This window comes from Gymnoscopelus microlampas (genome assembly GCF_963454915.1).
Source record: "Gymnoscopelus microlampas genome assembly, chromosome: 5".
Taxonomy (NCBI): domain Eukaryota; kingdom Metazoa; phylum Chordata; class Actinopteri; order Myctophiformes; family Myctophidae; genus Gymnoscopelus; species Gymnoscopelus microlampas.
Window position 1 is genome coordinate 1,090,728 of NC_139942.1, and position 72,089 is coordinate 1,162,816.

The window sequence follows — 72,089 nt, forward strand, 5'->3', positions numbered from 1 at the left end:
TTGGCTGCCCAAATCACCATCATCACAAACATATAACCAACATTCATCCAACAAAACAGTAGGTGATACAGCTTAGTCTTCACTCACTTACAGAATAATAGATCTGTTGATTTGTGTAAGAACTCTCCCCAATCTGAAAATCTAGGACATGTAAGATAATACATCTGTTTGTACTTTAAATCTCTGTTTTTCAAGGTCAAGAGCGCACGAACCTCTGTCGGACAAGCTCAATTGAAACGTTAAAATGCCAGAGGTCAGTCCATAAAAACAAATAATCTTCATATTCGTGGCAAATACCTTGTTGACTCATTTTTCTTCCACATGTCAACTTTCCCCTAATACGCCTCATGGTAATTTAATCAGCTAAATATCAACAAAACATGTAACATTAAAACAACATGTTGTAAAGATAGACAAACATTGAAACTTGTTAAACCTTCCATCTGGTCCAAAAACACAAAGTCCAATCACATGGAGGAGAGATGGAGCCTGTGTCAGAGGTACAGAACGGGTGGGGGCCGTCGGGGACTTGAGAGCGGGCTAAAGAGAGAGAGAGAGAGAGACCCTGCCGTGGGCCTAGTAGGCACAAACGCATTCTCTCCCGCACTCACTAACGCACAACATGGTCCTGTTCATCTCTTCTTCGATACTGTTGCTTTTGAAGTCCTTTTGTCAATGTCAATTTCATGGTGGCACCCTTGCTGCAGCCGTTCGTGTCAGCCAGCAAGCCAACGTGCTGCTGTCCTCTGTCCATTCTACTCTGAAGTTTTCCTTTCCCCCCCTTTTACGTCTTTTTATCTCTTTTTTTCTGTTTTTCCCTTCTTTGTTCCTGTCATGTCATCACAGGGTTGGTGCTGTGAGGTAGAGTTCTAGTGTCATCACACAACATGGTCCTGTTGATCTCTTCTTCGATACTGTTGCTTTTGAAGTCCTTTTGTCAATGTCAGTTTCATGGTGGCATCCCTTGCTGCAGCTGTTTGTGACAGACAGCAAGCCAAAGTGCTACTGTCCACTGTCCATTCTACTCTGAAGTTTTCCTTTCCCCCCCTTTTACGTCTTTTTTTCTTTTTTTTTCTTCTTCTTTGTTCCTGCCATGTCATCACAGGGTTGGTGCTGTGAGGTAGAGTTCTAGTGTCATCACAGGGTCGGTGCTGTGAGGTTCCCTTGTAGATCTGTTGAAAATCAGGTCGTGTCGATTTTCAATAGCTTGCTCCCCTGGTGGTGCCCCTCTGTGTAGGAAGATGGTCTGCATCTGGTCCAGATGAGCTTTCAAAAATCTTCTTCCCAAAAAAGAAAATCACAACTTGTACTCAACTCCTCAAGTTCTTTACGTGTGGCCCGGTCACAGACAACCAGTGGCCTCGGACACTGTTGTCTTATGTAGTATATTGTACAAGTGTGAAACATAGTTGGAAGGTCCAGACAAGTACAAGTTCCTTAAGTTGGTTTATTGTATAAAACAGAGCACAGAAGTCAGCCTTGCTGCATGGTGTAGCCGTAGGAAGGGGGCGCGTACCAAGAGCAAGAGCAAGAGCAAAAGCAAGAGCCAGGTTTCTTTGTCCTCACAGTATTTATATCTAGACTTCACATGTGTGTCTATGCACTTGCATACGTTGCCTTAGTGTGTGATGTTGGATGTGCACAGAGCTAGGTGTGTGTGCTACAGTACGTGTGTGTGTGTGTGTGTGTGTGTGTGTGTGTGTGTGTGTGTGTGTGTGTGTGTGTGTGTGTGTGTGTGTGTGTGTGTGTGTGTGTGTGTGTGTGTAACGTAAACAGAGGAATGGTACGGGGATCTGGATGAACTCCCGATGTTTATAAGTGAGTCTGAGTCAGTCATTAATTGTACCTGTCCCAATGTTCTACTCTGGCTGGAATGTACTTATGTACATCGTGAGGCCTTCTACTAAAGACAGTGGGTGTCACCACTGTCCAGATCCTACAACAACTACGCCAAAACACATCCCAATGTTTAATCCAGTGGTGAGAGGGACGGGTCCGGGTGTGTGTGTGTCCGCGACGGGTTGCGCACACGATGGCTGTGTGTGTGTGTGTGTGTGTGTGTGTGTGTGTGTGTGTGTGTGTGTGTGTGTGTGTGTGTGTTCGCGACACGTGCGTGTGCTGGAACTGTTTATGAGCAGGTGTCACTTTCCATCCCTGATATACTGTCTGTGCACAGTGCATAACCCCCACTGCACATACTTTGGGTGCTCATATCCCCGGACGGGTATGGTCTAGTATACAATATTTAATGAATACCCTTTTTTTGTGGTTTTCAAATATATTTTGACAGAGAATCAAATGTGTTATGGTCATGATTCATCAGGACCCTGGATGGCTTGGTTCCAGGCTTAAAATAATGTATATAAATATTTTCGGAAATCTCTATGGGGAAATGAATGGGTTTTCTATCTGTGGCACCACAAAATGGCCACCACTGCAATGCGTACGCCTCTTTAGGAGACTGGAAGCAGGTTGGAGTCTATTCATTCCAATGGAAGATGGAACGTGAACATTCACTTTACAGTGTTGTTTAACAGTTTTTTCAGTACAAATCATGTGAAACTCACAACAAGAGAGGTGAAACCGCTAAAGGAATACTGCACCCAATTACAGGTCTGCACAGGCCTAAAAGTAATGCCCTGTCCCGAGCCCTAAACACTCAGGCCGTTTGAAGCTTGGAGGTGTATTTTGGCTCATTGGCTAGCATTTAAAAAAACACTTCTTTACACCCTCTGTTCCCTCTGTTTTACATTCAACCTTCATCTACAACTCATGTCACATCAAAGTCCTTATCATAGATCTTCAACAGGGGGTCCTCAGAGTTACTACAGATACTACAGCCAAATCTTTGTGTGATAGGATCTTTTTTTCTTCTTTTTGTTTTTACATTAACCACTTGAACCCTAGCATCCCTATTCTGAGGAACATTAGCCAAAAATAGTAGTAGATACAATGTGAGCTTGTAGATCAGCTATTTTTGGCAAGAGGTTTGGTGTAGAGGGAAAAAAGAGCAAACCAAGTACAGAGCCAAAGGTCAAGTTTACTAATTATTGAGGGTTTACACAGTTAAATGTCTGAAAATAAACATCACCACACTGATGATAATCAATGAAGCTATCTATGAAAAAGTTTAATCAGCAACACAATTGTATACAATGTAGTGGTGGTCCCTGCTTCATCTTTCTCTCAGCCAAGAAAAGACCCCTACCTTATTTTATTCCTTCATTCCAGACCAGTGTGTGGAGTCCAGCCTGCATGTGAAGATAAGTTCTGCACAACCAACCAGGACCGTTTCTGTTAAACAGGAACCAGATGATGACCTGGACTTTAGTATGTTTCATGATCTCTATCTTGTTTGTTCCTGTTCTGTTGTAAGGTTATCGTCTTATCAACATTTAATATTGTCGCTGTTGGGCAGAAATCGTAAATGTGCTAAACAGTTACTTATCAAGAAGTGGGGAAAAAACCCTGTGTTCCAATGTATCCAATGTAGTTATTATTTACTCACAAAGTCTTCTTAATATTTTGTATTGGTTCAATATTTATAAAACCCACAGACACACTTAAAGGGGAATACCACGTATTTTCAACATTGAACTGGATAATTGATTGAGGTCATGTGATCAGTGACATACGCAGGGTGTACTTTTGGCTGAGGGGGTGGAGCCAAAAGTAAACCCTGCGTATGTCACTGATCACATGACCTCAATCAATTATCCTTTTCTAGGCAACACAGAAGGGGGGGGGGGGTACTTTGTTCTTATTTCCACACAACAGCTCTAAGGTGTATTAAAGACATAGTTCAATGTTGAAAATGAGCGGTCTTCCCCTTTAACCACTTCTGTTTTGAAAAAAAATGTTAGCCGATCTACAATATCATCAAATTATTTACATATTTATCAGCTTTATTGTCAAGTAAAAAAGTGTGTGAACCTTGTCTTCGTGCATAGTCTCCATCGTATCGTTATTTACAAAAAAAAGAAAGGGAAGAAGAGGGGAGGGGGGGGGGCAAGGGGGAAGCATACTACCGGATATCTATCCGGTGCAGTAAGTACCTGAGGTAAGACATAAGGGGCCCTATTTTGCGCATCTTAAGTACCAGGTCCTATGACTTAACTTAAGACCACTCAACATAGCCAAACAGCATTTGCCACGCCTCCAGGTCTTAAGTTAAGTCATAAGACCTGGTACTTACAACGCGCAAGATAGGGCCCAAGGTACAGAGACACATGCACATACATGCACGTGCACACACACACACACACACACACACACACACACACACACACACACACACACACACACACACACACACACACACACACACACACACACACATTTTAAATACTTTATTTGATTCCACAAATGACATTTCATAAACAGGGAAACAAATATATTAGGGTCAATTATTACTGAGCGCTCATGGATACACATAGCACCTCCTTCTCCACACTGCTAAGCTGCCAATAACTGCTGAAATAGAGCAATATTTTGCAACTTGTTTGGCTCTTGACCTTGACAAACCAGCAATCTGCAGGCCTCTAGTGGTACATTTATGTACATGTCCCAGGCTTCCCAATATCATCACACTATACCTACAGTTGTAGCCAAGGCCGGTGATGATTTCAAGTAGTGGTTGGTATTTCACATACTTATCTTGGAACGCCTGGTCCATGTACAGGTCAAAGACACAGCCTACCTCTAGCATCAGCACCTCCTTATGGCTGGTGTCAACAAAAACAATGTCAGGTGTATTGGGGATGAGAGCAAAGATATCACAGGTAGACTCAAACCACTCTGGTAATACTCGCCTATCTTCTATATATACATTTCTAAACCCAAAACCCCCAAAAAAAACCTGCCACTGTGTGGGACTAAACACAAAAACAACATATCAATGTCACTAACAAGACACGCCACAACGTGCAGAATTACTACGCGCAGTCTGTAGGCCACTTCATACTGCTCAGCACACATCTGCCCCCTCGCAGCATAATTAATTGCGGCCAACACAAACTCACAACATTACAGTCGGCCATGTTGTTCCTTAGCGTCATCGCCGACCACCGCCCAACGAGACCCAAGTGAGGTCAGACAACACACTCCATATTTGGGCATAGCTCCATTGGGAACATCTCCTATTATGGCTTTATATAACCGCCCAACGAGACCCAAGTGAGGTCAGACAACACACTCCATATTTGGGCATAGCTCCATTGGGAACATCTCCTATTATGGCTTTATATATTATAGAGACCAACAAACACAAAGCCCCGCGCAGCGGCTAGTGCTTATACAATACTGAACTAGCAGGCATGATGTTTCGGACTGCGTCGGACACAATATCAACGATGCGGTCATGGCGGGCTATGTACAGCTGTTTGTATGCATGGCATCCATTTGTTATGTGTGCAATAGATTCTAGATGTTGTGAATCTTGATGGTTCAGACAGAATGGATTGTGAGTGTGAGGGTACCAGGTAGACAGATTGTATTTAGTGGGTAGTACTTGCAGTCTCGCTTTGATGGTACATTTTAACACATCCTCACCAACAGCAGTGTTCTTAAAAACTGAGTGTGAAACTGAATGGTCAGCAAATTCTAGACATGCAAGTTTCCCCTGCATTCTAAGCCCACACCAGTGCTGCCTGATCTCAGCCTGACTTGCATTTAGCAGGACTCTCCTTGCAGACTCTCTGGTCAGTTTGTTGGTTTCTCCCTGTTGCGTGGTGATGGTGGCCTCCACAGCTACACAAGGGTCTGTGACCAGTTCATCAGAGACAGGGACAGTGTGAGTGTTGTGTTTTGTCCATTTCAGCTGAACTCCAGACTGGTTGCAGAGGTCATTGAGGTCTGGCCAATCAGACCAGGCCCCAAAACCCTTGTCCTGTGAGTCCAGTTTCCCAGACTCTCTTTAAACCTGTAAAAAGCATTTAGAGCTAAACCTGTAAAATTCAACACACACACACACACACACACACACACACACACACACACACACACACACACACACACACACACACACACACACACACACACACACAGAGAGAGTCATCTGTATATCAGAAAATGTTTTCCATGGCTTTGTGGTTTCCTAGATCCATGTGGTTTCAGAGCTAAGTCTTCTGTTTATTGTAAAAGCCAAGCTATTATAGTGAGAGAAAAAACTGAACACACCACTCATCACTAAAAACACCACTCATCTGTAGACTTGGATAAGGTGCTGGAGCCAAAAGGAAACCAAAATGAACAATAATAGGCAGCCTTTGCACACTCAAAACTGTGCACAATCTGATTTCAGTCATAGACCTTCTTCTTCTTCTTCTTAACTCATTCAGTGCCAGACTTATTTCTGTCTGTGTTGTCCCAGTGCCAGAGATTTTTTCAAGGTAAAAAAAAAGTGTTTAGGAAGCGAGATACAGCCTTTTTCATTAAGAAGTTAAATAAGAAAGTGAATGGAGCAGCACATTTTCAAATCATGATATCTTGGGTTCAGAACATTTTTTATTATTATTATTATTATTATCATTATTTTTATGACGTCTTAGACGTCACGTGGCGCTCAGGGCTTAACAATGGCGATAAAAACGGACGTCTTAGACGTCATGTGGCACTGAATGAGTTGCGTTAAGTGTTAATATCCAATGGTAAGATTCCATGGCCAGAGAAACTGCAGCTAAGGAGTCTGGTAGTATAGTAATAGAGTGTAGTATAATAACAGAGGCAACACTGCAGAGGAAACACTGTATGAGAAAATGTAGTTCAAACATGTATTTGTTTTGTTTTTTCTCATTGTATCTTCTTCCTAGACTTCCTGTACCTCCAGGTATGTAAAGAGGAGGTTTACCCTGAACAGCAGGAGAGGAGCCCAAGTCTGGTCCAGGATGAACCAGAACCTCCACAGATTAAAGAGGAACAGGAGGAGCTACTTTTAAGACCAGAGGAGGCGGATGGGTCAACAATGACATTACTAGCAGTGAAACGTGAAGATGATGATGAAAACAGAGAGACAGAGCCTGTAGCCAGCACCTCAACTGAACACATGAAAACACAAACTTATGTAGAGGGCTGTGGAACATCAAAAACTTATGTAGAGGACTGTGGAACATCAAAAAAAGCTAATGATGACCAGCTCCTCTCTTCACACTGTTCTGAATCTGACACTGAAGACAGTGATGAGTGGGAGTCATTGAGCAAAACACCATCCAAAGACCCGAAATCATCAACAAATAAAATAAATAAAAGTTTTACTTGTACAGTTTGTGGCAAAGGGTTTAGTAATCTGAAAACACACATGATGACTCATACAGGGGAAAAGCCCTTTGCTTGTACAGTTTGTGGAAAAGGTTGTGTTCATAGGGGTGAGTTAAAACAACACATGAGGGCTCATACAGGGGAAAGGCCCTTTACTTGTGCAGATTGTGACAGCAGCTTTAGTCAAATGGGTTCTCTAAAAACCCACATGAGGACTCATACAGGGGAAAAACCCTTTACTTGTACAGTTTGTGGAAAAGGCTTTGGTCACATCAGTCATCTAAAAGAACACATGAGGAGTCACACAGGGGAAAGGCCCTTTATTTGTACAGTTTGTGGCAAAGGCTGCCGTCGAAGGGTTGCTCTAAAAAGACACATGAGGTCCCATACGGGGGAAAAACCCTTTTCTTGTAATGTTTGTGACAAAGGTTGTGGTCAAATGAGTGATCTAGAAACACATATGAGAGGTCACACGCGGGGAAACCCCTTTTTTTGTGCATTGTGTGATAAAGGCTTTAGTGAAATGCGTAACCTAAAAACACATATGAGGACCCATACACTAGAAAAGCCCTTTGCTTGTATGGTTTGTCGCAAGGGCTTTGGTCGAAACTTTGACCTGAAAAGACATATGAGGACTCACACAGGGGAAAAGCCCTTTACTTGTACAGTGTGTAACAAAGGCTTTGGTCAAAAGGGTCATTTAAAAGAACACATGAGGACTCATGCAGGGGAAATGCAATTTACCAAAACTAAAGGTGAAGAAGTAGTAGTAGTTGTAGTAGGGTAGTTCCAATTGAGAATGTTGGGTCAAATTGGTCATTATTACTGCGACTTAGTAAGTGTTTTGTTAGAATGTTCCATTCTTTATGAATAGTCAACTGTGTCATATCACAGGTTTACATGTGTAAAAAAAGGAATAGAATTGTGCTCTATGGTATACTAGAACTTCAGGCCACTTTACATCTAGCCCTATAGTGCGTTGATCAGAGCTTTTGTCATCGAGTTAGGGCTATTTCAAGGGTTAAACAAAGTTTTTTTACACTGCTGCAGTGCCCCATATGAGAGCAATTAACTTTTTTTGATGTGGCTATTCTCATGCTAGATCCATGAACAGTGTTTGTGCCAAATTTAGTGTGGGTTGGAGCATCGGTGTGCCTGTGGCACCTTGGGGCATCTGACGGACACCTGGGGGCAACATGTAGCCGCTGGTATTACAATTCTCATGGCAGATCCTTGAACAGTGTTTGTGCCAAGTTTGCTGTCGATTGCACCAACTGTGGAAGGCCCCGTCTGGTTTAACTGCCGATCAAAAAACGGTGCGCCTCCTAAGTCTGGATGTTATGTGTGTGACATCAACCCAGCCATTAGGCAATTTTATTATAGGATTACAGTGCATTAATGTACAGTGACTGAGCATAAGGTTATGCATTAATATAGATCAATTCATGCCTGTTATTAGATTCTAATAAACATCGTGGTTGTTATGCTTACCTTTTGGTTGACAGCAAAACGAGGGAGAGAGAAAGTTGAAGTAGAGAGAGAGTCAGGTGAGAAAGTGAGTCAAGACCATATGCAGTGTTTTCGTATTCCTTGATCCTGGCATCCATATTTTGGGCATAGGGATTCCCCCTACAAGGTCTGGATCTACTTGTAGATCCACTATTTTCACTATTTTGAAATCAGGCTTCAGTTGTAACTTATGTTTGCCAACCCCTATTTATTTATTCTTTTTTTTCTCCCTTCTCTTGAAATGACGCCTCTGAGCAACGGCAGAGGGAACATTTTTTGATTTATTTATTGACAACAAGCATATGTACAAAACAAAGATGCACATCTGAGTCAAAAGGATGTCACAAGAAAGCACAGAGGCTTATTTCCATTGTGGTCCCATGTACAGTGAAAAACAAAAAAACAAAACAAGAAGTACTGTGAAATAGAAATACAAATAAAACAACAAAATTCATACATTTAGTTTGAAGAGAGAAGAATCAGTTCCATGTGGTATTTAGAAAACTCTTGAGGGAAGACTTAAAACTGGCAGTAGATCGAATCATTTTTGTAACTTTAGGCAAACTATTCCATGTCATAGCTGCAGAATACAAAAAAGAAGCCTTTCCAATTTTGCTTTTAACTTTGCATGGGACAAAATTTGTGGCGCTACCCCTAGTGGAGTATCTATGCACATCACGGACCTTTGAAAAATATTTGCATAAATACTTGGGTGCCTTATCTTCAACAATCCTGTGAACCATACACATTTTCAAGAACGACACTCTCTGTTTTACTCTAAGCCAACCTAGGCTGTTAAAGTGAGTCGGGAGGAGATGAGTTCTGGGGTGGAGCTTGTGAATCAACCTAACTAATTTATTTTGGGAGGTCTGCAGTTTATTTTTTAAAATCATAGAGATACCATTGTACCATGATGTACATGCATAATCAAAATGACACTGTATGAGTGCTGCTGCCAAAACTTTCATTGCTCCTTCATTTATGTATGTTGATACTCTGGCCAAAAACTTTACCCTTTGGTTGACCTTGGAGATAACTCTTAAAGCCATACCTTCTCCAGATAGTTTATTATCCAGAATACAACCTAAATAAGTAACGTCTTTTTTGGCCAGGATTTCAGTGTCATTTACCACCACTTTGAAGCCAGGGTACCGCTTTAATTTTACTTTTGACCCAAAAAGAATTGACTCTGTTTTCCCAAGATGCAGAGACAATTTATTATCTGCTAACCAGATGCTAATTTTTTTAAGTTCACTGCTAAGCAATGTTTCTACCACTGATTTTTCCTTATTTGAGACCAAGAGTGCTGCATCATCGGCAAACAAAAACAAATTGCAGTCACAAGCTGATTTCATGTCATTGATATATATTAAAAAAAGGAGTGGCCCTAGTATGCTCCCTTGTGGGACCCCACATTTTAGTGGTAGAAGTGAGGACATGGTGCCATTTATGTCCACCATTTGTTCTCTGCCCTCTAAATATGATCTTACCCATTGAACAGAAGCACTATCAAAACCTATAGCCCTGAGTTTTTGTAAAAGTATTTCATGGTGCACTGTGTCGAAAGCCTTCTGTAGATCCAGCATAACCATACCGCAAAATCTTCCTTCATCAACCTCTTTCCTAATAAAGTCGGTCAGATACAACAGGCATGTGTCTGTCGAATGAGATTTTCTAAAACCGGATTGAAATTGAAATAATAGGTTATTGGATGATAAATAACTCTCTATTTGTTCGTGTATAACCCTTTCCATTATCTTGGAAATGGAACAGAGTATGGAAACAGGGCGGTAATTACTTGGGTCAAGCTTGTTTCCCTTTTTATAAAGAGGGGTTACTCTAGCTACTTTAAAGACTTGAGGAAAAGTACCTTGCTTTATGGATAAGTTTATTATATGAGTTATTGAGGGAGAGATAATTTCGGCTGAGTCTCTTAAAAACCTGGATGGGATGTTGTCATGTCCAGTGGCCTTGGATGGGTTTAGGGCTCTAAGTTTGCGTAGAACGTTTTCATTTGATACCTCTTTCAAGGAAAAAGCATCTTCCTGAACGCCCTGTCGTTGATAGAATGATGTGACATGAATTTCCCCATATAACCCTGAGTGGCGAGGTAGTTTTTGTACCAGATTTTCGGCTATGTTTGTGAAAAATATATTTAGACTGTTTGCTACTTCGGCTTTGTCATGTATGATTTTTCCTCCAATGTCCAGATTTAGGTTATGTGTTTTTGTCTTAAGTTTGTTTTTGCATCCAAGCTGGTTTAATGATCTCCATAACTCTTTGGGGTTCTTTTTGTTTTCTGTTATTTTGCTATTGAAAAAATCTGTTTTTGCTTTCCTTACTAATCGGTTTACCGTGTTCCTGCATTTTTTGAATTCATCTAATGATAGCTGGTCCCTATTTTTCCTATAAATAGTAAACCTTTTATTTCTAAGTTCAATAGCCTTTAAAATAACTGAGTTAATCCAGGGTTCAGTTCTGGTTTTACTTCTAATTACTTTACAAGGGGCAAGTTTATCAACAACTGGTAAAAACATGGACTTAAAACAATTGGATGCGTTATCTGCTGTCGAACAATTCAAAACAGTCGACCAATTTAAGCTCCCAAGTGAACTTGAAAGTGCCTCTCTACTGTAATTTCTTAAAGATCTGACCTTGATTTGTTTGTGACAGCCAGGTGCTGACCTTTGTATCTTTCTTGTGCAGAAAATGATGGAATGGTCGCTCAAACCATAGTGAATAACCCCACTTTTTGCAATGTTAGATCTGTCAGATGTTAAAATCAGGTCAATGGTGGTTTGAGAGGTATCACTAATTCTTGTGGGCTCGGCAATAAGTTGATAAAAGTCAAAAAAGTTGCAAAAGTTTTTTAAAGCTTTGTAAATGCTGGTGTCATTTTTTTGGATGTTGGTGTTTAGATCGCCAATAATCACTGCCTCGGATTTTACAAAATCGACTGTGTTTACACAGACCTCTTCCAGGATTTTGTAGAAATGATTTTGATCAGGTGGCCTGTAACAGGCCCCTACTAAAATGGGTTTTGATTTTGGGAGGAGGATGTCCAGCCACACAGCCTCTAAGAGCTCGTGATCTAGATCAGATCTGATGTTAAAAACAATGTCTGATCTCACATAAATACAGACACCCCCTCCTTTACGGTTCCTATCTTTTCTGATAACTGTATAATTATTTAATTCGATTTCAGAATCGTTTATGGAATTATCCAAAAAAGTTTCAGTAAAACATAATATTCCAACCTTATTTGACTGGAACAGTAATTTAATATCGGTCATCTTTTTCAGGAGACTCCTAACATTAAGATGCAATATATGCAGACCTTTGGAGGAGAAAAGCCTGTCCATATCTTGAGGTCTAATAACGGGCTGTTGATGCAGGTTGGCATCTTGACCGCTGGGGGAGCTTGAGGGTTCTGGGTCTAACGGTTGCAAAGCAGACTGGTATAAGGAGGTGGTGGTATCTGACTGCAGGGGGACCGGAATTAATTGTGATGTGTTTAGATGATGCTTTAAACATTGTGTGTAAGCTCTTGCAGTTATCCTGACAGGTATTTGTTGTGCAACAGGGGATGAGACATGAGCATTTTGACCATCCGGCCACAAGGGGGCAGGTGCAATGCATGTACGGTAAAGTGAAGTGGAACGAAAGTGAAAGTGACCGGAAGTGGCATTGTTTTGGCCGGATGAATTAGTGTGTGGGGTAAACAGTCAGGCGTGGGAGTCCAGTGTGCGCTGTAAATGAAATGATAATGATTTATTCCCTGTTGTGCTCGGATGAAGGCCATCTCGGCTGTAGAAAGTTGGGCGAGCCCAAAACAGATGGAAATTGTTGATGTAGATTATGTTGCAAGACGAGCAGACAGAATGAAGCCAATAGTGTAAGTCCAGCAGCTTTCCAAAACGGCTCTCTCCGCGGCGCAGTAATGGTATGGGACCCGAAATGAAAACTTGTTTACGACAGCTTAGAAGGAGATCGAGGATGTCCTTAAAATTTTTCCTAGTGTCAACGGATTGTCGGTCGTTGACGCCTATGTGAAGGACGATTTTATTTATGGAAGATGGGAGAGAGGCCAGGATAGTGGGGAGTCGGTCCAGGATAAAGTTTGTATTAGCACCTGGATAACAATAAACCAAGGCATTTGAGACACGAATGCCTCTGACCATGGAATCCCCAATGATTAATACCGTGGGAGGAGAGGGATGTCGACTAGGCAGAGGACGAGATTTCAAACAGCGACCAGGGGGCTTGTTGTTGGTCAACAATGGGGCTTTGAAGGAGGACTGCTTAATATTCGCCCGAGTGGAGCTCACAGAGGCAGATTGAGACACCACGTCGGACCATAGCAGCGAACGTGGGGGACGACTGGACGATGGCAACGGCATGGGGGTGAAGTGGACAACATTAGTGCGAGCAGCCGGGCGCATGCTGTGTACAAAGTCCCCCACCTCATCGTGGGGAGGCGAGGGGTCGACAACTATAGGCATGGCATTTCCCCAGCTTTTTATCCGCTTTCTCCTGGGACTGGATTGATGTTCTTCCAGGAGTGAGCCTAGTGGTTCAAAGCTATTTCTAAGAGGAATGGGGGGAGAGATGACGCGTGAGGAGTTCCTACCCCGCTTATGGCCGGCGCGACGGACTGATGTCCAGGGATCCGAGGCGACGGTAGAGCTGGCCCCGGGATGTTTGTACCTGGCACCAAGCTCAGGGAAATCCTCCTCCCTGGAGACATCATTGAGCGCTGGGTCCATGACCGGAGGCTCCTTCATCAGGCCCGGCGTTTGAGAGCCAGGCACGGATTCCTCCAGTAGTGCAGAGGCGAGGCTTGCGGCTGAAGCAGCAAGCGAATCGAGAAGCTCCTCGTCCTTCTGGATATTATGCAGGATCAAGATGCGAGCCTCCAGATCTTTGATTCTCTGCTCTTGACGGAGACAGCTTTCACAGCCCAGAGTAGAGGTAAGTGAAGGCATCGTAGCCCCCGAGGTCCTTCCTCTGTTTCCCTCCAGGCTGCTGACAGCAGCGGCAGTAGTAGCGGCCAGTTTATGGTGATCACGGGCGATCAAAGCATCCAGTGATCAAAATATTCCACCGTATGTGTAGCAGACAGTTCAGGTTATCTTGACCCCAATAAAGTTTAAAAACGGGGGCGGGGGTGAGCAGCTTCTTGGCTAAAAACGAGCCACGGCTACCTCGCTACTAGGCTGGCGTCTAGGCTAAAGGCTAGCCACAGCCAGCTAGCAGGCGGCAAAAGTTAAAAGATATAAAATAATTCACAGTGCCGATCACTGAGATCGCATGTGTAGTACCATTGTACAGGTCACCGGACTAGAATCCATAAGTTTGGTTTAAAACTTTTTGGTAGAAATAGGTTTAAAAAGTTAAAAACCCGTCTATGTGACAGAGCGTCTTGACGACATTCACCACTGCCAGTCCAATTGCTCCTGCTGTTAGTAGTAATAATGCCCTAAATGAGTAGTTCTCAAACTGTTCCCGGCGACGGACCCTCAAAATATGTATTTGGCCGTGGACGCCCTCATCTGAAAATGTTTTGTGCCCGGGACGACCCCCAGAATAGAGGATTTGCGTTCAAAATAATCTACATTATTAAAAAAACACTTTCAAGATGTTTCTTTTCCCCCCCAAAAAATAGCACATGTACAAGCTCACAGCACGTCACTTTGTGCCGCGCTGTGAGCTTGTATATCTGCTATTTTTTATCAACTGCAAACAACTGTTCTAAACCACTGTTCTAAATTCTAAGAGTTTTCTGAAAAATGTAGCAGGATGGCTTCATCTTAAACATTGTGTTTGATTCATGCACTTTCTTTCCTATTCTGGTTATTTATATTTCATGAATAAAAATCTGAGGTCCAGACTGTGTGATTAGTGTCTGATTTTGTAGTTTGCTAGGTGAATCAGGGTTAATTTTGACAGCAAATGTGTTCATAGTCTTTTAAACAAATATACTAAAAATAAATCTACAGTTGATTTAGTTGACTAATATGTTACAGGTTTCGTTAAACTGTAATGCATTGTTTTGATGGAGCAAGTCATGGAGAAGTTCTACTTAACTTTATTCAAGTCACAAGATACCTTTACTAACAAACAGACTTTTATTAAAATGAGCCAACATCTTTTTCTACATTTGCAAGGTCCAGTATCTCCAGTATCAGTTCTATGTAATTTACAACAGTCTTTGCAGATCTATCTTGAGGTGTCCTTATATAACCCACCACTGTGTTATGTATGTGTTATGTGAGTCACTTAACTGGCTAACACCTACATCTAGGAGACACTCTCGCTGGCTGCTATTTGTTTTTAAATGCATACACTTTAACTATCCTCACTATCTAAGACAATATTTAAGTCCCTACAGCTCACCATACAACCTAGGGCATACAGAGTATCCTTACTTCATTATCCCCACCAGAATCAGTAAAGAAGTTGGTCGACGTGCTTTTAAATATAAAGCCACATCGGATTGGAGCATGTATGTAACGGTCTGTTGCTACTCCTGTTTTCGATATGATAATACTTTGTCAGCTCACACTGAAACTTGTCTTGCGACCCAGCAGCCATGTATACAACACATATACAGTACACACATTTGACATAACACAGAAAACAAAAGCAAAATTACATCCATAAAAAAACAAAAAAGGCAAGAGCAATGTCAGTTCAGTTGTTGCAGCAGTTGTGACTTTAAGCCTACAGACAGACATACATACCAGGTGGTACTACAGAGCTGAAGAACACTCATAATAAAATAAGTGAAAAACAAAAGAAGACTCTGTCTAATAGCACCAAAATATCTCATACGACGAAGAAATAGATTATTTGCTTTGTTTTCTTACCCACTGATTCAATCTGATCTTTCCATGACAGAAGATGTCTATTACTACTCCTAGGTATGTATGCGAACATACCTGGTTGATCTGTTCACTATGAATAGTAATGGGGGACCTTTGTATCTCTAGTGGAGCACCAAAAACAATCTCTTCAGTCTTTTTTGTGTAAATGATAAGAGCGTTGTTATCACTCAACCACCCTATTTACTCTGTGTTGGTTCAGTCCAGGATCACTGGTACTATCTAAGAGAGAAATCAAAATGGTATCATCAGAATATTTTAGAATGTATTGGTCTGGTGTGTCAGTGCGACATTCAGACAGACATTCCTGACCGTACGACAGCTGTCAGTATAAAGGGTGAAAAGTACAGCTGAGCTTACACAACCCTGAGGAGCACCAACATTAGTAGTTAATGCTGAGGAGAGGGTTCTGTTCACTTTCACCCTCTGTACTGTTGGTAAGGAAAGAAGCATTGAATTAAGTTTGGATTCAGTTCCAACTGTACCATCTTTGACACTAACATATAAGACTGTATTGTATTGAAAGCTGAAGAGAAGTCTAAGAACAGCACCCTTGCATGATTCTCATTAGACTCATCTAGGTGTTTTGGAATGAAGTGGACCAGTGTGACAACCACATCCTCTGTCCCGCAACCCTTCTTATATGCAAACTGACAGGGAACCTTTTGTCTTTAGCTATAAAGATAAAGACAATATGTTGTAACAGTATTTGTTCAAGTGATTTCATATAATCCTTATGTTCTTTTGGACATTGGATAATGGTTTTATGTGTGAGGTTTTCCAAAACAGAGGAATTGTGTGTGTGTCTACAGAGGTTTGAAATATTGCTTGCCACACTGGAGCCAACTCAGATGCAAAATTCTTAAGGAGAAAAGCACTGCACTCGTCCGGCCCATTAGCTTTCCTTGTGTTAAGTACACCGAAACACTTTCCTGACATCCTCTTCAGTGATGATAATTCTGTCTGAGGGGGTGGGTGTTAGAGCCTTAAGTATTTCAGAGCACCTGCAAGAATCGCCTAATGATTCGAATCTGGCAAAGAAAATATTTAGGCCTTTAGCAAAGCCAAGTTCATTGTCTGTCACAATAGGTTTGGTTGGGGACAATCTGGGAACCCATCGCCAAATAAAAAGTAAAAACAGCGCTCTCTGCTGTTTTTTACTTATTCACTTGGCTCTGGGCGGAGCTGAACGGACGACCCGTGCGCAGGGAAACCTGGGTTTTGGTCTGCCTTCAGCCTTTCTCTTCCGGTGGTGCGACTATGTTTTCATTCCCACAAACAATATTTCTCCATGGAACACTAACACTTATCCCAAAGAACATGGATCGTTTTGGTTATAAGCCCACTTGTTTCTATGATGAAAGAGCAATTTAAAATGCTATTAACTTTCCGTGTTTTTGTCGGCGTTGAGGACGCTATTGTTAAATGAGTTTTGGTTTGTTTCCAGTGGGGAACGATCGGCACACACATAAATCCCGCCTACTATATTTGATTGGGTAAAGAGCGGCCTGCTTCCTGATCTGATGGCACGCCCACTTGTAGCAAATGCGCACGGGTTGTCAACACGGCTACCGACAGATTTAAGCACAGCGATGGATCTGTTCTTGAGAGATTAGGTTGGGGATGACATTCCTGCCATAGATTTCATAGTGTCCCACGCCTTTTTGTGATTATTGGCTTTAAACGCATCCTCTAGACGCTGTCCATGTGGCAATTGTGCCTGCCTCATTTTGGTCTTAGCTTTTTTTTCTGTCAATTTAAGTGCACCGAAATATTTGTTAATGAAAGCTGTTTTCTTTCATTTATTACCTCTTTGATATCCTTGGTCACATATGATTTATTGTTTGCATAGATTTTTATTTCCTTTGTAGGAACAACCAGCTGTACACAAAAACCAACCAGCTGTACACAAAAACAATATATGATAATTTGTAACTGTGGTCATTTCATCCAATGAACCATCTCTAAAAATCTCCCAATCTGTACAGTCCAGGCATACTTTAGTTGTTCTTTGCTTTCATTTGTGTCATGCACACAACATTATGAGCAGAGGTCAATATAGGTGGCCCAACCTTGGCCACATATGCATTTGTAATGTTCACATAACACTTGTCCAGAATGTTATTTTTCCTAGTCGCATCCTTAACATACTGTTCAAATCCCACCATTTATAAGGGGAGGTAAATGCATTTCCCATAGAAAAGGAGGTTCACTGCTGACATTTTGCCCTTTTCTCCTTTTTTTTTTGAATAGTGTGTTGTATTTGTTGATGACATGTATTGTTATTTGTAATGCTATAGTATGTTGATGAATTTAATACATAGGACCACAATGTCCTGACTTTTTTTTGTTATCCTTTGTGTTTTATGACTGTACCTCATGCTGTTTACATTTATGACTAATAAAGGATTCAATCAACAAATGCAAAGGCTCTGTACCAGTTAGTGTAGCACAGTGGTTTTCAAACTTTTAATTTCAAGGACCCCCATAACTGTCCAAATAGAACCAAATGGCTGCGGGTCCATTTGTACACTCTCAGAGTTACACACCCGTAAGGGGCCATTTCAAACCACCTCAAGCCACTTACTGTGTAAATGCAATACACTCAGAAAAGTAGAGCGTGAACGCACGCACACACATAGACAGCATGCATGTAAAAAATTGCTCTAGTTAATGTATAGCTCAATGAAATAAACTCAAACATCACAACACACTGGATGTGATTTTGTTTTACCCATTTGAAATAAGCCTTTACTATTTATTCTACAACTAAAAGGGTTTATTGTTCATTTTTCATCGGTATGAGTCCTCATGTGTTGTTTTAGATTATTCATTTTACTACAGCTTTTACCACAGACTGTACACGTAAAAGGCTTTTCCCCTGTGTGAATTCTTATGTGTGCTTTTAGATCACCTACTTGACTAAAGCCTTTTTCACAAAATGAACACGTGAAGGGCTTTTCCCCTGTATGTGTCCTTATGTGTTTTTTTAAGTCACTCATTTGACTACATCCTTTGCCACAAACTGTACAAGTAAAGGGCTTTTCCCCTGTATGATGCCTCATGTGTCTTTTCAGATCACTCATTTGACCGAAGCCCTTGCTACACACTCTACAAGTAAAGGGGGTTTCCCCTGTATGCATCCTCATGTGCATCTTTAGATGATCATTACGACTGAATCTTTGCTCACAAGCTGTACAACTATAGGGTTTTTCCCCTGTATGAGTCCTCATGTGCGTCTTCAGACTATCATTTTGAGTGAATTTTTGTTCACAAATTGTACAACTATAGGGCTTTTCCCCTGTATGTGTCTTCATGTGTGTCTTCATATTTGCATTATGACCAAAGCCTTTGCCACATATTGTACACGTAAAGGGTTTTTCCCCTGTATGAATCCTCATGTGAGTCTTAAGACTATCTTTTTGAGTGAATCTTTGTTCACAAACGGTACAAAAAAACGGTTTTTCCCCTGTATGACTCCTCATGTGTTTCACGAGGTTAGCATTTTGACAAAAGCCTTTACCACAAACTGCACAAGAAAAAGGGGTTTCTCCCATGTGAATCCTCATGTGTGCCTTCAGATTTCCCTTACGATTAAAGCTTTTGCTACAAACTGTACAACTGAAGTGATTCATCACTGTGTGACTCCCCATGGAGTCAGTTTGTTTTGATGATGTCAAGTCCTGGGACAGCTCATTGCTGAAAGACCATCGTTCTCCTTCCACATTGTGTGTGTTGTTTGATTTCAGTGTGTTAAAAGCAGACATATCTTCCCTGGTTTCCCACGCATTACTGTCTACTAGTTCAGTGTCAGATTCAGAACTGTGCGAAGAGAGGAGCTGTTCATCACTAGTTTGTTGTGGTGTTCCACAGTCATCTCCACCAGCTTGTGATGTAATGTGTTCAGTTGAGGTGCTGGCTACAGGCTCTGTCTCTCTGTTTTCATCATCATCTTCACTTTTCACTGCTAGAAATGTCAAGGTTGACCCATCACCCTCCTCTGGTCTTTGATGCACCTCCTCCTGTTCCTCTTTAATCTGTGGAGGCTCTGGTTCATCCTGGCCCAGACTGGTACTCCGCTCCTCTTCAGGGGAACCATCCTCTTTAGACAAAGGAAGGTGCAGCAAGTCTAGGAAAAAGTGAGAAAACCTTTTATGATTTAAACTTTACTTTGCTTTGCTCTCTTTTGTAGCCGTGATAGTTGTAGTAACCTCTGCTGTAAATACATGCTCACTTTCTAAACCATTAATCTGTCCTCATTCATCAAATAAGTTGATTGTCATTGTATGGTATTATTGTTAGCATTTTATGGATTCTGTTTCTGATTATTCTTATTGATTCCCCGTTTAGTTTCCAAAATGGTAAAATAAAAAATTGAGAAAAACATATCTTCATTATTTCATTATTAAGTATAAATCAGGCATAGCTTTTTTTTAAGACAGGAGCACCAGTGCTAGAAAGTAAGAGTTAATTTCGAGCCCTGAATATTAATACATAATCTCTCCTTAACTCTCTCAGTGCCAATAAAATTAAAAAATATGTTCATACTGTGCCAGCAATTTTCTTTTTTTTTTCAAAGTAAAAAAAAAGTGAAGTGAGATACAGCCTTTTTCAGCTAAAAGTTAAACAAAGAGTGGATGGAGCTGCAAATCTTCAGATAATGATATCTTGGGTTTTGAACATTTTTTTCCAAAGAAATACACATACATATATATATATATATATATATGTTGTTGTTTTTTTAACTCAGGATATCTCGTTGTGTGGCACTGAGAGAGTTAAGCAGTTAAACCCCTGTAGTCATAGAGAACTTAAGAGGACTTGAATTACATCTGTACTTACACCTACACCAAGTACAGACTTTACACCTACACCAAAAATAGCCAATCTACAAGCTCACAATGTGTTGCATTGCGACACATTGTGAGCTTGTAGATCGGCTATTTTGGGGGAATGTTTCCCCCAGAATATGGATGCTGGGGTTCAAGTGGTTAAACCAATTTAGACACTCTTTATTTGCCTCTACGCCAAATCTCTTTGGTGAGAGAAAATAGTCGATCTACAAGCTCACAATTGGAGCTTGTAGATCGGCTATTTTTGGTGAATGCAACGGTAACTGGAGCGGTCGCCCCCCAAACTACAAGTCCACATTTATTTTTCAGAACGGCACCAGAACTTGGTAAATTAGGGGATAAGGGTTAGGCATAGTTTTACTGAGGATAAGTTTAGGAATAAGGTTAGGTTTAGGCATAGTTTTACTGAGGTTAAGTTTAGGAATAAGGTTAGGTTTAGGCAGTTTTACTGAGGATAAATTTAAGAATAAGGAAAACCTCTAGGAAAACCTGGTGGTGACCATTACGAGGCGGCCGGATTTGACCGGGGGCGAGTAGGTTTGGAGGCAACCGTTCAATGTTACCCCCAGAAGAAGGACGCCAGGGCTCAAGTGGTTAACAAAGTCACCTTCAGTGGACACTCCCTGCAGTGTAGCGGTGGTGGTGTGGGTCTTCTTTGTGGCGTCTCCATCGCAGAGGAGCTGTTGCTGCTTCTTGCCTCCGGCGACCAAGCTGTCCTCCCCAGGGTCTGACTGGGTGGAGGTATCGGGAGGGGCACCAAAGGGGTTCTTTTCAGGGCCGTCCACCTCTGGCAGACACGTAAATGAAATGAAAAGGAAATAGAAATATGTCATTGTGATAATCATTGAAAAGCACACTATTTGGACATTTTAGCACATACTGTATTAACAATTGTTTATGGTTTATACAATCCAAATGAAATGGTGGGGTGGGGGAAGAATTTTAGGAAAGGAAGAGAGGGAGAGAATGTGTGTGTGTGTGTGTGTGTGTGTGTGTGTGTGTGTGTGTGTGTGTGTGTGTGTGTGTGTGTGGGGGGGCTCTCAAGTGTCAATTTTATTGGAAAACCAAATAAAGTCAGATATTCCATCAAGAGTAGGTTTTCGGTTTAGTACATATTACATTATTGAAAAAGCAACCAAATAAACAAATGCAATATAAAGCTTAGTTTATTCTCCACTTGGCTACAACATAACTGATCAATGAGATAACTTGTAGTAGATCTGTTCTTTTTGGCCAACAACACTGTCCGGACTGAATAATAATATTTTTGGCTTTAGATTGGACATGCTGTATTTGCTCCTGCAGCTGATACCCGCTGGCCCATGTAGCCTGGCTCCATCTAAGATATAAAATAGATCAACTGGATGCATGCATTCATTATGATATTTTACCACATAGAGAAGTAGCACTTACAATCTCTTTTTCCAACTGTGTCTTTTATGTTTGCCGTGTGTATATATTCAATTGAACATTATCTGTAAATATCAAGTACTCAAGCCAGGAAACAATAATCACATGCGCACAATCTATCCCCAATAGTAAGCTTACATACCACACTGTATGCAATACATAAGCTTTCACCAGACTATATATATATTGTTAAAGAAATTGTCAAAAATGTGGTAATGCATCACACAATTACGGTATTGCAGTAATTTAGTTAAAGTCCTAGCCCTAATCGAGAAAATGCATGATATACGTATATGATATTGCAGAATGTACTAATTAGATCAGTTTGTGATGATAAGTGTAATTGTGATAAGTAAAATTACACAGCCAGGTAAGCCATTTTATTACTATTTACTGTTAAAGAACCGTTAGAATTTTGAATTGGAACTTCAAACACTCAATGGCCCTCATAAAAAAACACAGCATTCAAAAGGCACAATTTGGTACAGGTACAGTACAAGTAGTATTTGATACAGGAGCACAATGTGACTTAATTCATAATCATCATCATGATGGTAGACAAATAACTTTGCTGCCTCTCCATCAGGCACACACACTAATATTAAAAATAAAAAGGTTGAAAATTAAGGTTCTACAAACTTCTTCCATTTTCTAATAATTGTGCCAACAGTTGCTGCCTTCTCACCAAGCTGCTTGCCTATTGTCCTGTAGCCCATCCCAGCCTTGCGCAGGTCTACAATTTTGTCCCTGATGTCCTTAGACAGCTCTTTGGTCTTGCCCATTGTGGAGTCGAGGTTAAAGTGTGTGCAGAGGTGTCTTTTATACAAGTGACAAGTTCAAACAGGAGCAGTTAATACAGGTAATGAGTGGAGAATAGGAGGGATTCTTAAATAACAAGAAACAGGTCTGTGAGAGCCGGAATTCTTAGTGGTACTTAAAAATCATACAATGTGATTTTCTGGATTTTTTTTCTGGATTATATCTCTCACAGTTGAAATGTTAAAAAAATACAGACCACTATATTCTTTGTAAGTGGGAAAACCTGCAAAATCGGCAGTGTATCAAATACTTGTTCTCCCCACTGTGTGTGTGTGTGTGTGTGTGTGTGTGTGTGTGTGTGTGTGTGTGTGTGTGTGTGTGTGTGTGTGTGTGTCACACACACACACACACACACACACACACACACACACACACACACACACACACACTCTCTGCTGCTAGACTCTGGGCGCCTGTAGCCTTACACTGTAGCGAGATTGATCAGCCAGAGCTCTGAGCAAGCGAGCCAATCGACAAGACTACAACACGTCGCAAATGCAACGCATCACAGGCTTGCAGATCGGCTGTGTTTGCCATGGGACACCGTTGTGCAATGAAGCATATATCAGGTAACGCCCTCCCTTGCTGTAAACACAGAATCAGCACCGCAGAGCAGGAGCACTCACACACACACACACACACACACACACACACACACACACACACACACACACACACACACACACACACACACACACACACACACACACACACACACACACACACACACACACACACACACACACACACGTCGACTCAGTTGCTCATGTCACATTTCTCTTTTAGCTAAATTGTATTTGTCCGTTCTCTGGACAAGTCTGGCCTTGTATCTAAACCATTACAGTACATAAACTTATTAGAATAGAGCACCGAAGTCTGACGTAATTTACACATCCTACCTGGGTCGTGACCCCCCCCCCCCCCCCCGTCTGAATTCCCATAGACGTGTTTGATATTGCGTCAAATAAGAACTGTGTTCCAAAAATAAACAAATGACCCTGTGGTTTTACTCTTATAGACATGAAGCATCAACTGACGTTGAGAAAACGTCTTAAAAAAAAGAAAAAGTTTCAAATATGAGTGACTGAGTGATTTGATCCAATGAAATCCAATAAAACCGGTCAGATGACTAATGATATCCAATGAAATCCGACAGGAAGTGGAAAACACACAGCCAAGAAACAGGTGGATAGAATAAGATCATTTTATCATGCAAGAGAGAGCGCTTTTCAGCACCAACTGTGGCCGACATCCATGAGATGCAGTGCTCATCATCTTTTATGGCGCATTGCCACCACCAGCAACTAGCAATAGCAGCATGGTAATTTAGATCAGGGGCTCTTAACCTTTTCAGGCCTCCCAAAATAATCATATTTGAACTGGGCACCCCCCCCCTGATTAGCACTTGGAATTTGTAGGAGTTGAGGCATTACATTTAGTTTTACTCAGTTCCCACAGATAATTGTGAAAATAGCACAAGCTATAGCACAAATAAAATAGCACAAGCTTACAACGCCTCGTTGTGAGCTTGTAGATCAGCTATTTTCAAACTTTTTGCCTCTTTCTTTTACAATTTGGCCATTGTTTGACCAGGTTTTTATAGTATAGTTTGTTGTTTACTTTTGATGCATTAATGGACCTAGAAAAGAATGTAAATGTTTTAAAAATGTCCTTCAATTGTCACTCCACTGTCATTGTGGTGGTGGATTTCAAGGCTGAGAGGACGTGAGAGGACGCTGGCGCTGCTTTGTTCGCCGCTTCTCCGTCTGAGATTAGGTTTTAGGTTTGAATTTTAGGTTGAGTTTTGGTCAGATTAGTCAGTTTAGTCTCTTTTCTTAATCTTTTTCTTTTGTCGCTAACTTAGCCTATTTACCATGCTCTGTTTATTTAATTTCCCTTATGTTATAACCCGATACCTGTGGCTGTTAGCTGGTGCTAGCTACCTCCAGCTGTCACCTCGGGCTGCAACTCCTCCTGGACCCGCTCCTCCTACATACTCCAGCCGGATCTGTCTCTGCCATTGTTCTGTTCCACTCAGCACCCAACCGATCACTTTTCCGCTCGAAAGCTGCTGCCTCTTGCCCTGGGTTGGTGGTGTGGTTGACGGGTCAATCTTCACTCGTCGCAAGCCCGGAGCAGCAAGCTGTCGGGGTGGCACGCTAGTGAAGGCTAGTTGGCTACCCCCACACAGCTTTTTTAACCCCCATCTTCTCTGGCCCGGAGCTTGTCCTTGCTGTCGGCCAGCCCGTCTTCTCTCACCACCAGCCTGGGGCTGATCAGCACGCTAACTAGCCAGCCTGGCTCCTGCCACTGCCTAGGCGGCTATCGGCTAACAAACAATAACAACCGCACGTTGCCTCGCGTGCTCCTCCTACTTTCCACGGACAATAGCCCCACTCCTCTGCCATGCTGTGGATGTATGTGTTGTGCCTGTTTCTCCACTCCTGGCCAACAAGTTTGAAGTGGCCACTGGCCAGCGAATCCACTTCAACGTCCATCTCCTACAGCATGCCACTCAAATTCTCAGCCTCACATCTGCTTCAACTCAATAAAAACATCCCCATCTCATCGCACATCACAGCAGCCATCAGTAAACACAGACTTCTTCGCCGACCTAGATATATCCACCGTAGCTCACGCAGAAAGTTTATTTACCCCCGGACTGACCACTGTATCCCCACACTCTGGTCAAACAACCGCCCCGCCTCCGATGTCGTCATACGTCATCACACTCACAACAACAAACCACACGTGCGCTCTGCCTATCTGCGACCACTCACCAAAGCCCCCCCCCCCCCCCCCCCCATCCAATACCACCCAACTCTCAAATTCTCTCTGTTCAACACCCGGTCACTCAATAAAAAAGGCGCAATACTCACTGAATTCATTACTGACAATAACATTGACTTTTTCTGCATAACCGAAACTTGGCAAATACCTCAGGAATACAGTCTACTCAACAAAGCTTCCCCCCCCCCGGATATGTTTATATGGACAAACCACGCACTGGTCATGCTGGTGGTTTAGCCACAATATACCGCCAGCACTTCAAACCCTCTACTATTGCCATCATAACCCCCTCCTCCTTTGAGCAACAGTGATTTAAACTACCCGGCCCCAAACCCCTGGTCACTGCAGTCATCTACCGCCCCCCCAAACCCAACCCAACATTCCTCTCCGATCTCTCTGAATTCCTCACTCAACTCTGCGCCATATCTCCATCTGTTCTACTTCTGGGGGACTTTACTTCCTGGACATTCTGAACTCGTTCAATATCACTCAACACGTCGACTTCCCTACCCATAAAAAAGGACACACCCTGGACCTGATCTGCACCACCGGAATCACCATTAGCAACCTCACCAGTTTCAACCTCACCTCCGCCATCTCAGACCACCTGGCCCTCACCCTGGACATCGACATCCCCACACCACTCATCAAACAGCAGCGCTCCATATCATTCCGGAACCCGAAATCCATCCACCCCTCATCTCTCTCCGCCCTATTGACTGACTCCACCTTTAACCACTCTCTCACCCAGAACCCCTCCCCTACTGAACTGGTATCCAGCTACAATAGCGCACTCTCCTCCTGTCTCAATCAGCTCGCCCCCATCAAAACAAAATCTGACTCCTACACCCACTCCGCCCCCTGGTACACTGATCACCTCCGTCACCTCAAAGCCAAAGGCAGGCAGCTCGAACGGCTCAGCAAGAAAACCGGTCTCACCATCCACTCTGACATCTACAAATAACACCAACAGCAATACAGGGACGCTCTCAACACCGCACGCAGCTCCCACTACTCCTCCATCATACAATCTGGCAGCAACAACCCCAAGACACTTTTCTCCACCATAAGCAAACTTCTCAAACCCCTTGACACCACCACCACCTCATTCACCACCAGCAAATGTGAAGCTTTTTTATCATTTGTTCAATACAAAATCGACACCATCCACTCCGAACTGGCCACCTCCTCCCCTACCACCCCCCCTGCCCCCGATCATGCCTCTCCTATACTTTCCAACCACCCACTCTCTGTCTTCACCGAAATCACCGCATCCGACCTATCCTCCATAACCTCCGGCATGAAAGCCTCCTCCTGCACCCTTGACCCAATACCATCCACCTTCGTCATAGCCTGTCTCCCCTCACTCACACCACTAATTACTAATATAATAAACTCCTCCCTGTCCACTGGCTCTGTCCCTCCTGCCCTCAAGCTGGCTGCCATCACCCCCATCCTCAAGAAACCCGGTCTCGACCCCAACATCCCCAATAACCACCGGCCCATCTCCAACCTCCCCTTCCTCTCAAAAATACTTGAACACAGTTGCTTCACAAATCAAATCCCACCTACACTCCAACAACCTGTATGAAACCTTCCAATCCGGCTTCCGTTCACTCCATAGCACCGAAACCACACTCCTTAAAGTCACCAATGACATCCTCCGCTCCGCCGACAATGGTTTCCTCTCCATCCTCATCGACCTCAGCGCCGCATTCGACACCATCAGTCACTCTATCCTCATATCACGCCTCCACTCCTCCCTCGGCTTATCCGGCACTGCCCTCTCCTGGATGAAATTGCATCTCTCAGACCGCCAGCAATTCATCTCAATCAACAACTGCACCAACCCCTCTACCCCAGTCACTCACGGAGTCCCCCAGGGCTCAGTGCTCGGTCCCCTACTCTTCACCATCTTCACGGACTTCAATTCCACTGCTACGCTGACGACACACAAATCTACCTTTCCACCAAAACCATCACCGCAGCCACCCATTCCACCATCACTGCATGCCTCACAGCACTCAAAACCTGGATGTAAAACAACTTTTTAAAACTCAACTGCAATAAATCTGAAATAATCATCATCGGCCCCGACTCCCTCACCCGCTCCACCCAGGACTTCTCACTCAATATCGACGGCTCCCTCATCAAAACCTCCCCCCACATCCGCAACCTTGGTGTAATCTTTGACCCCACCCGGTCATTTCTCCCACACGTTAACAACATCACCAAAATTGCCTTTTTTCACCTCCGGAACATTGCCCGTCTCCGTCCCTCCCTGACATTTTCTGCTGCCGAAACCCTCATCCATGCCTTCATCTCATCCCGGTTAGATTACTGCAACAGCATCTTCCACGGAATCACCGCCAAAACCCTCAATAAACTCCAATATGTACAGAACTCAGCCGCCCGCCTGCTCACCCACACCCGCTCCAGAGACCACATCACACCAGTCCTCCATGACCTCCACTGGCTCCCGGTCAAATACAGAATCAACTTAAAAATCACCACCTACAAAGCCCTCAACCACCAGGCACCCCAATACATCTCGGACCTCCTTCACAACCACGTTCCCACCCGTTCCCTCAGATCCAGCGATGCCAACCTCCTCAAATTCCCCACCAAAAAAACAAAGCGCACCTGGGGTGACAGGGCATTCTCCGTCGCAGCACCCACCCTCTGGAACCCACTTCCACCTCACATCAAAAACGCCCCCACCCTTGCAGTGTTCAAAGCCTCCCTCAAAACCCACCTCTTCAGAACTAGTCTCGCGTAGCCAGACCCCACAGAAAATGAAAAACAGCGACCTCTGTTTTCTGATATTGTCTGTGGGGTCTGGCGGGAGGAAAATGGAAGACCAGTGCGCAGGGAAACTCCGGTTTCATGTCTGCCTTCAGCGCATCACTTCCGGTTGGTGCGACTACGTTTTCATTCCCACTAACAATATTTCTACACGGAACACTAACACCACTTCTCCCAGAGAACATGGATGGTTTTGGTTATAAGCCCACTTGTTTCTATGATGAAAGAGTAAGTTAAAATGTGAATATCTTTCCGTGGTTTTGTCCGCTCCTTGGACGCTATTGTTAAATTAGTTTCGGCTAGTTTCGAGGGGGGAAGGGTGGATGGACACGTGAATCCCGGCCACTACATTTGATTGGGTAAAGCGCGGCCCGCTTCCTGATCTGAAGGCACGCCCACTTGTAGCCAATGCGCACACGTTATGACGAACCCCTCAGATTCCACCGCAGGGCAGAATCTGTTCTTGAGAGATTACTTCAGAACTGCTTTCCCCACCTAACTGATCTCCTACCACCCTAGCCTCAACTTGTGTTTTATTCCCTGGCCTTCTGTAGCCTTTTTAACTTTTTAACTTTTTACTCTCTGTATTTTCTCATTAAAGTTGTTTTGTTTTGATTGTGTTCCATTTTGTATAGCCTTGTAAAGCGACTTTGAGTACTCAGAAAAGCGCTATATAAATCCCAGGTATTATTGTCTCCGCCAGGAGACTATGTTTTCACTTTCCGTCCCCCCCCCTCGGCCAAGCTAACATTGGTCAAGCCTCACGTGACACGTGACAATACGTTGAAAGAGTGTGCTCGGATTGGCTAGTGAGACGCATGACGTATAGCGGCCTATAAATAGATGTGTCACTTTGAAAGAGTTTTGGTCTATTTCAAAGTGAGGTAAGACAGGAATAATCACGAAATGGCTGAGAAATGGCGGAGCAATACATTATGTAGACACACTGGTGTCATCACAATACGTAATATAAATAGCTTAGACAGGATTAATCAAGAACAGTACATTCCAGTACAAACTGATATCACAGTTGATGACAGTTGATAGCACGGTTCTGCTGGCGGAGACTTGTGCTCATTTTCTAGTTATCATTATTATTATTGTGGGTTGGGACCCCAAGGTTGAGAACTGGTTAAGAGTGGAATAATTACACCTGATGAAAGTGGCGGCGTCGCTTGCTGTAAAGAAAACACCTACAGTACAAGCCAACAACACGTCACATTGAGGCACTGTCTTGGCTGTCCCAGACATGCGTTCACCTGTACAAACCCCATTCAACACCGCTTCACAAACAGTGGACCAATTTGTGGGTCGCGGACCGATTTTTGTGGGTAGCGAGTAAATATCCCCTTTTTTCGTTCCCTACATTAAAGAAGATATCTTATTTCAAAGTATATTGTATATATATTAATATATTAAAATAATATTAAAACAAATCAATGAAAAACAATTCCAACATTTACATGAAGCATTTCATAAATAAATCAGAAATCAAATAATTTCCATAAATAAAAATTAAATAAAATAAAACGTTTAAGAATTAGTGAAAATAGCAGATCTACTACAGTGGTCACCTATTCATATACGCACCGGAGTCTCTGAAAGGTACCCACCATAACCCACCATAACCTTAGGTTGTGAAAGGTTGGGGGTGTGGCTATGCCTTGGGGGTGTGTTTTAAGTTTTTCATTTTAGGTGGACAGTAGGTGGCAGAAGAGAGCAGAGGAAAGCAATTACTCTACTTGCAGTTTATTTCTTAAAAGCAGAAGTCATTAGAGAACTTATGAATGCAGACAATTTATCATTGAATTAATAAAACAAACTTATGTACTAGAGTATTTCCAATTTCCAGTAGTTTTACTTTATTTTATACATAGGCTATTTGAAAATAGCTGATCTACAAGCTCACAATTTTCACAATGCTATTTTGAAACATTTTACACAACAGTGTATTTTCAAACATTTTACAGTGGTGTAAAGTAACAAATTACATTTACTCAAGTACTGTACATAAGTAAAGATTTTAGGTATTTTTACTTTACTAGATTATTTCCAATTTCCAGTACATTTATTTCTACTCCACTATACATCTCAGAGGCAAATATTGTTCTTTTACTCCACTACAATTATTTGAAAACTTTAGTTGTTACTTTGTAGATTTTGATTATTACAAAACATACATTAACCACTTCAGCCTTATATAAACGTTGGCTATTTAAAAATAGCCATGTGATGCGTTGTGAGCTTATAGATCTGCTATTTTCAAAGGATTTTTATATATTTTGATAACCTGTGAAACGGGACATTCTACATGTATTTTTATGTGGTATATGTGGTGGCTTTTACTTTAAGTAAAATATCTGAGTACTTCTTCCACCACTGAAGAACAACAATTAAAGAACAGAGGATAAGCCAGTGTTTTTCTCATTCTTTTTTTTCTCTCTCTCAGTCATAGGAGACAGCTGTTGCGACCAGTGTTGCCAGAGTTTGCGAGAGAAATAAGCAAACAGGTCTATGAAAACAAGCCCAAAAGAGATTGATTATTATAGGCCACATGAGCACATTAAACCTATATGCACCTCAAGTTCTCAAATAAAAAGCAGCCAGCTTCTACCAATATTTACAAGCAACTTTACAGAAAAACAGGTTGCTTATAATAAGCAAACATGGCAACGCTGGTCGCGACCCCTTCCTTTCATTCAGTGAGAGAGGATCATGGTTAACATATGCTAATAGACAGTCAGTGGCTTCAAGCTTGGCCATTGTTGTCACAAAACAAGTTTGGCCACCTTCACACACAGTTAGGTAGGCTACAGTCAGCAGGGAGAGGGGGTTGGGGGAGAATTTAGCTTTTTTTTAAATCATGTTCTCAGTGGTGGAAAAAATGCTCACATTAGCTCAAGCACCCCTCTCTCTCTCTGTCTTCAGTATTAACTGGGTATCAACTGCCTTTTAAGGTCAACCCTAAATGCTTAAGTAAGAGTCCCTCTTGTGGTTAAAGCTGATGTCCAGTGATTTTGCGGCCCGGGTTTAAATCCCACGCTATGAGCTTGCAAATTCCATGCGGAATGTCCAGTTTTTGTTACCACAATATAAAAATACTCTGTTACAAGTAAAAGGCCTGTGTTAAAAATGTTACTGAGTAAAACTACAAAGTACTGGCATCAAAATATTTTCAAACATTTTACACAACAGTGTATTTTCAAACATTTTACTGTGGTGTAAAGTAACACATTACATTACACAAGTACTGTACATAAGTAAAGATTTTAGGTATTTTTTTTTCTTTACTGGAGTATTTCCCTCTCTCTCTCTCTCTTTCTCTCTACTTGTTATGCAGAAAGTCCTCTTTCACACGTTATGTCAAAATGTAAAATAGCAGATCTACAAGCTCACAACGTGTAGCTTAGTTCTGCTATTTTTAAATAGACAACTTTATATAAGGTTAATGGTTAATGTATGTTTTGTAATAATAATCAAAATCTACAAAGTAACTAAAGTTTTCAAACACTTGCACATCGTGTGTGTGTGTGTGTGTGTGTGTGTGTGTGTGTGTGTGTGTGTGTGTGTGTGTGTGTGTGTGTGTGTGTGTGTGTGTGTGTGTGTCTGACAGTGTGTGGGCACAGACAGACAGACAGTAGGGGGAGGTAGGTAGCAGGTAGCAAAACCGGTTATGTTAATGATATACTGTGTAGCCTACACTACAGTATTCCAAATAAGCTGAGGAACTCTGCTATCAGGTTCCCCTCCCCCCTACAGTACCTCTGTTCCCAGCACACCGTGGAACCACACGTTACTGCCGGACCCCCGGCAGTAACTCTGAGGACCCTCTAGGGGCCTCGGACCTCCTGTCGAAGACCCCTGATTTAACACTCTCTCTCTCTCTCTCTCTCTCTCTCTCTCTCTCTCTCTCTCTCTCTCTCTCTCTCTCTCTCTCTCTCTCTCTCTCTCTCTCTCTCTCTCTCTCTCTCTCTCTCTCTCTCTCTCTCTCTCTCTCTCTCTCTCTCTCTCTCTCTCTCTCTCTCTCTCTCGTCGAAGACCCCTGATTTAACTCTCTCTCTCTCTCTCTCTCTCTCTCTCTCTCTCTCTCGAAATCCGCGGGCTAATAAGTGTCAATTTGGGGGTCCTTCACATGAAAAAGTTTGAGAACCACTGCTCTGATCTCCTCTCCTCTCTCCCCCCCTTGCACTTTGGCTAATTAATATTGACTGTTGTAAGTGAAAAGGTTAAGAAATGTTCAAAAAGTTTACTGTTTCAGTTTTTGAGAGGCTGCAGCCAGTGTGTGCAGTTCAGATTTATGTTGTTCCTGTAAGGATAATTATTGTTCCAATTCCAAATATGGAATCTGTAGCAGCAAAATACTTAAAAAGATAAAAACTGTTTTCTATTGTTCAATTAAATTGGATTCAGTTCTAAAAGGCTAAAAACTGTACACGTCTTTTTTTTTTAGGGGGGGGCACGGGGAAAGTAATATAAAGTAACATGTAATATATTACTCTTGATTCCAAGTAATAAGTTATATAATATTATTACTTTTCAAAGGAGTAATAAGTAATAGGTAACATATTACTCTCCTAAGTAATATAGCCCAACACTGATTATAAAACATATACATTAACCACTTTAGCCCTATATTATACCATGGCCATTAGAAAATAGACGATCTACAAGCTCGTAGATCGGCTACTTTCAAACATTTCAGTACTTTTACTTTTGGTACTTTAAGTATATTTTGATGCCAATACTTTGTACTTTTACTCAAGTAACATTTTGAACACAGGCCTTACTTTTTTAAAATACATTTTGAAACCAAGCGCCACCTCGTGGCTGGACGGCCACACTACACTTTCTAATTATTTCAATGGGAGGCGCTAAGAATCTGTGGGCGTCAACTTTGAAAGGTACCTAAAGAAACCTTTGAAAACCTCTGATGTCCAATAGGTGTCCGTTTGAAGATCGTGCATGAATGAACAGGTGACCACTGTAGCTCACAACGCAGCACATTCTGAGCTTGTAGATCTGCTATTTTCACTAGTTTCGGTCCCAGGCAAACTCTCTATGGGCTAAAACGTTTACTGTACTAATGTACTGCACAAGCTGCATAGGCCAAACTATCACCGCCACCATCATCATCATACCAATAAAAAATGTAAATGTGCAATTACAAATAATTCACAACCCGTACCACATTTTACCTCATGTTGTGTTAATGAAAGGAAGTCTAGGATGAAATTAAGAAAATGTGCACTTGAATCTATTAAACTGGCACCACCCAAGGGCAGAGCACCTCAGTGCTCCACTTTCAAAAATATTGCTTCCAATGCCCCCCAACATTCTCTGAACACCCCCTGGAGCCTGGTTCTACCTCCCTCATTGAGAAACACTAAATTAGATGAAGTGATTGCATACTTTTGGTTTATTATGCTCAACTGAAGAAAGAAAAGTGTCATACTTTGTTCAGACACACATCAGATTTAGTGTTTCCTTGTGTTTCCTTGGAAGAAAAACAGTTAGAGTTCAGTATTAATAGTATATGGTACTATATTGATCCACATTTATCAAGAGATTAGCATTATCATGAAAGCATTTGTCTCACCTGTATGAGTCCTCATATGCCTCTTCATAGTAACCTTATGATTGAAGGTTCTTTCACAAACTGTACAAGTAAAGGGTTTTTCCCCTGTATGAGTTCTCATGTGTGTCTTCAGAGTATAATTATGTTTGAAGGTTCTCTCACAAACTGGGCAAGTAAAGGGGTTTTCCCCTGTATGAATCCTCATGTGGATCTTAAGAGTAACATTTCGATTGAAGCTTTTTTCACAAACATCACAGCTAAAGGGTTTTTCCCCAGTATGAATCCTCATGTGTCTCTTCAGAGTTCCCTTACAATTAAAGCCTTTGCCACAATTTGTACAGCTAAAACCCGTTTGTTTGGATGATTCCTCGTCCTGGGACAGATTGTTGCTCAAAGATTTTTTTTTGCCATCCACACGTGTTTTGCGTGATTTCAGTGTGTTTAAAGTTGACTGATCTTTCCTGGTCTCCTCCCACTCATCACTGTCTTCAGTGTCAGACTCAGAACAGTTTGAAGAGAGAAGTTGGTCATCACTAGTTGGTTGTGATGCTACCCAGAACTTGACATAAGCTTGTGTTTTCATGTGTTCAGTTGAGGTGCTGGCTACAGGCTCTGTGTCTCTGTTCTCATCATCATCTTCACTTTTCACTGCTAGTAATGCCATTGTTGACCTATCAGCCTCCTCTGGTATTTGAAGCAGCTCCTCCTGTTCCTCTTTAATCTGTGGAGGCTCAGGTTTCTCCTGGACCAGACTTGGGCTCCTTTCCTGCTGTTCATGGGAAACCTCCTCTTTACGCACAGGGAGGGTCAGGAAGTCTAGGTAAAGGATAAAATCAGAGAAAAACATTATTATTATTATTATTATTATTTTTTGTATACAGGGTTGGGTCCATATCTGTCTTTGTTTTGGTCAACGTTTTGATTCCAGTGTGAGATACCATACCAATGTTATAGATCAGGGGTGTCATTTTAACCCTTTAAGACCTGAGGCGATTCTTAAAACAAATCTAAATCCTAGCAGTTTTTTTAAAAAAAATTTTAAAAAAAGTTTAAGATTTTTCTAAAATAGCAGATCTACAAGCTCATAGCGCGGTTTTTGAATAGCCAAAGAAATCTAAACTGACACAGATGCGTTCCAGGTCTACATGGGTTAACTAACTTGAACATGAACTAACTTGTTCAACAAAATGTTTCACTTTATCAATTTCAATTCTCATTAAGATTGCCTAGCAAGCATTCCTTTTAAATTAACTTGCAGTCTTAGGTTACAACAAAGATACTATTTTCTGTTTTGGTAGCCCAACCCTTTCCTTAAAAAAGAAAAAAAGAGACATTTAGATCACGATTTCTGACTAACATGAAAGTAGCAGCTCCCAATCCTAAACTATGTGGATGGTTGGTTAAAACAGACCACCAGCACTCATAGAAAAAAATAAAAACGTTTAAAAAAGAGACCCCGTGGCAGACCAAGGACCAGATGGGGGGATTATATCTCCACACTGGCCTTGGAACGCCTCAGGATCCCCAAGGAGGAAGTTGCTAATGTTGCTCTGGAAAGGGAAGACTGCAATCTATGTTGGAACTGTTACTTCCGTGACCCGATTCCACATAAGCGGTTCAAGATGGATGGATGGATGGAATTAAAATGTGAGATCAGCTGTCACACAGATACATACACAAATAAGGGCTCCAGAGTTTGTTGCGAACGCAGCGGAAGTGGAGCTTACTATGCAATCGTGCTCGGGTTGTGTGTGTGTGTGTGTGTGCTGTCTCTGTCTGTGTGTGTCTCTGTGTGCAGTATGTGTGCACTGCCTGTGTGCAGCCAAGTAAATGTCCAATATAGACGTACCATACATCAAATTAAAGGTCTTTGAAAACTGAACACACCTTTCAAGGTTGCGTTTAAGCCCGCCCCTTCCCCCGGAAGCCACGCCCCGGAGAAGGCTCCTAAAAACTCCCCATTGAAACCCCATGTTAAATTAAAAGTGCCCGAATCGCTCCGAAACTTTTTCTACCCCCCCTAAGTGGGGGTCTACGAACAAATACTTCGGCCTCGGATTTTGGCTCCGCCCCCCGGAAGTGGGTGAAACAGGCACTTCAAACACTTTGTTCAATTGTTCAAAAACATTCAAAGTTTTTTTTTCATTATTATTTTTTTGTAGCGTTCGCTTCTCGCGTTCGCGCGTCTTACTTGTGTAAGATGGTCGAACATGTGACCAAAAATTGTTCAAGTGGAAGTAATAATTTGTATCGGCCGCACCAGTGTACCTGGAATTTGAACAGTTCTGTATGTCTGTGTGTGCATCCCCCTCCCTCCCTCCCCCTCACTCCCATTCTTACAATACATTCTTATTCTGGCTCACTCTTAGCTGAATGCGGAACTCTAGACTCTAGAGGACAAAACCCACAAGCCATTGGCTCTGGTTGTCGACCAGAGCCATTCAGATTCAGATTGTCGACTCAACCTACATGTCCTACATGATCAATGGGGATATGGACATTTCCACTAAGGAGTGTGAGCTTATCTATCCTGATAAAGGGAGGATTAGGCAGGCAACATTGAATCATTGCTAAACCTCTGTCATTCAAATATGATGTCAAAGGGTCTGAAAGATTGTTAATTATTTATTGCGATGTCTTTACTGTTTTCTAATAGGAGAGGGTTCTACACAATCTGCCACAGCGAAGGCAGTGTGATATGCTTTAACATTATTTAATCATGGCTGGCCGAGTCCTGTTGGTGGTTATACTATTACTGTTTAAAGAAAAGAAAAATAATAATCAATTGCGTCTTGTTGCCCACGTAGACTTCATAAACCATATCAACACTGAGCTGACAAAGGAAGTTTGATGCCACTAAGATTTGAATGTCCATTATGTTTAAGGACAAGAACTACCTACAGTACATCTTTGGGAGCTGATGATGACCAGGGAGCCATACTGCTTTTGGTTTGTGCTAAAAAAATAAAAAAAATAAAAATAATACAGAACAGGCTGAGGCGGCGCTTGTCAGTGTTGGGCAGGAGGAGTAGGATGAAGGTTCTACGTCCTCCCGGTATCCAGTAGGATACAACAGTAGTGACAATACAGAAATGTGTGGGGAGGAATCAATTGGCATAATGAAAATTGGGGAGAAAGAGGGGTAAAAAGCAACAAAACATTTGTTTTGGTTTTGTATGTTTCAGAATCAGAACATCCTGCACCTGGTCCATATAATGTTGGTCCTCCCAGTGCTGTGTGTTACATGGGGGATCTCTTCACAGAAGAGAATCGAGTCTGATGTAAGAGCATCTCTCCATACAGACAGTGGAGGACCTGATTCGATCAGTGAGGGGTCATGTTTGGAGGACTTGGAAGCAATAGTGTGTAGCAAACAGGTTTGTCCAAGGGCAAAGGCAAGGGCAAAAAGGTCACACTAGTGTTGACCGTCTATTATTGTAGGAGTACAACAATGTGGGTGCACCTAGGGCTGTCACGATAACAACATTTTACTTGACAATGAATTATCATTCCTCTAACGCAGGCAGGACCCATCAAGGGCATCTGCTACCAGGCCTGTTGGAACCAGGCATTGGTCCTGGAACCAGAAATCCCAGAGCTATCTGATTAGGGCTGGGCAATGGAAATAACTGGGTGGCAACCATTTTGGGCCACTCTCAAAAGGGTGTACTGGACAATGCGTGTGCCAAAGGGTTCCAAAGCTGCACTCAAGCTGTATTATCATTATTATCAACAACAACAAAAAAGGTCTTGTTTTTCCTCTCTTTCCTGTACTCTAGAAGTGACAATAAAGAACAACCTTGTACAGAAGTCCTGACGTCTCTCGTTCATCCCCTGGTTCGTAAAGTAATTTCTTTATGGAGAATAACATGGGTCATTTTAGAATCGTCTCATATAAGAATTGTGGTCCAAAAATAAACAAACTGTCCCGGCGATATTGTCAGGGAGGAGGCTCTGTATCGTTGTAACCCTAACCCTAAATGTAACTAATTCGGCGGAAGTAACATTATCACTTTCTCACCGTCAGTTGATGCTTCATATCCATATGAGTGAAACCGCCGGGATCATTTGTTTATTTTTGGAACACAGTTCTTATTTGACGCAATATTAAAAAAGTCTATGGGAATTCAGAATGGGGGTGGAAAACCGCGAACCAGGTAGGATGCGTAAATTACGCCAGACTTCTGTGCTCTAGTGTAATTTACTATTAATATCATATTAAAATAGACTATCAGTTTATTATGTTAATGTGTTTGGTATTATTCCCATTGTCACAAAATGGAAGTAAAGTTCCACTATATTGCAGTATAATCAGTGTCCAAGCTAAAATGTACATATTACGATGTAATTTAACCTTGACTTAAATGCATGTCCTTCGGTTATGGCAATCTCCAAAGTATCATCAAATGAATGGGCAACCCCAACTTAGTTGGAAAGAACACCTTAAAGGTCTTTCTACAGTATTTATTTATAATAGTTCCAAAATGAAAATATCTATTATGGTATTTACTAACTATGCTGAAAGTTTCACATTTCTTACAAAAGTGCACAATTGTATTGCTAAAAATAGACATTTTAATGGCTTGTTCAAAAACGTTAGAAACGGTATTCATTTCCAAAATAGCCAGTTCAAAATATAAACAAATTATCAAATGTTTTCCAAATGGGAGAGGAACAGTTAGGTCTGCGTGTGAGCTACACTAGTGCATGTCCGGTCTAGTCGTCTGCGCGTGGACTAGTTTTGTATACGTCCTGCTTGTGCATGCTTGGAAGCCCACTTGGAAATGGCAGCTTCACATAGGAGTGCAGTGTGGGATTTCACATAGGAGTGCAGTGTGGGATGATTTTGTCAAGATTGACGATAAAACAGTGCAATGCAAATTGTGCAACACAAAGTATGCATATCATTCGTCGTCAACTTCAGTGATGTCAAATCACATTAAAGCGAGACGCCCAGTTGTCGTGCTTGAAGGAAAGTGCAGTTTGCGCTCTCCTCTCAACTCTGCAGCAACAAATAAATAAAAATCAATAAATGCCCCCGACACGTCGACATGCAAAATACTGATTTGTTATATCAATGTTTGAAATTACCAACCTGCCTACCAATTATGTCACTGGTAGGCGGGTTTCTAAACTGTCCATAGCCCTCCTCTGAGACACAGACCTAATAGGTAGCCTCTGACAGACTAATTGTCTAGTACAGCACTGTATAATTCATTGTATTTATGCTGTATTGTGTGCTTGTAACTTGTAGATTCTCAGTCCCACAGAAGGTGCACATTCTGCTGTGACATGGAATCTAATGCTTGTGTTTATCTGTTGTTTATCAGATGCTGTTATGGGGAAGCTGCCTTGAAGCCTAGTGGGTGTGGTGCCTGAAGAGCTGATTAATGATACATGGGGAGCAGCTTGGGTGGATTGCTACTGCACTGGGGTTGGTTGATTAAAGCCAAGGGTGGGGTCTGTATTGACTATATAAGGGAGAACAGCTCAGTTGAGTGTGGGCTGCCATGGAGAGAGGCTGACTGTCTTCTGGTTGACAGTGGCAGGCCAGGTACACATGTAGTTGCTGCGTCACATCACCTTGAGAAGCGAATACAAAGAAAGACGGACAAAGACGGGAGAATAGAACATAGCGAGACGTAGAAAAGCTGCCGCCCGAAAACTGCTTAAGAAAGATTTTGTTGATAATACGAAGATGTTAGTCCTAGACTTGGACGACACCTTGGTCACAGATGTTACGACAAGAAGAACAAAACGTAAAGAGGCAAAGGTCATTAAATACACGCAGGAAGAGGTGAAGGATAGTGTGGCTGTGGTGATCAGACCACACCTGAAGGAGTTCCTTACGAAGGCCTTCAGCCTCTTCGAATGTGTCCTGTGGACTCACTCTGTAAAAGAGCGTGCAGTGGCTGTCCTTCGTCACATGAGTGACGAAAAACTTCAGAATGAGACGTCTTACGGCTACTAAAGGAAGAAACGACACAGAGCTGAAACTACTCTGCGAATGGCTTGATAAGCTGCCTGGACGACAAAAAAGGGGACATCAGAACAGTCATCAGGAAGTTCAAGGAGTCGCGGCCCAAGCGCTGGCGTTAAAGGGAAGAGACATTGGGCAGGACATCTAGGATTTTCACTGACTTTAATGCCGATCTACAATCCCACTTGGTAACACTTATCACCAGGTTCTTGGCAATACACAGCCCTACACAATACAAACAGTTACTAACAGACAACGTATCTTTTGTTTTTGTGACACATGGTTTTGAAGCAATTGGCTGTAAAGTTTGTGATCAGCAAGGAGATGCATCTCATAAATAAAAAAGGCTTACTGCCTTTTTTATTTGCGATTATTTGAAAAGTCACCATGGAACACCCTGAACAAACAAAAGGGAGAAAGGAGGGGTGCTCAACCACCCATTTACCGTAAATCCTCTAATAGTGACCCAGGCTTGTATTTGTTTCAACTGTAGTGGGTACCGGGCTTTTATTTAAAGGAGGCATGTATAAGAGAGAGGCCTATATTTCTATTGTTCAAACAGATCAGAATGAATAAATCAATATTTTGTGTCATTTACATGTAGTCACTGGTCATTTTAACTTTTTCATTACTCTCCGTTGGGTAGATTTCCTTCACTTTGTTTTGTATTATTTTCCTTGACTGCTTGATCACTCAGCTGTATTCCCTCAAACCTAATTTATGCTCCGCCGTGCGAACGTGTTGCACGCTGAGAACGGCCAAGAACAGCAGACCTACAAGCTCACAACGGTTGCATCCACGACACGATGTGAGCTTGTATGTCAGCCGTTCTCGGCGCACAATACCGCTGCGGGGTGGAGTATGTCTCGCTAGGAACGTCTCACCAGCAAACACACAAGAGGAGGTTGAATGAAAAACAGGTTTGGGTCATGCAGTCTCAATGTTTGTTAACAAGAAACCCATCTATAAGGAAGTATAAAGTCAGGGGAGGGTCACGCATTTTCATATAACTCTATGGGTATCTTAGTAAACGCCCTCTTGAGACTTAACTAAATAAATAAATAAAAAAGCCTTGTATTAGCAGACTTTTTTCAACAACGCCCCTGGTCATTAATAGAGGCCTGTTTTTTAATTGAATAGAGGTCACTATTAGAGGAAATACGGTATCTAAACTGCAACTTTGTAGAGAGTTGCAGGCTGTTGACAGCGTGATGTCACTGAAGGCCTACTGTCTGATATTATGGTGTTTGCTGGTTCACGGACTGAGGCTATATGGTTTACAACAGACCACATCATTAATGTTTCCAATTCAGCGGTCATTCATACAACTTTTCTGCACACACACACACACACACACACACACACACACACACACACACACACACACACACACTTCCAGTAGGTGAGATATCAAAGTCACACCCCGATTCTAACAGCCTACTTGACATAATAGAGTACAGAAGTCCTGACGTCACTCGTCCATCCCCTGGTTCGTAAAGTAATTTCTGTCACTCATATTTGAAACAGTCTGTTTCTGGCGTAAATTTAACTAATTCGTCGTAAGTAACATTAGCGTTTTCTCACCGTCAGTTGATGGTTCATATCCATAAGAGTAAAAACCGCCGGGGTCATTTGTTTATTTTTGGAACACAGTTCTTATTTGACGCGATATTAAACACGTCTATGGGAATTCAGAACGGGGGTGAAAAACCACGACCCAGGTAGGATGTGTAAATTACGTCAGACTTCGCCGCTCTATTAGTCTCGCGTAGCCAGACAACTATTCCACAATCTCTGAATGCTATATACAGTCTGGAACTACAACTCCCAAAATCCGAGAGAGGAAACTGGCACTTCCGTTCATGAAAATATATTTTAAAATATCTTTACACTTTACTTTTTAATTTCCATTTCTGCTAAGCAGCAAGCTATGTATACTTAGATTATTTGTATGTATATTAGGATACATTTGCGCGACTGTAAAGACGAAACGGAAATGGAGAGGAGGCTCCACATCCGGTTTATGTTCTAATCACCTGATTCGGATGCTATCAATGCATAGAATGGGAGATTATCACGTTCTATCAGACCATTGAATGGGCGAAGTAGGCGACCTACCGTCTACCCCGCGATTTATCAGACCATTCAGTGGGCGTAATCAGGAGCTACTGACCTACCGACGGAGATGACATAAATACTTTAGTTTCGGTTTTGGTTTTGGTTGTTTCGGTTTCGGACCATGACGGAGGCGCGCAGTCTCAGGCGAGGTGGAGCCCCGCGACGGGCCACCGAAGGAGCTAAGGCGACTGAGTTGCCGTCCGGAGCGGTGCGACCCTCGCCTGTGCCTACTCAGCGCCGTTCGAGTTATGTACCGATATGGACAGAATCGTAAATATTGTTGTGGGGACTGCTCCGCCTCCGTCGGTAGGTCAGTAGCTCCTGATTACGCCCAATGAATGGTCTGACAAATCGCGGGGTAGACGGTAGCTCGCCTACTTCGCCCATTCAATGGTCTGATAAAACGTGATAATCTCCCATTCAATGCATTGATAGCATTCGAAGCCGGTGGTTCTAATCATGATCAGAGCTTCCGAGTCCCAGACTGTATGCCGGAAACATTTGAAATTTGTGGGAGGCAACAGTCTGGTAACGCGAGACTAGTGCTCTATAGTACAGTAAGTAGCCATGTGGCCCATAGGTCAGGAGCCTATCTCCTGTTTCTGTAGCGTGAGGCAGCTTGATGTACAAGTACAGTACACTCCTTGAACGCTATAATACATGGATACAAAGTGGGTACCAAGGAAGAGTGGGCACCTCTTAACCTGCACCCCCCCCAACCCTCCTGTCTGGCTCTTATATGTCATCATGATTTGTGTGCGTGGGGATCTCATTTTAAACGAGCTTAGAGCTTAGTGTCTTCCAGTTTAATAGACCTTGTATTGTGAATTTGTACTCCATGTACTGTTGTTCTCATGTCTTACTAAATAAAGTACATCAATCAATCAAACCTAAATGTTAAATTGACCAGAAGGCTAACAGGAAGAGTGGGCACTAAGGAAGAGTGGGCACCTTGATGTAAAATTGTCTATTTTTCCCAAAATGTAAAAAAAAAAAAAAACATTGGAAAATGGTCTTAAGTAATGTAAATTATACATGAGTAGAACATGCTTGAACATTTGCCAGTTAAGGCCTAATATGTCTACAATTGCAACAAATTGCTACAAAACCTGTGTATCCATTTATTGTGGGCATAAACAAGAAGTTGAAGGATACATATAGGTCTGATAATAATGTAGCAAATCATGTATAGGCCTACTTTACACTACTTCAGAACATTTATCAAATGTTTTATTTATTTGTATTGCTAGATCATAACAAGTCACGCTGTGAGCTTGCAGATCGGATAATTTCCAGTGTGCAGCACGGAGCGCTACAAAATATAAATCAATCTTAACGGGTATTTCGGTCCAAAAAAAGGGGGGGATTTTTCGGACGATTTGGGGGGGTTTGGAAATAAACGGGTGCATGGTGGGAACAATGGGCCCCGTCCGTCCTAGAGGCCTCGGACTGACAAGGGTTTTCCTAACGTCCGACGGTCATTGTTTCTATAGCGTTAAAGCTAACCAGCCATTAGCCCTGGTCCATAGCATTAGAAGGAGTGTCTCCTTAACGCCATTGGACTGTAGAGCCTTTGCGCAAGCACCACAGGCTGCGCAGACTCTCGTCTTTAGTCAAAATAAAAAATACACTTCTGCCACTCACCAAAACAAAAACGGTTTTATGCAGTTGAAAGCCTACTCTATTGAGTGGGGACACTCCGAGCCCCCCCACCTCAGGTCTAAAATACACTTTTTAGCTAGAAAAGAAAATATTTCACTGGAAAGTAAAATCTTCCACGACCCCCATAACTCTGAGAGTGTACAAATGGAACCAAATGCTTACGGGTCCATTTGGTTCCATTTGTACACTCTCAGAGTTACACACCATTCGTTAGCCCATGAGGGTCCCTGGACCCCAACTGTAGACCCACTGGTGTAACAGAGTGTTTCCAGTGAGCCAACATGCACAATATCAGCACCCTTACTCTGTTTGACCAGAATGGAACAGAGCCTTCATTAGTATTATTGGTAACACCTGTGAATGTCTTCATAATATGGCTGCTGTGAATAGAGCCTTTAGAGAAATTCCATTGACCAGATCTGTAGGGGGCGCAGTGGAACAAGCAAAATAAAAATGTTTTCCTTGCAGAATATTTTCTTTTCTGGTCAAAAGGTGTATTTTAGACGTGAGGTGGGGGGCTCAGAGAGTTTCCACTACATAGAGTAGGCTTTCAACTCAGTAAAACCGTCTTTGTTTTGGTGAGAAGCGAAAGTGTATGTTTTACTGTTACTAAAGACGGGAGGCTGCGCAACCTGCAGTGCCGCGGGTGTTAAGGGGAAAGAATGGTACTTACCATAGCGTTAAAGAGAACTCCTTCTAACGCTATATGGACCAGAGCTAACCAGCTATATAAGCTAAACGGGGTAAAAAAAAAACTGCCTCATCAAAGCAAAGAGAATCATTCATCACATACCAAGTTCCATCGCTGCTTACAACTCTGTTGTTGACCTTTAAAAATCCTAAAGAGCAGCAGCAGCCTTTGATTATAACACTCCGTGAGATGAAGGCTAGCAGTTAGTCTTATCCGTTTGTTCTCTGTGAAAACACCATGAGAAGTCTTTACAGTCTGTGGCTGCAGCTTGTCAACACACACGTTAAAGCAAAGCATCAAACTACACACGATGACTACACACTACACTTCCTGTCTGCGCTTTCACAATAAAATAAAGAACAGGAATACGTGACACACGCGTTGCCATATTCTGTGAGAGAAATAAGCAACCAGGTCTGGGAAACCAAGCCCAACAGAAACAGCTACTAAATAGGCCACATGCATGCAGTGGTGGAAAAAGTACTCAAATTCTTTACTTAAGTAAAAGTACCAATACTGCAATATAAAAATACTCTGTTACAAGTAAAAGTCCAGAATTAAAAATGTACTTGAGTAAAAGTACAAAAGTATTGGCATCAAAATGTACTTAAAGTACCAAAAGTAAAAGTACTAAATATTTGAAAATAGCAGATCTACAAGCTCACAATGGGGTCAGTTTTCTTAGCAAAAATACATTTGCTATTTTCAACAGATCAATTTATACAGATGGATAGAAACGATTCTAATACCAAATAATTGTGATTATCTCAAATAATTGCTATCAGGCGATGATTCATAACTGTCAAAAGGCCATCTCCAGGCCCCTCCTCATGTCAGCTGCTGGTACTGTGCCTCTAAGACAGTGGTTCTCAAATTATTCATGTCAAGGACCCCCACAATTAATTTGTATTAGGCTGTGGACCCCCATCTGACATTTTTTAGTGCCAGGGACCCCCAATACAAGATTTGTGCTGTTAAAATGTTTGAAAAATAAAATAAATTCCCCATTATAGTTCATCATTATTTTGTAGGCCTATTATTATTATTATTATTATTATTATCTGTCTTTCTGATACGCTGAATCTGTCTTGAGAGATTGGTGCTGAGGTTTAAATGTGTTTCATTGGCAGCGCATTTACTGATTATCTGGTGCCATCTTCTGGCGGAACTGAGGACAACAACAAGGGAACGTTCACGTGAAGGGGCAGTTCCAACGGTGCCAGGGTCCTTTACTGCGCATGCGTGAACCACATTGACCAGGAAGTAAGTGCGTGTTGTTTGGAGAAATAAAGAGCTTGGTGAAAAATGTCTCATAAAGGAGGTAATAAGTGTCAAATAGAGTGATTGATTGATTGATGATTGAATCCTTTATAAGCAGTTTGAGGGGGAAAAAGGATATATTGTGTGTTTTGGAGAAACAGCGTGGTGTTGATGTTTGTTGTGTGAAGCTTAATTTCAGAGTGTTTGTGTTGGAGCGCCTCAGTGCGGCTACAGAGTTCATATTTAATCTCTTTACAGAGAGAGATAGAGACACTAGAAACTCTGCTGGGGAGACAAAACAAACTACACAAAGCAGGTTGGTTTTCATTGATTGATTGATTGATTGAATACTTTATTAGCAGTTTGCAAAAAAAAAGGACAGGAAAGTACAGTTAAATACAAGGTCTGCTAAGAGGATTTTAAACCCAAGAAAGCCTATGGCTTGCTTCCATTGGGGTCCTAAATTTGTCCTCAATTCATCAAAAACAGTTAATGACAGACAAATATACACTACTATGCCAAACATCATATAAAACAGTTAGAAAACTACGGGTGGGGGGGGGGGGGGGGGGGGGGTGCTAGGCTTTGACTTTTACAGGGGCCAGTGTTCTTTTAGAGCGTTTTTTTTTAGGAAAGTAGGGGTTTACACTCCACTTTTGTGGCATAGCAGGAGAACAAATTTAACCCCTTGTTTGAGCCAAATCTGGGTTGAACTTGATTAGTGGAGCTTCCTCTGGTGTTGTGATTGTGGACTTCATTGACTTGTGTGAAGTGGATTGACAGGTACATGGGTGTCTTTGTGCTGTAGTGTAACGTGTAGACCAGGCCCATTGCAAGTTGCTGTACTCTGTCCTCTACCCTGAGCCATCGAACCCTAGCAAAGTGAGAAGGGGTTAAATGAGTTGTAGTTTGTTTTGGGATGTCTGGAGCCTTTTCATTTAGCTTAGTTTGAGTCTTTGTAAATCTTCTCAAGGAATACCTTGATTGAATTATAGCAGCTGAAAATAAAAGTTTGCTTTGAACAAGTATCTTTCCCTTCTTCGACAGTGGCTGAGGCATTGTTGCCTCAAAACAACCCTTAAGTTCACACGTCTAAACAAAGTTTACACAAGCTGCCGACTGCAGAGTATCACCAGCGTGAATTACATAGGATTGGAATGAACCTGGATGCATATCAATGGTCCATTGTGTGACCTGCTAAATCCTGTAATGTAGGTGTTAAGCAACGTGTGAATAACGTCATAAAATAGCGTACCAGCAATGATAAAATCACCACTGCACCACTGGCGGCTACTGATGCCAAAATGATGTGTTGCTTGCCGTGTAGCCTATGCGAAGAGTGAGGATGCATGCACACTCGCTTGTAAACCTGTTATGCAAAGTAGCCATTTGGGTGCTTGGCTCATGAATCGAGGGACACGTGTTCTAGCGTGCACACTTCCTTACCATGTGTGCGCCGGTGCACGTAAAAAAAAGTGCACCCCTGTATATACTTCATTGGCCACTGTGGTCACGGCCGGCGTCAGGAGGGGGCGTGAGGCCCTCAACCGGAATGTCCTGCCCCCTCAGTCAAGAAATATGTTTGTAATTATCTTTTGAAAAATTATATTTTTATCATTTTCTATAGGCTTTTTTTATATCCTACGATTTTGCAACCCTTTTTCACCCAGTGCCAATTGTTTAAGTAATCCTGGGCGCTACACTCCCCCTGCCAGCCTAGGGGAGAACACGCAAACTCCACACAGAAAGGCGCTTTCGCCAACCCCACCTAGGGTATGGGCGCTGATGACACGGAGGAGAGGACACGCCCCCAGCCTCCCCGGCGGGAATCAAACTCAGGACCTTCAAGCTGTGAGGTGACAGTGCTACCGACTGCGCCACCGTGTGTCCATTTTAAAATAATAACAACAACACAACCACGGTCCAGTCACGAGAACGGACCGTGACTGGTAGACAGACAGACATGACAAGGACTTTAGCTGCTGCTCGTGATTGTAAATAGCCACGTGACTCCATGACACTGTAAATTTCAAAGACACCTAACTTAATATTTTGAGGGCAAATAAATAGCCTACATAAAAAAAAATCTAAAATTGCACGAATGCGCTTTGCACGTGCGCAAGGTCACCCCCCGTACTGCCCCCCCCACCCCCCCCACGTTCTCCGCTGCCGCCAGGCCTGACTGTGGTTCATTGGAGCGCTGTGTCATCGCAGCCGCCATATTTTGTGGAGAACTTGTGTCTCCTAATGCAGGGGTCTTATAGGAGATACTAACAGCAATATCTGTTCATACAAGCTATTCAAATGGACAGGATCATGTTTTATTGAAAAAATAAATGTGGAGAGGAAAATTTGTAAGATGGCCTATTAGTGCTACTGCCATGCAAAACATACCTGTTATATTCCAAACAAGCTATTAAAATAATTGATGTTTTTATTTTAAATGTACATGTGGAAGAGGACAGTGAATCCTCATATCAAGCCTAACTATCTGTGGATGGCACATACTCCTATTTAGAAGTAGGTGAGTGAGGAAAACCCACTTTCACAAAGATATGTTGTTGCAAGACACATTTAAAGACAAACAATAATATACAAAAGTAAAAACATCATATAAACGAGTAGTAATCATAAAAATATGTACAGTAAAAGCCGTATGCATGTCTTGTCCATGCGCCAAGAGTCAGCCTCAGAAAAGTAGTTCCCAAATTGGGCCTCGAGTGTGTACAAGTGCGCATGAATTGTGCGCTTTACGGGAGGGAAGAGCGGCGCAGAATCTCCCAGCTCGCCCACTGATGGAAACATGGACAATACTCCCTCCCCGACGCGCCTCTTCCGTCTTCTGATTTATCTTTTCAGAAAGCCTTCCATTCTGTCATACAGTTCAATGGTATTTGCATTGTGACCTTTCATAGAACTGTCTGTTCAGCTCAGAGGAAATGTCAGCAAGATATGCAAGTTTAGTGATCCAGACATTGCATATAGCCAGCTCTGTGCGCTTTAGGAGAAGTAAAAACTCCCCAATAGACAGTTCAGCGCTCATGTCTTTGGCAACAAGTGACTCCCTGTGTAGGTGCATAGGTTCAGGATTTGTAGTGTACTCCCTGTGTAACATGCAGTGTGTCCAAATCACTTGCGGAGCCACATCCTTAACAAGTGCGATTAGACCACTTTTTAAACCAGTCTGTGCACAGTGCAATACATTTTGCTCAGGGGATGTAATTTATTCGCTTTGAATATTTCAGAACTAGTTGTACATTCAAGAAGCAGCTTACAAAACAACTTTAATGCCAAAGTAGGCCTTAATGTAGCTACATACTTTTACTAAGTAGCCTGTTGTGTAGGTTGATACTTGTATTAAGCAGCCTTTAGTGTAGCGTTACATTTACCAAGTAACCTGTAGTGTAGATAATTACTTCCCCTCCCCTCTGGAAGAAGGTACAGGACAATAAAAAGCAGAAAAAAACAGGATTAAAAACAGCTTCTTTCCCAGAGCTGTAACCTCTGTTTACCCTCCACGGAGTGTTGGACCACTTAATGTTGTACTTTGTAGTTTTGTACATACCACTCCATATGCTGCTAGATCTATCTACCTACCTAATTAGTAGATTAAGTTAATGGAAACTGTAGATATAAACAATGTATGAATTGTATTGTATACACTATGGCAGGGGTTCTCATAAACTTTTTTATACTACGACCCCATATTATGAGGGATTGTTCTTGCCGACCCCAAAAGTTAAAACTTTGAAAAAAGCACCTCATTCCTAACAGCATCACTCAATGACAGTAAAGAACACTGGTGCAACATCTCTCCCATGACAACAAGCTAAACTGTACACAATGCATGTATTTGAGTAGGCTGCCAGAATAGATTAAATGTATGACAAACCCTTGCTGTTTGAATCTGTAGATCATTTCAGTACTTGCATAGTACAAGTAAAGGCTCATTCAGTTCAAGTGAACATATAGCCAATATAAAACACTGGTGATTGTGACTAAACAATTCAATACGTAGGATGATAAGTGTCATCCAATGAGAAAAGCACTGTGAGTTGTTGTGCTGCTGATGCTACCTCTTCTCTCCTCCTTCTGTCTGTGTGTGAAGAGGTTTCATCTGGATATCCCCGGTCTGGTCCAGGCGGAACCACCACCTCCACAGATTCTGATACAGGAAAAGGAGGCTGATGTGTCGATATTGACATTACTACATAGGAAGACCAGGTGTGACACTGTCTCAGGTAAAACAATAATCACTTAATATTAGTACTAATCTAACAAGGTTCACTAGTTCAGAGGGAGAGTAAAGCAAGAGAAGAAAAGTTCATGATATGGACTCCATTTCATATCTCAATAGCTATAGAATATGACTATGGATTCTCACACTTATTTTATATGTTTAAGTGTAACAATAGTGAAAATGCATATGACAGGTCAACTCTGCTCTTATTTTAAATTCCACTGACCAGTCAAACACTTCGTCCATTGACCGGATGTCAAAGCTTTATGTTCGTTTGACTTAACAAACTTGCTAAACTTTGCTGATCATTGATCTTTAAAGAAACTAACGTCTGTACTGGCACCACTGCTGTTTTGAATCTGATAATAAGGAACTAACGTAAACAGTAAAGATTTTCACAGGGTCATGCCTATGTTTCCTCAGCCCTACGTCCCTTCAACCTTATTTTCCCAAAACAATTAGTATTTTAATTATAATATAACATTAATATTAAAACATTAAACATTAAAATGTCATGGCCTTTATTTTACTTTTTTGTACAGTTTTGAGAAATTAGTTTTACCGATGAATAGGAACTTTATGTTAGTACCATTGATCCAAGCCGGAACACATATAAAATGCGGCCCACCCATCTGATGGTCGCAAACAATTTTGAGATTTTCAAGTGGGTAGAAAACTGGTTTAGGTGACGTAAACATAGACCTCAGTTTACAATAATCTGCATCAGTTAAGACAATTATTTTATGTAATTTTACTCATACCATTTTGTTTGAAGCATATTGTGTTCTAGCTGACTTCAGATAAATGCACGATATATGATTATATAAAATCCCTGCTCCTGCTGTACATAAGCTCGATACAAATCCAAATAAGAAAAAATAAAAGCTCTATGCAGTTCACTTTAAACTAGAAAGGGAAAACAAATCTTATCTTATCTAATGTGCTTCCAGAGTGTACTTTTGAAACCACAATGGCGCATCTGATTCAGAATCTGAATCTGATTCTTCCATCAGCGCATCTACTTTGGTGTAGGACAGAATGTATTGGCCACTTTTGAAGACGGCTTCACCCCCCCATGAAGCATCCGTAAAGCAATCGTCGAGTGTTTTAACTGTGTGTACGAGGCCTTAGAATTCGAACTGAGCGCCATGTTGCTACTGTGGGCTTTCTAGTTTCTGCTCTCCAGTAGGACTCAATGTTTCTGTTTCCATCGTTATACTGTCCCTTCAGTCTAAGAAGGCAGGTCTTTAGGTCCCTCCACTTCCGTCGCCTTGGTGGAGCTGCCTCACCTCTCTCTGCCATTATCGTTCTTTCGTCCATCAGCGTCTGGCGATCTTTACTTCTATCTTTGGCTTTGCGTGCGACCCTCTTTGTGTCCTCTTCTTTCTGTCCATCGTCAGTCCATTGTCCATCGTCAGTGCTCTCATCCGAAGATGAGTCAGAGTGAGGGCGCCAAAAGGCACCGCTACTTAAGATTAAATCGAACGGGTCCATATATCCACTATATATGCCACCCATTCTGCAGAGAAGGAAATAATATTTTTCGGTGGTCATTGGTCACTTCTCTGGTGATGACAGATGGTACGTAATGGAACTGTAATGCAGCCGTTTACTGAAGGTTCCTGCTTTAAATGTGGAGAACATCCGACTCTAAACTGTCAATTTGTTCAACGGATGAATAGCCACAGCGAAGGATGGCACACTTGCACTGTCATTCATGATGCGGTGGTAAGTTACCATGAAAGAAAATTAAAACATTTAAAGAGAGAGCAAAAAGTGAATACACAAAATAGAAATAGAAACAACAACACAAACATTCAACATGATTTTTTGGCCTTTGGTCCATGTTGCTCTCAAAGACATTCCACATTGCAGGCAGAAAGGTGCATCCAGGTCCTTTATGGCGGCGGCATAGCTGAATGGTTAGAGAGCCCGCCTGTGGAGCAGGAGTCCCCCGGTTGTCCCAAGTTTGATTCTGTGCCTGATTGGCAATGTGTGGAGCAGGAGTCCCCGTTTGTCCCAAATTCGATTCTGGGCGTAAGTGTCCAGTCAAGACACTTAAGCCCTAACTGTTACGTGCCCCGCTGTGGACAGCGATCAGCTGGGTTGAGCTGAAACCAAATTTCCCCTGCTGGAGCAAGTAGGTCAATATTATTAGGTCTGATGTAGGTGAGCCTCATGTAGTTGAAGAAGTCCTCCATCGCAGGGTAGTCTCACAACACGTCTGTTACAACTGGCATTGACAAGAGTGTTGAAGTTCATCTGAACCAGAGCAAGAGACAGGTAACCCAGGGCCGTGAGCTTACAAATTACTTTTGCCAGGTGACCGTCTTGGTGAAAGGGAACCGCCAATCCAAGCTGTTGGACACTCTTCCAAAGGGACTGGTTGAAATGGAAATAACTTTGCAGAATAAATTGCAGACTATGACTTGAGGGCACCAGCTGTGGTGGACAACACGCCACTTTGACATATTGGAAGACTTGTCGGCAGTGATCAATGGTGCACTGTTCCATAAGGACGTGCACAAGTGGCACTACAAAACGTAGCATCTTCTCAGTATTGTGAAAACCTGATTGTAAGGCAGAGGACAACTTTTAAACTTGCCATCCATGTAAATGATTCTGCATTGTTGCAGCTTAATCAGGTCTGTTTTAAATACTGCCCCAGGCATTGTCAGCATGCAAGAGAAAACGTTCTTGGGCCAATGTTTGAAGAAAACAAAAACAGTCATCTCTTCAGTGCATAAGTATTACAGCTCTAAGTCTGTTGGGGTATGTGTCTACCAGCTTTACACATCAAGAGACTGAAATGTTTGCCCATTCTTCTTTGCTAAATAGCTCAAGCACAGTCAGATTGGATGGAGACCGTTTGTGAACAGCTATTTTCAAGTCTAAATTGGATTTAAGTCTGGGCTTTGACTCGGCTATTTTAACACATTAATATGCTTTGATCTAAACCATTCCTTTGTAGCTTTGGCTGTCAGTTCTCACCAGCTTTCCTGTCCCTCCTGTGCTTAGGGTGATGTGCAGTGTTAGGTTTCCGCCACATGTAGCATTTTGCATTAAGGCCAACAAGTTCAATTTTGGTCTCATCTGACCAGAGCACCTTCTTCCACATGTTTTCTGTGTCTCTCACATGGCTTGTGGCAAACTGCAAACGGGACTTCTTATGTGCACAACTAATAGTTGTCCTGTGGACAGATTCTCCCACCTGAGCCGTGGAGCTTTGCAGCTCCTCTACAGTTGCCTCTTGGTTGCTCCTCTGACTACTGCTCTCCTTGCCCGGACCGTCAGTTTAGGTGGACGGCCTTGTCTTGGTAAGTTAGTGGTGGTGCCATATGCTTTCCACTTTCGGATGATGGCTTTAATAGTGCTCCGTGAGATGTTCAAAGCTTGGGATATTATTTTATAACCCAACCCTGCTTTATACTTCTCCACAACGTTATCCCTGACCTGTCTGGTGAGCTCCTTGGTCTTCATGATGCTGTTTGTTCCGTAATGTTCTCTGACAAACCTGAGGCCTTCACAGAACAGGTGGCTTTATACTGAGATGTCATTACATAAAATCATGTGGTTGTAACGTGACAAAATGTGAAAAAAAGTTCAAGGGGGGTCAATACTTATGCAAGGTACTGTATATGTAGCAGTAGTGGTACATATTATATATGTATAATATCTAACTATAATTTGATTGATTGATTTCTTCTGTGGCCATGGTGTCTCAGTGTCTCGGTGTGTGCCCGTTTCTCCTCACTGGCTGGAGCACTTGATCTGATTTTGCACACAGCCCTTGCCCATTACCATCTGAACTTAACTGCGAAGCCCGTTTCTCAATTTCATCAAATCTCAGCTTTTTATTAGCCATTATGTGTCAAACAATGGGAGATAACGTTGCCAGGTTTCGCGCGAGAAACAAGCAGCAAGGTCTGTACTTTTGCCTGCGCCCTTCACCGGGGCTTGGGTGCTCATATCCCCCTACGGGTTATAAAGTTGATCACAACTTCACATTACACTAAAGTTGCCTCTTTGTTGCATAAACACAAGCCTTGTGTTGCGTCAATTTTCGAAAAATGATCGCCAAATCATTATTTTATCGAATTTGTTATTGGTTATAACAAAATATTGAGTTATTATAATGACTTACAACCTCATACAATGTTGAGACCATTTAGAACTAGAACATTTGTTCAGTATCCCACAGACATCCATCAAGAATGCAGCCTGTTCACAAGATGTTGCAGTGCCATGCCCACCACCATATACCCTTTTGGCCAAACTGAATTTATTCAACCTCAAGTTAAGTTGAATGCTGTGTGAATTTGTTTGGAAGTTACTCACCTTTAATGTACAATTGAATCAGTTCTTCCTTAGCCTATGCCAAACTCACACAATGTTATGCATAAATCCATCCATATCATCGTTGAGATATCAGAAATTAACTTTTTGTGACAGCCCATGCCCATTGACACGCCTCCTTTTGGCAAAAACATAGATTTTAAACGTATTATTCCATGTAAAAAAGTCACTAAAACATTTTTGAGATATATTGCAAAAAATATCTAATAACAGACAGACAGACAGGAGTAAAACATTAAATTCCATAAACCAAATATTACCTCATTGGTACTGATTTGAGGGAACATAATGCTCACAACGCACTGCGAGGCGTTGTGAGCTTGTAGATTGGCTATTTAGTGTGGTTGCCCTAACAGGGCAACCAGACTATAGTACTCCTTATACTTTATTTATTTATTAGTGTGGTTGCCCTAACAGGGCAACCAGACTACTGTTATAGTTGCACTTTATTTCATGTCCTAGATAAACAATACTTTGCCGCGCATCTCCTCCCACAGTTTATTTTTCCCAATTTATTGCCATATATCAAAATGACCGGCTTCACCGGGAATCGTGTGCTTGTATTTTGCTAAGAGATTGGTTGAATAGTTTAATTGATATTGATTTATTAGTGCATTAAATTTCCCCATCCGCTTTAATGGAAAAGTGAAAAAACTCAAATTCAAGTATTTTTTTCTCAGAAACCGTAAGAGCTAGAGTTACCAGATTTGGAGGGAAAGTTCATAATTTAGTCCGAAATTATTAATACAAATATCACACTATTCGGCCTCATGGTGGCGCTATAACAGCCCCCTTTACGTTTTGGCCTGTAACTCTTGAACCGTAGGTCGTAAAATCAAAATTTCTTTTTCCCTACATTCCTTGGTCATTACGCAACTTTCCATATAGGCCACGCCCATTTGCGTCAGGATAGATTTTTTTATATTGATTTATTAGTGCATTAAATATCCCCATCCACTTTAATGGGAATTGCAAAAACTCCCATTCAAGTATTTTTTTCTCGGAAACCGTAAGGGCTACAGTTATACAAGACTTGGAGGGGAGGTTAATAGTTTTTTGCAAAATTATTATGAAAATAATCACACCAGTCGGCCAGATGGTGGCGCTATAACAGCCCACTTTACCTTTTGGCTTATAACTCTTGAACCGTAGGTCGTAAAATCAAAATTTATTTTCCCCTGGATTCCTTGAGTCACGACGCAACTCCCCATATAGGCCACGCCCATTTCCGTCTGGATAGATTTTCCGCCATTTTCTTCAAAACACACTTTTTGCTCCTTTTCCTACAATTTTTTTCCAAATCTCGCACAAATCGGTACACGTGATCTATGGACCCATGCGATAAAGATATCCAAGCGGAATTTTGATAGTCCGTCCGGCGTTGGCGCAACCACACTTTGCAATTGCCAATTGCGACGCGTCTAGTTAGTGTGGTTGCCCTAACAGGGCAACCAGACTATAGTACACTATACTCTTTATTTATAGATAGACTTTTTTTCAAACCGCATCTCCTCCCACAGTTTTTATCCCCTAATGTTGTGCCATATATCAAAATGACCGTCTTAAATGGGAATCATGCGCTTGTATTTTGCTAAGAGATTGGTTGAATAGTTTAATTATATAATAGATATTAATTTATTAGTGCATTAAATTTCCCCATTCACTTTAATGTAAAAGTGAAAAAAACTCAAATTCAAGTATTTTTTTCTCAGAAACCGTAAGAGCTAGAGTTACTAGATTTGGAGGAAAGGTTCATAATATTGTCCGAAATTATTATAAAATAATTAAACCAATCGGCCTCATGGTGGCGCTATAACAGCCCCCTTTACGTTTTGGCCTATAACTTCTGAACCGTAGGTCGTAAAATCAAAATGTATTTTTCCCTGGATTCCTTGGGTCACGACGCATCTCCCCATATAGGCCACGCCCATTTGCGTCTGGATAGATTTTTTGATATTGATTTATTAGTGCATTAAATTTCCCCATCCACTTCAATGGGAATTGCATAAACTCCCATTCAAGTATTTTTTTCTCGGAAACCATAAGGGCTACAGTTACAAGACTTGGAGGGGAGGTTAATAATTTATTGCAAAATTATTTAAAAAATAATTACACCAGTCGGCCTCATGGTGGCGCTATAACAGCCCCCTTTACGTTTTGGCCGATAACTTTTGAACCGTAGGTCGTAAAATCAAAATTTATTTTTCCCTGGATTCCTTGGCTCACGACGCCACGCCCATTTGCGTCAGGATAGATTTTCCGCCATTTTGAATTTTCTTCAAAACACACTTTTTGCTCCTTTTCCTCAACTATTCTTTCCAAATCTCACAAAAATCGGTACACGTGATCTATGGACCCATACGATAAACCTATCCAAGCGGCATTTTGATAGTTCGTACCGTTCGTCCGTAAATGGCTTCCAAAGTTAGCGGGAGGGTCCCGTTTGACAAAAAATGCCATAAATCACGAACGAAACGTCCGGTCAATCCCAAAATTGAATCACATGTCAAGGGTGGTATACTAAACCAATCCCCAAAAGCATTTCCACTTTGATCCATAGGGGGCGCCACAAATGCGCAAAATGTAACCGTTTGATGCAAAAACATGCATTTTGGGGGATCAATCCTCTCAAAATGAAACGCAAGTGATCTCAGGAGTGACGTGACAATGTAATTGGCGCAGTCTCTGACGGTATTCCTCCCGGCGTATTACTCGAGTCCCGACCGGCGTCGGCGCAACCAAACTTTGCAATTGCCAATTGCGACGCGTCTAGTTAGTGTGGTTGCCCTAACACGCCCTAACACGCCCATTTGCGTCAGGATAGATTTTCCGCCATTTTGAATTTTCTTCAAAACACACTGTTTGCTCCTTTTCCCTCATTTTTTTTCCAAATCTGACACAAATCGGTACACGTGATCTATGGACCCATGCGATAAACCTATCCAAGCGGAATTTTGATAGTCCGTACCGTTCGTCCGTAAATGGCTTCCAAAGTTAGCGGGAGGGGCCCGTTTGACCAAAAATGCCAAAAACGTCCGGTCAATCCCAAATTTTAATCACATGTCAAGGGTGGTATACTAAACCAATCTCCAAAAGCATTTCCACTTTGATCCATAGGGGGCGCCACAAATGCTCAAAATGTAACCGTTTGATGCAAAAACCTTATTTTGGGGGGATCGATCCTCTCAAAATGAAACGCAAGTGATCTCAGGAGTGACCTGACGATGTAATTGGCGCAGTCTCCGACGGTATTCCTCCCGGCGTATTACTCGAGTCCCGACCGGCGTCGGCGCAACCACACTTTGCAATTGCCAATTGCGACGCGTCTAGTTAGTGTGCTATAGTACTCTATAGTCTTTCTTTATTTATTTATAGATAAACAATACTTTGGACCGCATCTCCTCCCACCTAATGTTGTGCCATATATCAAAATGACCGTCTTAAACGGGAATCGTGCGCTTGTATTTTGCTAAGAGATTGGTTGAATAGTTTAATTGATATTAATGTATTAGTGCATTAAATTTCCCCATCCACTTTAATGTAAAAGTGAAAAAACTCAAATTCAAGTATTTTTTTCTCAGAAACCGTAAGAGCTAGAGTTACCAGATTTGGAGAGAAGGTTCATAATTTAGTCCGAAATTATTAAAAAAAAATATCCACGCCAAAAGGATAGCGCCACATGGTGGCGCTATAACAGTCCACTTTACGTTTTGGCCTATAACTCTTGAACCGTAGTTCGTAAAATCAAAATTTCTTTTCCCCTGGATTCCTTGGCTCACAACGCATCTCCCCATATATGCCACGCCCAGGATAGATTTTCCGCCATTTTGAATTTTCTTCAAAACACACTTTTTGCTCTTTTTCCTTCAAATTTTGTCCAAATCTCACACAAATCGGTACACATGATCTATGGACCCATGCGATAAAGATATCCAAACGGCATTTTGATTTTCCTTACTGTTCGTCCGTAATTGGCTTCCAAAATTAGTGGGAGGGGCCCGTTTCACCAAAAATGCCAGAAATCACGAACGAAACGTCCGGTCAATCCCAAATTTAAATCACATGTCGAGGGTGCTTTACTCAACAAATTCCCAAAAGCATTTCCACTTTGACCCATAGGGGGCGCCACAAATGCGCAAAATGTAACCGTTTGATGCTAAAACATGATTTTTGGGGGATCGATACTCTCAAAATTAAACGCAAGTGATCTCAGGAGTGACGTGACGATGTAATTGGCGCAGTCTCCGACGGTATTCCTCCCGGCGTATTACTCGAGTCCCGACCGGCGTCGGCGCAACCACACTTTGCAATTGCCAATTGCGACGCGTCTAGTTTCACAATGTTTTCCTCTTTCTTAGGTAACAATTTGGCCAATTTGGTATTATCTTTTTAACTGCCAGGGTAATAGTGTGATGCTACTGCCAGCGAAAAAGAGCGATTTTACCAACCTTTGAAAAATCATGTAATATTTTCCGTGATCGCTGTTGTTTTCCGATTGCGGTAATTCGTTGCCTAGTTGTAGCCAGTTGAATGTGGCTTGTTTTTGACAAAAAACAACAGGAACGGAGATAGTGCCATTTCCCCATAGGAAATAAACAGGAAGTAAACAAGCGTAAAAACAAAAGAAGTCAATTACGGGTCTGTTGTCATCTGGCAGTGAAAGCATCATTCATAGGGTAGCGAACAGCGCCATCTGTTGGAAAACCACTGAAAACACAAATATCGTCATTCTCGTCAGTGGCAGGCTGACACCTTGGCGGAATCCGGCAGGCAAAGAGTTAAAAAAAAGTCAAAGTCATTAAATTGTAACTTTAGTAATGTGCAGGTACCCAGTATACACTTATATTGTTGGTTTGTTTACTGCCGAGTGAGAAAACAATGTTCCCCATTAAGCTAATCGACTGGGGACAATCCCAAAATAATTTGGGGACCCCCCTGGGGGTCCCGACCCCAGTTTGAGAACCAATGATTTAGAGTATATTGTGCCATTTTGCAATGTGGTTAATATCTTGCATGTTCACAATGATATGTTAACGATTGTCAAGCCCCAGTGCACGCTCTCCTGTGATAGTCCATGAGCCAGAGCCCCAAAATTGAGCAATGATTATCGAAAGAGTGGGCAAAACCAAACCTATATTAAATTGTTCATAGGGTCAATACGAGTAAATAAATATATGATAACCCTTCCACAGGAGCAGCTTTTTCATATTTATCACACATTTTGTTATTTTCCCCATACGTACATGACAGGTAAAAAAAATGACAAAATTAAAAAAAATAGTTATCATAATGATTACTTACATGAAGACAATGATTTATCGTATTACAGGTTTTCTGAAATTGTATATTTAAATATGCAAGTTAGGCATTAGGAAAATATGCCCAAATTTGCATAACTTTCCAGAATCAACATTGGAACATTGGACAAAGCCAGAGTCAACATTCTTATTTCAGTTAAGATGTTGGAGTCAATGGTTTTTAACGAGGGAATATTCAATATCTGGCTCAATTTTGGGGCTCTGGCTCATGGACCAATTTTAATATTTAAATATACAATTGAAATTGAAATATACGGATTGAATGGGTTAACATTTTATGGGTTTCTCTCATTTGATCTTTTTCCTAGACTTACTGCACCTCCCTGTGTGTACAGAGGAGGTTACACCTGAACAACAGGAGAGGAGTCCCAGTCTGGTCCAGGATGAACCAGAGCCTCCACAGATTAAAGAGGAACAGGAGGAGCTACACCAAAGACAAGAAGAGGCTGATGGGTCGACAGTGACAAGTGACGATGATTATGAAAGAGAGATAGAGCCTCTAGCCGGCACCTCAACTGAACACATGAAAACACAAGCTTATATAAAGTACTGGGTAGCATCACAACAATCTGGCGATGAACAGCGCCTCTCTTCAAACTGTTCTGAAACCGACACTGCAGACAGTGATGAATTGGAGACCAGGGAAGATCAGTCAGCTGACCAGTTCCTCTCTTCACACCGCTCAGCTTTAAACACACTGAAATCCCAGGACCTGAAATCATTGACAAAAACTCACTCCACAGAGAAGAAAAGTTTTAGCTGTACAGTTTGTAGCAGAATGTTTAAGATAAAGGGAAATATGAAGACGCACATGAGGACTCATACGGGTGAAAAGCCGTTTATTTGTACAGTTTGTGGCAAAGGCTTCGCTCTAATGGGTCATCTAAAAACACACATGAGGACTCATACAGGTGAAAAGCCCTTTACTTGTAAAGTTTGTGGCAAAAGCTGTGGTCAAAATTATGAGTTAAAACAACACATGAGGATTCATACAGGGGAAAAGCCCTTTGCTTGTACTGTTTGTGACAAAGGCTTTGGTCATGGAGGTAGTCTAAAACTGCACATGATGACTCATACAGGGGAAATACACTTTACTTGTGTAGTTTGTGGCAAAGGCTTTAGTCGAGCAGGCAGTCTAAAAAGACACATGCGGACTCATACGGGGGAAACACCCTTTACTTGTTTAGTCTGTGGCAAAATGTTTAATCAAAAGGGAAATCTGAAAACACACATGAGGACTCATACAGTGTTAACATAATTTACGTTTGTGGCAAAGGCTGTGGTCAAAAAGGTTGATCTAAAAACACGCAGACTCATGGTAGGAAACCCCTTTAGTTCCTGTTTGAAGCAATATGGCAGCTGATACATTGCGGAAATGTACATCTGCTCACGGTTAAGCCACATGAGCTTGCTGTACATGTTGTACGTGTTTGTATTAATTTCCATACACATAATCCATTCGTGGCACATGTGAAGTGATTGGGTAGCTTTTTAACGACCTAGGTTCCAAAAGGGCAACCGATTGTTCAATATGGCCAACAATAAATACAGAAACTTAAATCCTATAACGCTTAATGGTTTGTCGTATATTTTAGGTGCCAGGATATTTTAGGTGCCAGGATGCGGGTTATCAGGCTGGTTGCAATAAAGAAAGTGTAGAAGAAGAGGAGACGTCCCGAGTCCATGTTCAGAATCATTCAGTGGTTTATTCAGCATAGCAAAGCTTCCAGGGGCAGAGCCCCTGTCCACCCCCAGCCTCACGGCTTGGGACAGTACTAACTCACAAGTCACATTTCAGTTCACCTTTTAACATTGTCGCTCACATTAGAATACAGGCGGGTGGGGGTCAGAGAATCCCCCCACCAGTTGATCAAGGAGATCAAGGAACATCTTTGAACATTGTCTCTCTAGCTGCTTCCTGCATCCTGCTCAAGGTGTGACCAGGTTGAGAAGACAAAGGCCAGACCTGTTGTCTCTCCAGTTAACAAAAGAGATGTAAATCATAGTTTTCTATGCAGACATTATTTCTTCTTAACTTTAGCATTATTTCTATCTGGTTTTGACTTGCATACTGTTCATAAAATATAAGAAAATAAGGGTCAATATACGACAGGTTCTTTATTTTTATCTTCTGTTTCATTCATCAAAAAAAATTGCTCCATCGATTAGAAATTGATCATTCAAAATATGTTCCTCATTGACTGACTTTTGCAGTACAAAGTCACTCTTTTAGCATGTACATGAACACAAGCAAAGCTGATTCAGACTATATAGTGAACATCACAAAACCCAGTACTGTTTATTTTTTTTATTAAAAAAAAATCAACTTCCTGTTGATTTTACTATTTGAAGATCCGGATCTGGGGATCCAGTTCGGGTTCTTTCCTAATAAATATAGCAAAATCAATTGGAAGTTAACATTTTTATTTTAAAAAACGGTACTGGATTTGGTGATATTGTCTGAATCAACTTTGTTTGCATTTGTTTGCGTGCTAAAAGAGTGACTTTAAGAGCTGTTTTACCATACAATGTAAATCAATGGGGAGCATATTTTGAATGATACATTTCTAACCAATGGAACAATTAGTCTTGATTTCTTGTCCACCTTTGGAGTTACATCATGGCAAGTTAACTACACAAACCAAACCTCTACCAAAGTGGTCTTGCCCTTTAACATGAATCCAATTGGCCTCATTCACTAAGCTCGGGTCTGCACATAATTTGTTCTTGCACATATCCGCAACTGTCCACGTTCAGAGTCTTGATTCATGAATTTATTTTTGTGCCTAGATTTTGACAGACGTAAACTCAAACTCACTTCTGCTCGGGAGCAGACTTACAGTATATGGGACCAAAGCTTTCGTTGTAGCGGTTTGCTGGGGTAACTGCCGGGGTGCCAGTCAGAGTCCCAGTCTGACAAAAACGGTTAAATAATAATACCACCAACAACCGACAAGGGATTGACAAAATATTATATCAACCCCTGAAACAAACAATAAACACACAATACCATAGAAAATCATAAAGAAAATACTCACACACAGAGTAACTCGTTTGCCAACAGTGTATTAACTTCATTTCCCACAACCCCCCAGTCAGTGTTCAATACAATGTCACAGATCGACAAGGTAATGTTCAGATACAGATCGAGCGAATGTTCACAGGCCACGCAACGCCACAGATACAGATCAAACGAATGTTCATTAACAACGCAACACTGTAGCACAGATCAAACGAAACGTTCATTAAATGTCCACCTCCGCGGTGAAATAAACAAGTCAGTCAAAACGTCCCTGTCAGTCAGTCACGGTCAGGAGGACGCTGTGAATCTCCTTACAGAGCGGTGATGTGGTCTGTTTCCTCATCACATAAACATCTCTGGGAGAATAGGCTCTATGCACAGCAGCCATTTTGGAGAAGAATTGGGCCTCTTCTTACTTCCTTCACAGGTGTTACCAATGATACTAATGAAGGCTCTGTTCCATTCTGGTCAAACAGAGTCAGGGTGCTGATATTGTGCATGTTGGCTCAGTAGAAATACTAATGGGTCTCAAAGTGTGGTCCAGGGACCCTCATGGTTCCTTGAGAGGGTGTAACTCTGAGAGTGTACAAATGGAACCAAATGAACCCTCCCGGGTCCATTTGGTTCCATTTGTACACTCTCAGAGTTATGGGGGTCCTTGAAATTAAAAAGTTTGAGAACCACTGTGCTACATTAAATGGAACAGAGCCTTCATTAGTGTCATGGGTAACACCTGTGAAGGAAGCAAGGAAGGGGCCCAATTTCTGTCCAATATGGCTGCTGTGCATAGAGCCTATTCACTTTAGCGTTGACAGTGGGCCGTCATAAACGGGCATTATCTCCCGTAACGAGGACTGGAGCAGAGGACAGCAGCGCTTCGACGGGTAGACGACCACCATCCACGTCCCCAATCGCGTCGATTACGGCGCAGCGTGGTCTACAAACAAACGGACTGTTTAGCGGGCCAGAGGTAGGCTACTAGCGCGAGGGAATCTCAGGACACAACACCACCCATGTTTGACAGGAGCCGGCTCGTAGCGCTTGGCTATTCCCTTTGTTTCATTCATAGTTTCCTGGAGAGGCGTGGGAACGGGTGACGTAGGGAGCAGCGTTTAAGGCGCAGTTCGCCAGAGCGTATCGTCCTATAATTCTACAAAGCTCTGTGGTGCTGTGTGTGTGTGTGTGTGCGTCTGTCTTTGTGCCCCCAAAATCTCTTCTGCCCGGTTCTCCTCAATGACTGGAGCAATAGGCTCTATGCACAGCAGCCATATTGGAAAGAAATTGGGCCTCTTCTTACTTCCTTCACAGGTGTTACCAATGATACTAATGCAGGCTCTGTTCCATTCTGCTGATATCGTGCATGTTGGCTCACTAGAAACACTCCATGTTGGTTCCCAAATGGCCCCTTATGGTGGGTGTGTAACTCTAAGAGTTATGGGGGTCCTTGAAAATAAGACAACCACTATGCCACACTAAATGGAACAGAGCCTTAATTAGTATCATTGGTACCACCTGTGAAGGAAGTAAGGAAGGGGCCCAATTCATTCCCAATATGGCTGCTGTGCATAGAGCCTATTGATCTGCATTTGCACACAGCCATTGACCATTACCATATGCACGGAACACTGAAGCCCGTTTTTCGCTTTCCCCAAATGTCAGCTGTTTTTGCGTTTTTGTGTAGGATTACTGCATGTTTTTGTGAGGGTTACCTACCCTAGGGGATAAAACTCCACACAGAGAGACCCTTTCGCCAACCCCACCTAGGGTATGGGCACTGATGACACGGAGGAGAGAACACGGCCCCAGCATCCAGAGTGTCCAGGCGGGAATCGAACCACGGACCTTCTAGCTGTGAGGCGACACAACACTCTATGATTAGTCCATGCCAGGATTTGAACACAACAGATCAGGTGTCAGACACTCTATGAAAAAAACACACAGGCCTTAGATCATGAATAGCTTCCGGTCACTTTCTCGACACTAAAGCTGAGTAGCATTTTCATACATTCGAAGCTCTGACCTTGACGTGGTTTGAACTCGCAACCCTCTGATCTGGAGTCAGACGCGCTACCATTGTTCCACGAAGTCGCCCGGGTGGAATAACTCACTACCACTCTCACTGTCTTTCCACTGTGTGAGAAAAAAATTACACAAAATCACTGTCTCTGACTTGAATCGAATATACAACTTTCTGATCTGCGGCCCTGATGTCACTACGGTTATGTCGGGTAGTGTCAGGCATATCCATATATGGAGTGGGCTATGTCAGTTATGACCAAATCTGGGTCTATGATGTCAGTCCTGTATGTTTCAGTTATCTCCATATATGGAGTTCCAGGAGGGGTTCTCTGATGTCAGAGCTAGGTATGTTAGGTATCTCCATGTATAGCCGTCTAGGAGAGATTCTATGATGTCAGACTTGGGGAGGTTGATTTTCTCCATCTATGGGGTTCTCCATATATGGGAAGGTTGGGAATGAATAGGTCACTAAAGGTCGGGACTGAATAGGTCATTCATCCCCTTATATAGGTTTCCGGGCATCCTGCTATGGTCCACCTTGGGTTGTTATCCATCTATGGATAATGCTGGCAAGTATGCCCTGAATGTTCTTTACAGTCTCATAATAAAACAATGTCACTACCTTCAACTCACTGTCTTATCACTATGTGAAGAATGTCTTCTCTACCAAAATCATTGATGCTGACTTGAACACACGTCCTTATGATTTCTAGTGGCAAAAGGTCATGAGATCCAACCCTAGTCTAATTCTCACCACTGTGATTGAAAGAAAGTCCTTGTGTATAAAAGCTCTGAACCAGCAGGGATTTGAACACAATATCACCAGATTGGCTACAGTCAAACACTCTATGACTAGTCCTAGCCAGGATTTGAACACACCAGATCATGTGTCAGACCCAAAAAAACATATTCCTTGGATCATGAATGGCTTCCACTAACTCTATCTTGACTATTATTATAGCTGAGTTGCATTTTCGTACATTTAAAGCTATGGCCTTGACGTGATTTGAACACGCACCCTTCTGATCTGGAGTCTGACACGCTACCATTGCGCCACAAGGTCACACAAATAGAATATCTCACTACCACTCTCACTGTCTTGCCACTGTGTGGGAAAAAAACTATACACATAAAATCACTCTCTGACTTGAATTGAATATTCAACTTTATAATCTGCAGCTAGAAATTCTAACGTGTTGTTGCAATATGTCAACGCTAAAGAATTTCACTTAATTCTATCACCAGTTTGAAGCATTATTTGTATAATCAAAATTCAGGCTTTGACCTTGATGTGTTTAGAAAATGCAACCTTTTGATCTCGAGTCAGAGGGACTCAGGGGCGTCACAGGGGGGGTGTAAGTGGGACTGAGTTACTAGCCCCCCCCCCCCCAAAAAAAGAAATATATATATATATATATATATTTTTGGTCTTTTTTAAAGAAAAAAAACTTAGGGGGGCCCACGGTGAATATTTTTCCCCAGGGCCCAGAATTTGGTGCTACGCCAGGGACTAGCATAGCTTACAAGGTCTCCCTCCAGAATTGTCTGAAAACAATTACTTTTATTATATGAAACACTCTGAACACACCAGATCAAGTGTCAGACCCTCTTTGAAAAAGACACGTAAAGGGCCCTATTTTCGCCGCTGCCTAAACTTCTTTGCCAGTTTTTAACTATTTAAAAAAAAAAAAAAATCGTTCAACTAGCGGATCTACATCGACACGTTGTGAGCTTGTAGATTGACTATTTGAACTATTTCAAAATGTTTTTAAAAATAGTAAAAAATGGCAAAGAAGTTTAGGAAAAATGAGTAAGGCACCGGCAAAAATAAGGCCTCTTGACCCTTTTATCATAGTTAGTTTCCAGTAACTCTCTCCCCACTATAGCTGAGTTGCATTTTCATACATTCAAAGTTCTGACCTTGACGTGATTTGAACACGCAGCCTTCTGATCTGGAGTCAGACACGCTACCATTGCACCACAAGGTCACACATGAAGAATATTTCACTACCGCTTACATTGTCTTGTCACTGTCTGAGAAAAAAACTACACACATAAAATCACTCTCTGACTTGAATTGAAAATATAACTTTCTGATCTGCATCTAAATATTCTACCATTGTTGTGAGACGTCAACACTAAAGAACTTCACTTAATTCTATCACCAGTTTGATTATAATCAAAATTCTGGCTTTGACCTTGATGTGATTAGAAAATGCAATCTTCTTAATTGGATTCATAAGGATTAGCATAGCGTACAAGGTCTCCCTCTAGAATTGTCTCAAAATAATTCCTTTTAATTATAAAATACTTTATACACACCTGAACAAGTGTCAGGGGCTCTATGAATATGCCTAATAGCCTCAGTATCAGCTACGCCTTCCTCCCACTACTAAAGCTGAGCTATGTTTGTGCACTGAATTTTCTGACCTTGACGTGATTTGAACACGCAACCTTCTGATCTGGAGTCAGACGCGCTACCATTGCGCCACAAGGTCTCTGTTAAACTGATACTCGGTTGGTTATTTGACCGAAAGCCGCCATGAGACCATCCAGGCAGCATGCAAAACCGATATATAATGCTATAGGCTGTGGAAACCAACTACTGATGAGTTGTATTGATGCTTATCTCTCTGGAAGGAGTTAATGTTGGCTGCGGCCCTGATGTCACTACGGTGATGTCAGGTAGTGTCAGGCATATCCATATATGGATTTGAACACAATATCACCAGATTGGCCAGGATTTGAACACATCAGATCATGTGTCAGACCCTCTGTGAAAAAAAAACATATTCCTTGGATCATGAATGGCTTCCACTAACTGTATCTTGACTATTATTGTCTCCGCCAGGCCGAAAGGCATGGCGAGAGAGTATGTTTTACCCCCTGTCCGTCCGTCTGTCCGTGTGTCCGTGTGTGTGTCCGTCCGTCATTCGATCTGTCTGTGTACAGCTAATCTCCGGCACCGTTGGCTTGCTCGCAGCCAAACTGTGCAAACACACTCCCTGGATACCAGAGCAGAATCTCTGCCCCAATGTTTTCACAGGGGCCTGTTATAGCGCCACCAGGAGGCCGACTGGTGCAAAACACATTTCTTGACAGTACTCCTACAGATTTTGTCCAAAAATCCCGCAAATCGGTGCACAGTGTCTCTATAGTCATTAAACGAAACAGGTCTTTCAGATTTCTCATATTCCATCCTGATTGGCTAAAATGTCTTCCAAAGTTTGCAGGAGTGCTCCGTTTTTAACAAAATGCCTCAAATCATGAACACAGCATGCAATTTCCGTGAAATTTTGCACGCACATTCCCATTAGGCCGAGGAAGAACTACCATTTGAAAATGTTCAAATCAGCCTCATGGTGGCGCTATAACAGGCCGATTCGTGTTTATACCTATAATTGCACCGATCTGTGTAAAACTTTGTTTGCACACTCCCTATAGGTCAGCGAAAAACCTTTGCCCTGCATTTTTCACATCTGCCTTTTATAGCGCCACCAGGAGGCCGACTTATGTAAAACACATTTTTTTATACCACTCCTTCCAATTTTATCCAAATTTCACGCAAATCGGTACACATGATCTCTATAGTCATGTGATCACGACGGATATGTTTGATTTTTCATATTCCATACTGATTGGCTAAGATTGACATGTAAAGTTTGCATTATTGGCTTGTTTTGAACAAAATTCCGCAAATCATGAACGCACCGTCCAATTCGGCTCAAACTTTGCACGCATATTCACACTATGTTGAGGAACAAATGCCACCCTTTTAACATTGGCCTGTTATAGCGCCACCAACAGGTCTAATTTAGTCAAACACATGTTTTTAACAAAATGCCTCAAATCATGAATGCAGTCGTGCAAGGCCTAAGAAGAAATGGCACCCTTTTCACGTTGGCCTATTATAGCACCACCAGGAGGCCACAATAGCCTACCTGACCTGGTGGAGACCTGTACTCCGAGGAGCACTTTTTCTACTTATAGCTGAGTTGCATTTTCATACATTTAAAGCTATGACCTTGACGTGATTTGAACACGCACCCTTCTGATCTGGAGTCAGACTCAACCAACTACTGATGAGTTGTATTGATGCTTATCTCTCTGGAAGGAGTTAATGTTGGCTGCGGTCCTGATGTGACTACGGTGATGTCAGGTAGTGTCAGGCATATCCATATGGATTTGAACACAATATCACCAGATTGGCTAGAGTCAAACACGACTAGTCCTAGCCAGGATTTGAACACATCAGATCATGTGTCAGACCCTCTGTGAAAAAAACATATTCCTTGGATCATGAATGGCTTCCACTAACTGTATCTTGACTATTATTATGACCTTGACGTGATTTGAACACGGACCCTTCTGATCTGGAGTCAGACGCGCTACCATTGCGCCACAAGGTCACACAAATCGAATATCTCACTACCACTCTCACTGTCTTGCCACTGTGTGGGAAAAAACTATACACATAAAATCACTCTCTGACTTGAATTGAATATTCAACTTTCTAATCTAGAGCTAGACATTCTACCGTGTTGTTGCAATATGTCAACGCTAAAGAATTTCACTTAATTCTATCACCAGTTTGAAGCATTATTTGTATAATCAAAATTCAGGCTTTGACCTTGATGTGATTAGAAAATGCAGCCTTCTGATGTGGAGTCAGAGGGACTAGCATAGCGTACAAGGTCTCCCTCCTGAATTGTCTGAAAACAATTACTTTTAATTATATGAAACACTCTGAACACACCAGATCAGGTGTCAGAACCTCTTTGAAAAAGACACGTAAAGGGCCCTATTTTCGCCGCTGCCTAAACTTCTTTGCCAGTCTTTAACTATTTAAAAAAATAAAAAATCGTTCAATTAGCGGATCTACATCGACACGTTGTGAGCTTGTAGATTGACTATTTGAACTATTTCAAAATGTTTTTAAAAATAGTAAAAAATGGCAAAGAAGTTTAGGAAAAATGAGTAAGGCACCGGCAAAAATAAGGCCTCTTGACCCTTTTATCATGGTTAGTTTCCAGTAACTCTCTCCCCACTATAGCTGAGTTGCATTTTCATACATTCAAAGTTCTGACCTTGACGTGATTTGAACACGCAGCCTTCAGATCTGGAGTCAGACGCACTACCATTGCGCCACAAGGTCACACATGAATAATATTTCACTACCGCTTACATTGTCTTGTCACTGTCTGAGAAAAAAACTACACACATAAAATCACTCTCTGACTTGAATTGAAAATATAACTTTCTGATCTGCGTCTAAATATTCTACCATTGTTGTGAGACGTCAACACTAAAGAACTTCACTTAATTCTATCACCAGTTTGATTATAATCAAAATTCTGGCTTTGACCTTGATGTGATTAGAAAATGCAAGCTTCTTAATTGGATTCATAAGGATTAGCATAGCGTACAAGGTCTCCCTCTAGAATTGTCTCAAAATAATTCCTTTTAATTATATGAAATACTTTATACACACCTGAACAAGTGTCAGGGGCTCTATGAATATGCCTAATAGCCTCAGTATCAGCTACACCTTCCTCCCACTACTAAAGCTGAGCTATGTTTGTGCACTGAATTTTCTGACCTTGACGTGATTTGAACACGCAACCTTCTGATCTGGAGTCAGACGCGCTACCATTGCGCCACAAGGTCTCTGTTAAACTGATACTCGGTTGGTTTTTTGACCGAAAGCCGCCATGAGACCATCCAGGCAGCATGCAAAACCGATATATAATGCTATAGGCTGTGGAAACCAACTACTGATGAGTTGTATTGATGCTTATCTCTCTGGAAGGAGTTAATGTTGGCTGCGGCCCTGATGTCACTACGGCGATGTCAGGTAGTGTCAGGCATATCCATATATGGATTTGAACACAATATCACCAGATTGGCCAGGATTTGAACACATCAGATCATGTGTCAGACCCTCTGTGAAAAAAAAACATATTCCTTGGATCATGAATGGCTTCCACTAACTGTATCTTGACTATTATTGTCTCCGCCAGGCCGAAAGGCATGGCGAGAGAGTATGTTTTACCCCCTGTCCGTCCGTCCGTCCGTGTGTCCGTGTGTGTGTCCGTCCGTCATTCGATCTGTCTGTGTACAGCTAATCTCCGGTACCGTTGGCTTGCTCGCAGCCAAACTGTGCACACACGCTCCCTGGATACCAGAGCAGAATCTCTGCCCCAATTTTTTCACAGGGGCCTGTTATAGCGCCACCAAGAGGCCGACTGGTGCAAAACACATTTCTTGACAGTACTCCTACAGATTTTGTCCAAAAATCCCGCAAATCGGTGCACAGTGTCTCTATAGTCATTAAACGAAACAGGTCTTTCAGATTTCTCATATTCCATCCTGATTGGCTAAAATGTCTTCCAAAGTTTGCAGGAGTGCTCCGTTTTTAACAAAATGCCTCAAATCATGAACACAGCATGCAATTTCCGTGAAATTTTGCACGCACATTCCCATTAGGCCGAGGAAGAACTACCATTTGAAAATGTTCAAATCAGCCTCATGGTGGCGCTATAACAGGCCGATTCGTGTTTATACCTATAATTGCACCGATCTGTGTAAAACTTTGTTTGCACACTCCCTATAGGTCAGCGAAAAACCTTTGCCCTGCATTTTTCACATCTGCCTTTTATAGCGCCACCAGGAGGCCGACTTATGTAAAACACATTTTTTTATACCACTCCTTCCAATTTTATCCAAATTTCACACAAATCGGTACACATGATCTCTATAGTCATGTGATCACGACGGATATGTTTGATTTTTCATATTCCATACTGATTGGCTAAGATTGACATGTAAAGTTTGCATTATTGGCTTGTTTTGAACAAAATTCCGCAAATCATGAACGCACCGTCCAATTAGGCTCAAACTTTGCACGCACATTCACACTATGTTGAGGAACAAATGCCACCCTTTTAACATTGGCCTGTTATAGCGCCACCAACAGGTCTAATTTAGTCAAACGCATGTTTTTAACAAAATGCCTCAAATCATGAATGCAGTCGTGCAAGGCCTAAGAAGAAATGGCACCCTTCTCACGTTGGCCTATTATAGCGCCACCAGGAGGCCACAATAGCCTACCTGACCTGGTGGAGACCTGTACTCCGAGGAGCACTTTTTCTACTTATAGCTGAGTTGCATTTTCATACATTTAAAGCTATGACCTTGACGTGATTTGAACACACACCCTTCTGATCTGGAGTCAGACTCAACCAACTACTGATGAGTTGTATTGATGCTTATCTCTCTGGAAGGAGTTCATGTTGGCTGCGGCCCTGATGTGACTACGGTGATGTCAGGTAGTGTCAGGCATATCCATATGGATTTGAACACAATATCACCAGATTGGCTAGAGTCAAACACGACTAGTCCTAGCCAGGATTTGAACACATCAGATCATGTGTCAGACCCTCTGTGAAAAAAACATATTCCTTGGATCATGAATGGCTTCCACTAACTGTATCTTGACTATTATTATGACCTTGACGTGATTTG

General features: G+C 41.9%; 2 protein-coding genes across 4 annotated transcripts in view; one reads left to right on the plus strand and one right to left on the minus strand.

Annotated features, from left to right (window-relative positions):
* The window catches only part of LOC311044744 (histone-lysine N-methyltransferase SETDB2-like), a 34,994-nt gene extending 26,585 nt beyond the window's left edge, over window positions 1-8,409 (plus strand). For 2 of the 3 annotated variants that reach the window (XR_014600734.1, XM_084056505.1), the window contains exon 4: window positions 3,237-3,547. Coding sequence is in view for 2 of the 3 variants with exons in the window: in XM_084056505.1 (XP_083912631.1) it covers window positions 3,237-3,301 (65 nt within the window). In the remaining variant the exon portion in view is untranslated. Of the gene's footprint in view, window positions 1-3,236; window positions 3,548-6,809 lie in introns of those variants that run through there. The other variant, XM_084056506.1, reaches the window with a different exon arrangement.
* Window positions 8,410-18,061: 9,652 nt separating this feature from the next.
* On the minus strand, window positions 18,062-44,584 carry LOC311046316 (uncharacterized protein). Its single transcript, XM_084058548.1, has 4 exons — window positions 44,453-44,584; window positions 33,921-34,715; window positions 21,108-21,287; window positions 18,062-19,776 (listed from the first exon to the last, which is right to left on the minus strand). The coding sequence occupies exons 1-4, from the start codon at window positions 44,460-44,462 to the stop codon at window positions 18,434-18,436; spliced, it is 2,328 nt and encodes a 775-aa protein (XP_083914674.1). The 5' UTR covers window positions 44,463-44,584; the 3' UTR covers window positions 18,062-18,433.
* Window positions 44,585-72,089: the final 27,505 nt, after the last annotated feature.

Bases quoted from the DNA above. Each gene is read 5' to 3' on its own strand.
- LOC311046316 (XM_084058548.1), bottom strand. The intron at 21,288-33,920 runs GTGAGACAAATG...CGTGTCTGCCAG, and splicing joins GCATATGAGGACTCATACAG to AGGTGGACGGCCCTGAAAAG. The intron at 19,777-21,107 runs GTGACTTTGTTA...ACTTTTTCCTAG, and splicing joins GCAGGGAGTGTCCACTGAAG to ACTTGCTGCACCTTCCTTTG.